Here is a 72,089-nt window from a genome sequence, read left to right as displayed (position 1 = left end):
ATGGATTGTATTTAATTAAATAAGAATAGAGAGAGAGAGAATGAGCATTATTGGTTCATTATGGCATCGAAAATCGCGATGCCATAACGAACCAATCATAGATCATAATAATCTATGTGACACGCAAGGCGATGAAATTTTTATAGTCGTTAGCGCATGCCATGCACGCGCTAACCGACATTACTTTCAGAAAATGTCGCTTTACGGCGTCGATTTTCCGCATATAAGCAGAAATCGACGCCGTAAACAATAAAAAAATTAAAACGGTATGCTCACCGCCCTTTTTTTTTATTATAGGACAAGTCAAAATTGCAGCCACCGACACACGTGAAAAAAAAAGAAGAAGAGAGAGAGAAGAATAAGTCAAACATTGTGGCTGACGAAAAAAAAAAAATCTTTATTCTTTTTTTTAGACAGGATGACGTGGCGTCCTTTTAACCACTTAAATGGGAGAATATTCTCCAATCATTGCGGGCGGCGGACGCTCACAACGACGTGTCAGAGCGCGATCCGAGATGGCAGAAAACGAGAAAAAAATATGGCGACCAATAGAAAAATGCCACTTCCAAACTTCTTGGAGGAGAGAGAAATAAATCTAACGACTTAGATTAATCCTCACTAAAACCTTGATATCTTGAGATCTAGACATCCGATTGGGCTAAAATTTTGTGGGTAGGTTCGTCTTTTCTCCCTCTACAATCCAGACAGTTGGATCTTTAAATGGAGGTCTGGAAATGGGCAAAAATCACTTTTGGAGGCTCTCCCAAGCAATTGGCCAGGAAGGACACAAGAGGGATTCTTGAAGTTGACAGATCTTGCTTCTGAACTCAAATTTGTATGTCTCTGATTTGTATTTCGATCATCTTCTTGAACGATTCTAAAACGCCAAGGCATGGGCGAAATGTACATACCCTAGAAGTTTGTTTTGAATGAAATTTGCACTTCATTTTGATTCCGATTCAAGATCTGATTTTTGATCCTTAATTCTAAATCAATTTAGAACATTTCTGCATCATTAGATTTTTTATTTAGGGTCAGATTTCATCTTTTCCCCAAATTCTTCACTTTCTTTCTCTAGGTTAATTTGTTTAGTTTCTCTCTCTAGATTTCGATTTTTATTGTTTAGGAATTTAATTTAATATATAAAAAACCTAAAAATAAAATTTGAATCAAAAGTTCATCTATCTTGAAGTCCAAATTAAAAATCCCTTTCTTGATTATTTAATTCCCAATTTTAATTCATAAAAAATTTAAATAATTTTTAGGAAAACTTCATTTATTGAAACTTTGGATATATATATATATATATGTATATATATGTATATATATGTATATATATGTATATATATGTATATATATGTATATATATATTTATATTAAACTTTGGATCTGTGAATGGAATCCGCTAGGAAGAGTTAAAATGGCTGTTCCTACTCCATCAGAGGTACCAGATAAATGACGGCTCGAATATGGGTTTTGGGCATAAAAGATTCCATTGACCTGTAAAAAGTGGGCCTAACCCTTGTGGATATGGTAATACATCTAAGAAATTATTCCATCTGACATATTGGCCTCGCGATGCAGGAATTTGAGAATACATAGATTATACCACATTTTTTACTACATTGATCAGACATCTTTAAAGTGAAAAATATTTTTTACATGTTATGACTCATGCTGGTTCATTAGATAGGATATTAGAAAAAAACAATCTTCATTAATAATCACTTTGTCCCTTTCGAGCCAATTTCAGCTGACATTGTCGCTCATATATCTTTGATATATATGGAAAAATGTGAGAGCTCATCTATTTGAGTGGGGATATTAAATAAGATATAGAAAAAATAACATTCATAATATAGGTAAAAAAATAAAAATCTAGAAGATATTGGACAAAAGAAAATACATAAAATGAAAAACAATAGATATGCGAGTTTATAATCCATGTAAAAGAAACTGTTGATGTGTATTTAGGGGGGCCAATTGGACAGTGAAAAATGTGACAGCTGATAAATATTATGTAGCCGTCTAACCACTCACTTCTATATCATATTTAAGTTCATTGAAATAAATGCTTATTCATTATTATTATCATGTGATGTTTATAATGAAGTCCTTGAATATATGAAATGAATAATAAAGTTATAATTATATCATAATTTAATGATCAGAATTATTTCAAAATTTATTCTAAATAGTCCTATTATAAGGATACTTAAGAGAGCCATCGAAGTATCCGGAAAGAATTACACAATCTAATCCTACTTATGTGAGAAGTATGGCTAATCATGTGGCCATGTTTAGAGATATAAGAACTGATGGTGGATTCCCTTTTGGGGAATAGTTGACATAATTAATGTGTATAAATATCTGATGGTATAATACCTAACTATCAATCAGATTGATTCATATCATGGTTGTGTAAGTGGTTTTAAGTTCAGAGACACCAAATTGATAATCCAGAATATGGGTTATTGTATGTTATTTTAGGGCTATGATTTATACAACAATAGTGGTAAAATTTTCCCCCCTCAGTACAGGGTAAGGGTTGAATCTACAAGGAGAAAAAAGTAAGAGTAAATTTTTATTTTAATATATTTTAGAATATTACTTCGAGTTGATTTGATAATTTTTTTGTATTTTAAACTATTTTCTAGCGAGAAGAATCACTAAAATGAAGGAAAACAAGTTGAAAATATTTTATATAAATTAAATAAATATTTATTTTATTATTGTATTTTCTACTAAGTTATTATGCTTTTATGAGTTTTTTGGGGATTTTTAAAGTAGAAATTAAATTGAAATAAAATTCTATTCCATTGGTTGCCACTCCCATGTTGAAATTTGCAAGCAGCTAGATCGGCGGGCATAAAATTTGGGGGCGACGGCATGCCATTGGATGGCAGAATGGTGTCATCATGGGTACTGGAAAAAAAATGCTGCAAGTTTTCCACTGGACGATTTTGTAACATAGTTTAATGCTTTGAAAGGATTTTTTTCTTGGCTCTTCATTCGAATATTTACTGATGGAAAAAGATGAAAAAATTCAAATCAAACATACAAGAGATCACTCAAACCTTTTTATCACTTCCCCCGTGGCCAAATGGTGATTTTTCCTCCCAGAATATATCAAATAAATGTAATTGACTAGGCTTACAACAAGTTGGAAGTAGAAATCCAAGATAGGATACAAAGAGAAGGATGAATAGTTTGAATACATTTGACCTAACTTGCTCTGTCATTATATTAAATTCCAGTGGTTTGGAGGTCTGGTATTAATTGTGTTCCAAAGAGGATCCACACCACTTCCTTTTCATGCTTGAAAACAGAACTTTAGAATTAGTTCTACAATTCTTGCTTTCAGTTGACCTGGTTCTTGAAAAAGGGCTTAAATGGGCCTGAGAATGGACTTCTTGAGCATTTGACCTTCTCTTATGATCTGGGACATGCCTTGGGTTTCTTGTTCTGGTCCAATAAGGGGCTTGATATTCTCTTTTCCTCCTGTTTGCATCCAAAATTCATTATTTTATTTACCTAACTTCTCTATTTCAAATAAAACACCAAGAATATGTGAGAAATCCACTTGATTCTAAAGAGACACGTGGAATTAGTCTAATAAATAAATAAATAAAATATGCCAAATTAGAGATTAAGAAAGTTACTTATTTTATCCTTGAATGGTTACTAATGCAATTGCAAACATAAAATTTAGTGGTAAAAATGAAGTATAAATCATATTTTTATTGATGTAATTTGATGTTATCACAAACACACCTTGTGGATGGACGGTTGTGTTTTGACAACGACTCACCAGTATCTAATCAGAGGATTGAAACTAGTATTTGATAAACCAGAAATTGTGGATAGGTCTCTGGTTTATGCAACAATACTTATAATTTTCCTTATGAGCACATGGCAAGCAAGGGTCAAATCCATGAGGAGCAAGTATTGAAGAAGTGAACTTTATCTTTTTTTTTTAAATTTAAATATTGTCTTAGGAATTAAATCTAGATTAATAAAATAATAATATTTTTAAAATGATTACAAAATATTTTTTCTAATTAGCCTAATCCATTCAGATTTGATGAAATAATGTTAAGAGTTCTAATAGAATTTATAATATAAAAACACTAGTTGATTCAAAGTAAATAACTTTGACAATGCTTTGGCAGTGATGAGTGACAATTGACAATTGACGTCAGTGGATGTGAGTGGAGTGGAGTGGATAAAAGAGTAATTACCACTGATTGTGACACAGATGATGGCGTATACGTGTCGACGAGCAATAGAGAAGAGGCAAGTGATTACGATTTTACAATCATTGATGCAATAGAGATGGAGGTGAATATTGATGGATATTATGTGGCCGTCAAGCCAATCATACTACCATGTTTATTTAAGTTCATTGAATAAACTATTTGCATTCATTATTATTCCGTGTGATGTTTATAATGAAGTCCATGAATACATGCAATGACTTAGTGAATTATGATGATATCATAATACAGTGATCACTAGTTTTTGAACATGTATTCTAAATATTCATATTCGATGGATAGTCGAGACATACATCAAATTATCCGGATAGAATAACACTAGCTGATCCTACTTATATGATAAGTATAGTTGATCCTATACCTATTAGTGTGGTGACACTAAGGACAGATAGTGGGTGCTCTTTGGAGAAAGAGTTCACTGAATTGATCGGTACAAATCCCTGAATGGTATTATACCTAAACGTCAATCAGGTTGATTCAAGTCACGGTTGTATAAGTGATCCACTGACCTGAGACACCAAGGACATCTCATGAGTGGACGACTACATTTTGAATATGACTTAGGAGCCTCTAATCATGGGATTCAAATAAGTTATAGACCGGATGTAGTAAGAAGCTTATGGAGATGATTGAGTGGTCAAGATGGGGTCATCCACCCTTGGTATAAGCGGAGATTGACTCGAGGAAGATGATGCAGAAAAATCCCTGGCCAGGGTAGTAAGGATATTGGAGAAGGCGTTCTTGAATGATCCCCGTTACGCATCAGTACTAATTGAATGAGAAATTAGGATTGGATGATAAACCATACCCTAAGTCATTTGAGAGTCTCGTGCGGATGATGGATTATACATATACAGTAACCGATGATGGCAAAGGTTCCATGAGATAGTTCGAGACTACTTGGTATCTTCTAGAGCACAAGGTATAGCTTGGAACCCCATGGGCTGGAAACTTAACCTATCGATTGGGTTAAATTGATCCTTATTTAATTAATCTATATGTTGATATAGTTAATTAATAAGGGTGGTCAATAAATGTTATTGGGCCATTTAAGTTATTAACTAGAACGATAAATGGGCCTAGAGGGTCACATGCACTAGGTCATAAGGGCATTGGTGGATTTATTTTACTTTGGAGGGTTTTTGAGAAAAACCTTAAGTGAAATATAAAGAGGGAAAGGGGTCTCATTTTAGGCACCCATGCAAGCTTGATTTGAGAGCCCCTCTTTTTCTCCACCCTCTTCTCCACTAATCCAAGGAAGAGTGTCTTCATGGTGAGGAGATCTTCAAGATTTTCAAGAAGAGTTGAAGAAGAAGACGTGGAGATCCAAGCGCCGAGTGATCATGTGGATAGAACATTGATGTAAAGATTTTCTAGAGGCCGGACTCGTGAACGGCTTCAGAATGATCTCGGAGCGACAAAGTCAAGGGTGGAACGAGTTCCCCAAAAGGTACTTTAAATGTTTTGTTTTAAAGATCAATTGTGAATCAATCGACATGCTTCCGCATCCATGGAACGTGTTTTCCACGGATGAACCAAGGCACATAAATCAACAAATATTCATTAATGAGCGACGGATTTGGAGGTGGCCCGCATGAGAGTGAAACCTTGGATATTGTTGATGATAACCTAGGAAAAAGGATGATAATATGCGTTAGAAAAAGACAGAGATCAAACTAACCTAATCATCATGTGGACAACATGTTGAGTGGTGATTTTGTTTACATTTCTTGATCTTTACATCAATCCTTCATTCCTTTTCTCTTGGAGTATAAGAGCTGACCCAAATCAGATTTTTAATGTGAAAATCACTATGCTAACTGCAATGATTAAAAAAATCCAAGGGTGATTTTTTTTACAAGATGGTGTATGGATAGAGGACGCAGAAATGGAACTATCATAAAAATTTATGCCTGAAACTCATTTTGGATCCTTAGATATCATTGTTTAAATTTGAACAAATTTGAGCCATCCAATTTCTCCCTCCTTTGCTTTTGCCTCTTCCAAATTGTGTGCCAGCTTCTCAACATGTCACGTAATTCTAAGATTTGAAAAATTAAAAAATAATATATAAATATGAAAAAATCAAATATATATTTTTTGACAGAAAAATTGTTTTGTTGATGAATTTAACGTCAATAAATTCCATCGAATACCAGAATGTCCATAAAAATAATAATACTAATCTAAAACTGAAATAAAACAGTAGAAAATTTAAGTAAATATAAATTTATATTTTTTGACTTATGAAAAATATTTTCTTTATGAAGTTATATCAGAAAATTATGTTAGAATACCATAGTAGATAGGAAAATATGAAATTCATTCTAAAATGAAATAATAATTTTAAGCTTTAATAAGATGGATTAATGATAATTTCAACAAAAAGAAACACATAAAATATGAGAAACTCCAATAAAAAATAGCATGTTATTTGTGATTATCATTCTTTCCTCAGATATAGGCAGAATCCTTGATGGCGATTGAATGGTCAGCATGAGATCTTATCTGGCTTAAGAGAGAATATTTACTCAACAAATAAGCTGCATTGAACTCCCTAGATAGGGCAGTGGATACATTAGAGAAGCGGTTGTCTAAATGATTTATGTGATACATCAAGCGGTTGTCTAAATAATTAGAACGATAGATTAGGGTCAATCATTTAGGAGTCTCACACAAATGGAGGATTATATGTATACACTAATGGATGATGATGGAAGGTCCATGAGAGAGTTGATATACTCCTTTCTATATTCTAGACCATGAGTAGCTTGGTGCCCCACGGAGTGGCATTTAAAACTGTCATTTGGGTTAAATGTATATAATTAAATGAGTTAAATTGGGACAAAAAGTTATTAATTACACTCACACATGGGACTAAACGGTCATACACATCTATGGATGTTGGCAGATACTATCAAAGTTACAATAATGTTCATAAAATGTTCAAAAGAGTATAAACAAGGACACCCATTTTTGGTAATTATGCAACCTAGGTCAAGGGCCCCCTCTATCTCACTCTCAAAACTATCTACCTATAGTGTTACTAGAAGGTGAGAAGTGATAACATGCATTTATAGTACCTTAATCTTACCATATTTACATGTTATTTGCATTAATTCAACTATATATTCATGTTATCAAGCTTAAAATGATTAAATTAATTTTTAGAATGATTTATGAAATTTTGGCACTTTTCTATATTTTTGGAGATGTTTCTGACAATAGATTATCAAAGATATGATTTTTCTGAGTCAGAATATGATTTTTATGGATTTTTTGACATTAAATTTGGAAATATATGATTTTCTAAGTCAAAATATATAGTTATATGTATTTTTGGACCTTTATTTTATTAAATATGGATTTTAGGACTTATTTTAAATATCCAAATTCATGTCGCCACGTGTTGCTGTTCGATTCGTAAAATGGAAATGAATCATAACTAGCGATAATGATTGGCCACAACCAATCATTAACTTAGTAAATGATTGGCTGATGCCAATCATTTAGCTAAGCAGTCATGGCATCACGATTAACAATGCCATGATTGCATTTAATGATTAACAAATCATTTTTTTTACTTTTTCAGGTGAAGGATGACGTGGACAAATAAAAAAAAGGAAACCTTTTTTGCAATAAATGCTTGTATGGACCGAGGCACAAAAAGACATAAATAACTTTTCTTCTCTTTTAGATTTGTTAACAAAGGTAGCCAAGCGACATAACCGCACGACACGGCGTCACGTGTATATGTAGCACGCGCATTTGTCGCTCTCTGATTGGAGAAAAATATAAAAAAATTTCATGTGGCGCATGCAGGTGCACCGCCACATCAGCCTCAGGCTAGTAGCTTATTAAATATAATAATAGTGTCTTATGATTGTTATTTTCTCTTTTTCCCCTACAGGTACACGTGGCAGCTCTGATAGTGCAAACGTAGAATATGAGAAGATGATGAATCTAAAGGATCTGACAGTTCAATGAAAAACAGAAATTGAGGGTGGATCAGAGCCGATGACGCGGAGAGATAAAAATCAAGGGCTAGGATTTCTCCAACTTCAAACGACGATATGTGATGATCTACATCTCCGATTGAGCTGAAATTTTCAGCACTGCTTCATCTCCCCCTCATCTTTCAATCCATACTCTCTGATCTATCAATATAGCCTGGATCACTGTGAAATTCATCTTGAACTTGCTTCCTACTTGTATGGGCTGATTGAGATCCATTGAGTGTTTTCTTGGTGTCCTGGGTGTGTGGGAAGAACCATTAGAGAACAGGGGGAGCTTACTGGCACTCGCAATTTGGCATGATCCTGCCGCAACATAATGACCTAAGATATGCATCTTCGCCTTATGCTGTTCTTTTCCCAACATCGTCGTTAGCTTAATTAGGGTTTATTAATATTTTTTCACTATCCTTTCACTCCCTTACGTACCCATTATCTCGTCTCTTGTTCTACCATGACACTGTTCATGCACTCAATTACTATCGTATCCATCACGTCCTCTATCTTATTCTCGTAACGTGTCTTGTAATTCTACTTTTACTTTCTCTTTTCTTTGCTAATTTTAAGCTTGAATTATAACTATTATAACCTTTTACCCGATTTCACTATCTTGCTTATTATATTTTCGTCTTTATCTTTTCTCCTATCATTAATCAATGTAATAAAAAAATTAAATCCTTAATCATCATTCCCTGTGGAGATGATCCTTTTTCATCACTAGCTAAATATTCCTAAGTAAATATGGTTAAATATATTTTTTTATTGAATAATCTTAATTACGGACAATGAATTAAAACCCTAAAATTGAGATTATCAAGAAGATCATCCAATTTTCAACAAGAGTTGAAGATATTTAAGAGAATATCCATCATTCAAGAGATAATACAGTTCAATCAAAATGTAGGACATGTGAACTGGTTGAAGGTAATCTAACAAGGAAGATAAGAGTGGAATCTGTTCCAACAAAATGCTATGAGAATCCTTGGTTTATAGTTTACATCTGATTTAATTTTTATATTTTACTGAGAATTAATCTTTCCACAGAAACAATCAAGACCATGTAATTCAAAATTAGTTTCATAGGTGATAACATGCAACATATAGTATTATTTTCATAGTTAATGCATTTTTTGTGTTAAAATGATTATAATTTCATGTTATGATAGTAAAAATGATATCAATTTTTCATTTGTATATTTTCCTGAATTTCTTTGACTTATTCCAATTTTTTGGATTTTTTTTAAATTATTGAGTGTAGAACATGAAAAAAAAGCCCTAAAACTGCTCTCGATCGCCTGTGAAGGCGTAAATCTCCAATGTCATGAAATATTAGGATATTGTAACTTTTTTTGGAAGAATTGAGGGATTTTCTACAATTTTTCAGGTAACATTGGAGATAATAATGAAGGTGATAGAGAAGCGGAGGGCATATATCAAAATAATTATAAGACTGACATCAAACTGAAGTCTAAAAAATCGGAGGGATTTTTATTCAGACTTAATGGAGAGATAAAATGCCAAAGACTCCCACAACTTAGATTGCTCCAAATTCAAACCCTGATATTTGAGGATCCAACAGTCAGATAGGGCACACATTTTGAGGTCTATTTGTTAATTAGATCCTCTTTCCATTTGTATAGATGGCTTGACCAGTAGAGTCCTCAAAATACTGAAAATTAGGGAAAATGTAGGGGCAAAAGTTGAATTGTCTCACCCCTAGGTATGATACTGCATACTTTCTCTCTCCTTAGTATTCGTGGATGCTCATGGGAGCTTGCCTTGGATAAAAATTTATTCTGATCTTGTATTTGATTTTTTTTTATTAATTAACCTTTATTTGGTTTCTTCTAAATCGCCTCAGCTAGGCTGAAATGTACTAGCCCTTATTTTGATTAGAGAAGAAAGTTAGCAAACAATAAAATTCTATTATCATACATAAAAAATACAGTAAAAATTATAAAGATAATCCATTCCTTACCTTCCTCTAAATCCATACATTATTCACCAATCTTTATTGTTTCAAAATTGTATATTAAGTACTCACCTTATCTCATTTCACTTCTTACTCTGGATTAGGTTGAATGAAGTGAGGACCTATATTATATTCATATTGTCTCATCTCTCCTACCTCAATTTTATAAATTCTTTTCCCTTATGATATCCCATGGTCCACCCTTTACTATGAAAATAAATCAATAGATATCATTCCCATTAAATATTGGAGATATGATCTTCCCTGAAGATCATATCTCCAAGATTATTGTATAAGTTGATTACAAATTATGATAGTAATTAACCTAGTGAATTACACAAAAAGTAGCTTATCAGCAGTAAACATGGAATGAAAATTTTGAGATAGGCACATAGGCATACCAAAGGTGATCATAGAATCAGGAGCGTACAGCAGCTAGTGGGAAGATGCACAACAATAAGATAACATAATTCCCTAGATATATGTATGGCTATGGTACCATGTGAATACTATAGAAATCATGAACGAGGAAGAATATAGATAGTGGTAGAGATAGTAGGATCCCTGCCACCCTAGAGTAGAAATCAACAAAGGGAAAATACCAAGAGAGAAAGATCAGAGAACACAAATTAATAATTGATAGACATAAAATGAGCAAATATAAACCCTCATATAGGGCTAAGGTTGACAAGACATAGTTTGCATTGAATATTCATTGAGATCATGTGTTATTTAAAACTGAATAAATTCAACAATAATATGAATGATATTTATGAGGGGGTTTTGATGGATTTATGTGGCAGACAATTCAATCACACTCATATGTATTGTTTATGTTTATTGACATAAATTATTATTACTGTCTGATGTTACTAATTAATTTATTGCATACAAGAAATGTGCATGTAAATTAAGATGATATCATAACAGAATGCTCAATATTCATCAAATTTACATTTTAAAGATTCCTATTGAAGGGATACTCAACAAGGATTTGGAATTATTCGTGTATAATAAAACTATCTAACCGCACTCAAATGATACGTGTGATTTATCTTCCGGATATTAGTGTGGATACATAAATGATACAAAATGGATGTCCGTTAGGGAAAGGTTCAGTGAATTGATCTATATGAATCCCGAAATTGTATTCTACCTAAATATAAATCAGGATCATTCATGTCACAGTCGTGTAAAGATTCAGATTTGACATACCAAATAAATTTTGTGGATGGGTTTTAGTGTGTTGACTATGACATACAAGTTTCTAGTTGTGGTATTCTAAATAATCCTGGCTTGGATGCGGTAATAGATCCACACAGACAGTTGTGTATTTAATATGGGATCACTCTTAGCAAAACTCAAAATGGTATAGCCAAATGATTGTTTAGCCAATGATGGATTTTGTGCCACGGAATGAATTGAAGAACTGAGGTTATTTCCAAGTGCTCACATGGGTATGTACAAATGCTAACGCATGATGCACGGGCACATGCACTTGACGTGATATCCATACACGCGCAAGCACGCGTGCTCATGACCCTCGGTATAAGAGACACTTGAATCAAGGAAGATGATGCAGTTAAATCTCAGGCCAAGATAGTTTAAAAAATCGTAAAAGGTGTTGTACGATGATTTCTTCCATGCATTAGTGATAAACTCAAAATTTGGGTAAAAGATATGTCGTTGAGAATTTAAGTTTTATCAATAACATTTATAACCGATACTCGTAAATAATTTAATTAGTTAGTGATGAGTACGGGCTGTCTCCATAGGGAACAGATATTAGGGAAAGTACGATCTCAATTGGGAGAAGCAAATATGAGAGAAATTATGTTTATGGTAGTGAATGTGTGATTAGAGTAGATAATAACATGATAAATAGCTAATTAGGGTTTTAATGATTTGGGATTAAGATGGAGGAGAAAGGAGAGCGAGACTTGATCGTAACAATGGTGTGGTAAGTGGCATAAACATGAGTGGACCCGGTGATAAAGATAGGGAGAATGAGGTAGACCGATGGTAGGAATAAGAGACGTAGTGATATGTGTTGGTTGAAATAGGAAGGAGAGACATGTGTGATAAGATCATCACTATATAGAGAGCACGTGAAATAAAGGTTAAGGTGAGGATGGGTACGGGATGATGACAAAGAGGATTGAAGATGGTAATTGATGAGGATGATACATGGTGAAGATGGATAAACTGTGTGTTGGAAAAGATTGAATGTAAGGCGAAAGGCTAACCTTAGATCCCCATATTTTGCCAGGATCATGGTGTCTTCTTTCTGCAGATCAACCTCCCCACTTCTTTGTTGAACCTCCCCAAGCACTAGAGACACAAAGGAACACTTGATGGGCCTTCAAAACTTCACTTTTTGTCAATCAGCCTCACTAGGAGGAAGTGAGCTTAAAGATGCTTTTTATATATATCAGTGACTCAATTTATAGATCCAACCATATGGTTGGATAGAGGACAAAAATGATGCTGCCCTTAAAATTTCAGCTCGATCTGAGTTTAGGATCGTTGAATTTCAAGCATTGAAGTTTGATGATTTCTAGACGTCGATTTAATTCAATTATTTCTCTCTCCTCATCCTCATCAGTGCCATCCAATAATTCGATTAGGGTTTTATCTCTTTTGGGCATTAAATGCTATGATTGGCTGAAATTCCTCCTCGTCATCCACGATCGAGGGCTCTCGTCGCGCCACATGTTGCCTTGGGAAAAAGACAAAAAAGGAATAATGATAGTTGATTATTTAAATATATTACTTAATAGCTTTTGTCACAGCTGACATGGTACCACATCAGCCCATGCCATGTCAGAAATTTCTCATTGTAAACCAATAGAAATGTGACATGTATGCGCCACGTGTACACGTGTGCCCCACGTGTACACGTGGCGCTCTGTGGTGCTGCCACATCGCCATCTGTCATTGTTGACTATTCTAAGGAGAGAAAGGAGAGAGAAATAATAATATTTAAAAATTATCTTTCTCGGGCCATGAAAGACATTTATTGCTAAAAACCTCCTTTTTCTGATTGGTCCACGCCACCTATGCCAGGAAAATTCAGAAAAACCCAAAATATGTTCTAAACTTCATATAAAATAAAAGAAAAGCCCAAAAAGTACAATTAAATATATATTTTGACTTAGAAAAACCATATATTTCCAAATTTAATGTTGAAAAATTCCAAAAAACTATATTGTGACTTAAAAATTGTTTTCTTTCAGAGTCTGATGTCATAAAAATCTCACAAAATACATGAAATATATCATTTTAAAAATGAATTTAATTATTTTGAGCTTAATAACATGCATATATGATTACTTTAATGCAAATAAACATATAAATATGGTCATATTAAGCTACAAAAAGGCGTTTTATTAATTAACAAAAACTAGCATCAACAATTAGGGTTTGAGGGCTATTCATACACCATGTCATTCAGGGAGGCACATAAATGAGTCTATATACATACGAGGTGATGACCTTATACATAGATTATGTCATTCCATTAAAGAGTTAACATATTCGTTTGTATCTTCTAGGTCATAAGGTGTATCTTGGGAACCCATGTTAAAAAATGACACACAATTAAATGCATTTTTTAGATATTGGCAAGTAATTAAGGTTTGATAGTAGATGGTTATCAGGCTTTTACAGCTGGTAGTAAAAGTAGGGTAGTAAAATTCCCTAGAGGGTGACATGCAAAAGTAGAGTTTTTATGTTTGTTAAAAACTGGAGTTTCAGTTTCAAGATTTGTCTCCTAGGATCCAAAAAGGAGAATAATATCCAGATATTTTGAAATGTAGAGTTGGAGTTGAAGTGCTACATTTTCATTTTGTTTTTTGTGTGTGTTAAGTTCAAGGTTTTGAGCCTGTTCTGAAAATCTTGATATTGATGAGTCCCTTTTAGGATATGGTAGAATTAGCTTACAAAAGAAAATGAGATATTTTGAACTACACAAATGCCCTCAACTGGCATGGCTTTGAGTCTTGCTTTGTTGCATTTTGTCTTCCATTAGTGATAATCTCAAATTTAGAGGTTTTAATTTTTCATTGGTAATTGAGATTATTCAATAAAAAATATATTTAATCGTACTTACTTAAGAATATTTAGTTAGAGATCAGTACAGATTGTCTCCAGAGGGAACAATGATCAAGGATTTTAATTTTCTCACTAAAGTGATTATCAGTATGAGAAGAGATAAATACGAGAATAGAATAGGCTAGATAGTGATATCAAGTAAATATAAGTAGAATTACCTGAAGTGTTACGAAAACAAGGTAGGGGGTGCGACAGGTACGATAGTGATCAAATGCGCTAACAATATGATGGTAAAGATAAAGACGAGATAATGGGGATGTAAGTAAGTGAAGTGATAAATGAAAGGATGATAACAATGATGTCGAGGGAAACAACATAAGGCGAGGACACTTGCCTTAGATCCTTATGTTTTGCAAGGATCACGACAATTTACGAGTCCCGGTAAGCTCCGACTCTTCTCTAATGCTTCTTCCTACACACCCAAGACACCAAGAACACACTTGATGGATCTCAAAACTCGCTATCTTTCAATCAGCCTACACAAGTAGGAAGCAAGTTCAAGATGCATTTCACAATGATCCAGGCCTCCATTTATAGATCAGCTGGTATGGATGGAAAGAGGAGGGGAAGCCCAAGCAATGTTGAAAATTTCAGCTCAATGGGAGTTGTAGATCAAAAGTGATGGCTGTTTGAAGTTGAACCAATCCTAACCCTTGATTTCCTTCTCTCTCCTCGTCAGCGCCCTCATTTTCCATTTCCATTAAGAAGCCTAAGCGCTTGAGATTCTGCTCTTTTTGTATTCCATGTGTGTGATTTTCAGAGTCCACGTGTACCTAAAAAAACACAAAAAGAGAAAAGAGAAGAATAGGCAAAAAGAAAGAAAGAAAAAGATTCCTCTCGAAGCTGGCGTGGCAGCGCATCAGCGCGTGCCACATCAACGTGGGTCCTCTTTTCGTCCTTTCAGTGATAGACACGTGAGAGCCACATCGCTTTGCGCGGGCCACATGTACACGTGGCCTCTCGTGGCATGGCCACGTTGTGCTCTGTTCTGCCAAGAAAAAGGAAAAAAAGTAAAAAACGTTTCTGGTCTTTTTCTCCCTCGGCCCACATGCAACAAATGCTTGTTGCAAAAAATGCCTTCATTTTTTATTGTTCCACGTCACTTTGCGCCAGAAAATGTTGAAATTTGATGCGTTTGCAATAAATGTACTCATCGCTTTGCAAATCGTGAAACGATGATTGCATGGCTAATGATTGGCTGATGCCAATCATTGGTATAGCTAATGATTGTCTGTTGCCAATCATCGGCAAACGATATGATTCATTGCTGTTCGACCAATCAAACGGCGTCACGTGGCGGTGCAAATAAAAGGGGTAAAAATATATTTAAAAGTTTATATTAATTAAAATAAAGGGAAAAATGCATATAAATATATAAATCGGCTTAGAAAAATTATATCTTTCCATATTTAATGTCAAAAAATTCCAGAAAAATTTCTGGAAAAAAAATTATATATTTCCAGAATTTATTGTCAGAAAGTTCGCAAAAAATACACATAAATTTGGAAAATTCAAAAAATATTCTGAAAATAGATTGAATCATTTTAAGCTTGATAACATACAAATATGAGTGATTTAATGCAAATAGAGATGTAAATATGATCATATGAAAGTACTAAATATGCATGTTATAAATCAGCCTATGGCCTTTGGGGTATTTAAATCAAAACAAACTACGGTGCCTGATAATATGCAATTTATATATGTTTATGTATGATAATTAATGCATTTCTTATGGTAAATTGATGTGTTATATTGCATATTATCATTTTATTATCTAAAATTTCCATAAAATATAATATATTTTTTGAATTAATTCTAATATAATTTTATCTTAAAAGTTATTCTAATGGAAAATAGATTTTTAAAAGATAAAATTTGGTGAAAGTTTCATGATAAAAGGATGAATAAATAAAAAGATCTTTAATTTTTAATTTTTGGTATTTATATGGAATTTGTTGAATATTTTCTTAGGTTAAAATCACAAAAAGGAGGCCCATAAACCACTTGGCTTACATGGCAGGCGCACCTGCATGGTGTGCCATGTCAGCGCCCAAAGGGGACAAAGTGGCGCTGACCAGGCACGTGTGGGCACACACCTATGCAATTGCTAGAGGAGCAATGGGCGCAAATGAGGAGTTTTAATGGATTACATATGTCTTATTATTTATCATCAAAATAATTTTAAAATTCTCTAATATGGGATTAACTTGGCTATTGTTTAAGAGGTAAGCTTACCTCTTCTTTTTTATTTTTCTGCAGGTCAAAGGTGCATCGATCAAATGGTCCATGAGCGATCCAACTATAAAGCAACCTGATCCAACGGCCAAAAAAGAACCCAATTTTAAAGAAGAGATCCAATGGTCCAGGGGTGCATTGATCGGATGGTCCACAACTAATACGATTATTATGGACTTAGATCTGACAGCCAGGAAGGAACCCAACTTTTTGGTAGAGATCCAGTGGTCCAAGGGAGCATCGATCGGACGGTCCACGGGCAATCCGATTATTATGGACTCAGATTTGATGGCCAGGAAGCAACCTGACTTTAAATAAGAGATCCAATGGTGAAAAATGATCCTGATTGTGATGATCGGATGATCCGAAAGCTGAAGATTGTTCTGATCATATAAAATCGAGAAAATGCCATAAAAATTGTAAAAATCATAATAAATGCCTTAAAAATTGAAAAAATCGTAAAAGTGGCATTTTTCAAAGGGCCATAACCGTTGACAAGGAGGGCTTTTCGACTCGAAACTTTTTTGATGGTTTCCTGTGATAACTACCTATTTTCTGACCTACTGCCTATATAAATGTCTCGAAGTAATTTTAAATTTTTTGTTTTGTTCTCTACTCCAAGAAGTATTTGGATGCTCATCCTTCTCTCTATCTTTTAGCTCATTAGACTCTTAGTGTGGGTGATATGTTGTATGGTGATAGGATCTTCACAGATCACTGGCTGCCCTGTTCAAGAAGAAAAAGGAGATTCCATGTGCCAAGGACTGCATGGATACATCTAGAAGTAAAAAAATTTAAATGATCACGACACTGTAACTCAACATATTTTTTTTAGAAATACAAAGATTATTCTAGAATAAAAAAGAGAAGAATATAATAATATAATATCACCAGGCAACCACCACTCTCCTCGTTTAATTTTTTTCCTTTTTTTACTTTATTTTATTAAACCCTACAATTCTGGTTATTGTAGAAATGCCCTTATGATGGCAGATCCATCGTTTTGGGTATGCGAGACCCAATAACTGTAAACCCAGTTTAAATACTGGGATATCCTTTTGAATCGTTTAGGGGTTTTTTGTATGTTTGAGTTGAATTTGTCTCTCTCTCCCTCTCTCCCTCTGGCGGCTAGGGTTTGAACAAGTGGAGAAGCTCCACGACTGCAAGATCAGCTGGAAGCTGACATGGTATCAGAGCCTCGCAAGGATCTACATTCCACATGCGAGACCCTACATTGACTGCCAAACTCTTCTTCCACCCTGTCCAAAATGTGACAGAGTAGGATTCATCTGCAAGGAGGGAGAAGGATCAACCTATGGCTGACTTGGAAGATCGAGCTAGCTCTGGGACAACACAAGGCGTCAAAAGAATGCCAGTGCTGGTCCAAAAATATGATCGGTCAACCCAAATCATTTTTCTTGGAGTCCCAGAGCAGCTACAATATGATGGACTCAACACATTACACTGGGACCAATACATTGAGCTCATTTTAGAAGGTATGGATCTCTCAGATCATTTGTTTGTTTCTAGGAAACCTATAGATCCGAGATACAAAGTCTGGAAACAGGAGCATGCATTGGTTCGTGCATGGCTCCTACGAAGTATGGCTGGAGAAGAGTACAAAAATTTTCTGCTCCTTAAGACAGCAAAAGACATGGGATCATAGACAAAAAGGAAGCTCCAAGGGTAGAGACTGGAGGATTTATCGCTTGGTGACCAGGGCAGCCAATCTAACTTAGGGTGAGAGAATTGTAATGTCTTATGTTAATGATCTGCAATCTATATGGAGATAGATCAACCACTATCCAAATTCCGAGGAGTGGGCTTATGTATTGAAGGATAGATTATATAAATTACTTATGGGTCTGAATAGTGAATATGAAGCTGCGAGAAGCCAAATTCTAAACTGAGGAAAGGTGCCGATTCTCAAAGAAGCTATTCGACTTATTCGGGAAGAAGAAGAGAGACTTGGTGTGGCTTCAAAACCGCTGGCGGGAGAGCGGCACAAGTCTTATGTCCAAGACGTTGCCACAGCAGACTCAACCGACCCATAATAGTCAGAAGAATCAAAAACTCCAACCAAAGAATGGATTATTCTGCAAGTACTACAAGAGCTGAAATCACAACACTGACCAATGCTGGAAGCTACATGGAAGACCAGCACGCACAGGTCAAACAAACAATGCTACCTCCCAGGAAGAAACCAAGGACGATTTTGAAGAAACAAGCTTAGAGGATCGAAAAATCTCTCCAGCTATCTCAGGAAGGGAACTAAGCATCCTAAAAGAAGAAATTGAAAGGCTGAAGAGCATGCTTGGCTCTACGTCTATGGCGAGATCAGGTGATCATCTAATTTTAACAGTATTTTACTCGTTTCCTCTCCATCTAGACTGAATAGTCCACTCAGGGGCAGCAGATTAAATGACCCCAAGCAGGCATATTTTCACCACATACTCATTGTGTTGCACTCCAAGGAAGGTTATCACTGGCAGTTGCAACTGGAATTGGAACAGTCCACATCAATTACAGGCTTCTTAGAGAAGTATTGCATGTGCCAGGACTGCGAGCAAAACTCATCTCTCCTCAACGGCTAGTGAAAGATATTAAATGTGCTATGATCTTAAATTCTGATGAGTGTTTCTTATTTGAGAAGGTACTCAACCGAAGGATTGGATCTGTTAAGATGAAGAATGGGCTTATTCAAGTGGAAGATAATCCTGGAGATGCGCTGATGGTGGGGAGCTCCAAGTCTACACCAAAAGGGAGCATAGTCACAGAACCTGAGAACCTTAAAGAAGTCAAACTTTTTCATTCTAGAACTGGACATCCATCTTTTGATATTTTGGAAAAGATGTTTCCTAGTTGTGTAAAAAACAGTGGTTTATCAAACTTATTTTGTGATGCATGTCAGTTTGGAAAACATAAGTGAGCTTCTTTTTCTGGCAGTAGTGAAAGGAAGCATCGTACGTTTGATATGATTCATAGTGATATTTGGGGACCGTGCAGAACTCCATCTATTACCCGAGAGAGCTGGTTTCTTATTCTCATTGAGGATTGTACTAGACTGACATGGGTACACTTATTTAAATACAAGTCTGAAGTATCCAAGATTATTCAAGATTTTTGCACATTGATAAAGAGTCAGTATTCTATCACTATTAAAAATTTTGATCTGACAATGCCAAATATTATTTTAACAGTTCGTTGACCACCTATTTTAGTGATCAGGGTATAATTCATGAGTCTTCTTGTGTAAATACTCCCCAACAGAATGGGATTGCAGAACGGAAAATTGGGCATGTGATTGCCACTACCAGGACATTACTCTTCCAAGGCCAGGTTCCACGTCAATTCTGGGGAGATGCCATCCTTAAAGCTGTATATTTGATTAACCGGCTTCCGTCAGAAAATTAGAATATAAAAGCCCCCTTGAATCGATGTCGAAGTATTTTCCAGAGGTCAAGATAAGTTCATCCATTCCAATAAGAGTCTTTGGATGTACATCTTTTGTTCATGTTCATAGCCTTGGTATAAAGCTCACTCCAAGATCAATTAAGTGTGTATTTATGGGATATTCACCTACCCAGAAAGGTTACAAATGCTACATCACAACCTTGAGAAAGTTCTTCATCTCTGCAGATGTGACCTTCAATGAAGATAATATGTACTACAGCCCATCAAGCAACAACAATGAAGCAGAGTTTGGGCATATTCCAGATTCTCTTACAACAAAGGGTAATGACAAACAAGATGACTACAACATGGGATCTACATCAGGTTAGGAGAGCCAATGGCAGAATAAAACTCAAGCATTAGGGCAAGGATATGGTCAAATTATTTCTGAAGACGATAATGTAGAGAGTTCTCCAACACATATTTCACTGCCTGGAGGAGGAGCAGAAAGTCCCAGTGTTGATGAGGAGATGTCAGTCGAAGAAGAGTTACAGAATGAAGATCTGGGCTGGTCAATTGCCCTAAGAAAAGGGAAGCGGACATGCACTCAACATGGCAGGTATCCCCTATCACATGTTGTTAGCTATGAAAGAGTCACTCCAAGCTATCGTGCATTCCTTACCAATGTTGACAAAGAAGATATACCAATTAATGTTGAAGAGGCAATGAAGTTACCAAGATGGAGAGAAGCAATGGAAGTAGAAATGAAAGCATTACGAAAGAATAACACATGGGAGGTGGTGCCTGTGCCAAACAACCGGAAGATAGTAGGCTGTAGATGGCTATATACAAGCAAATATAATAAAAATATTTGCTATACTCAATCATATGGAATTGACTACAAAGAGACATTGGCTACTATAGCGAAGTTAAACACTGAGAATTCTCATAGTAGTGGCTGCAAAGTTGGGATGGCAGATGCACCAATATGACATTAGAAATGCGCTTCTACATGGTGATCTCGAAAAAGTATATATGGACTTACCCCATGATATAATGGTGAACAAGGGGAAAGGAAGGTGTGTTGATTGAAGAAAGCTCTATATGGGTTAAAACAATCACCCAACGGCTGGTTTGGAAGGTTCTCTACGTCTATGAAAGAAATGGGTTATAGGCAAAGTAACTGGGATCATACTCTATTTTTCAAGCATTCCACCTCGGGAGGAATTGTGGTCCTCTTGGTGTATGTTGATGATATCATAATTTCAGGTGATAATTATGAAGAGATCCATCACCTAAACAACCAACTGAGCAAGCTCTTTGATATTAAATCTCTTGGTCAACTACGGTATTTTATGGGAATTGAAATTGCTTACTCTGATGAAGGGATTTTTATTTCACAGAGGAAATATACAGTAGATTTTTTGCATGAGACAGTGATGGTTGAGTGAAAACCTTCAAGTACTCCAATTGATCCAAACAGTAAGCTTGGTACTTGTGAGGATGCTGCTCCGATCAACAAAGATCAGTACCAACGTTTAGTTGGTAAGCTGATATATCTGAATCATACAAGACCATACACAGCATTTGCGGTGGGGGTTCTGAGCCAATTCATGCATAGCCCAAGGGAACCTCATCTGAATGCGCCACATAGAATCCTGTCATATTTAAAAGGTACAGCTGGACAAGGCCTACTGTTTAAAAGAGGGGGAGATATGTCTCTAGCAATGTACACCGATGCAGACTATGGAGGATCAATCCTAGATAGAAGATTGACATCATGATATTGTTCCTTTATGGGAGGAAGCCTTACTACATGGAGAAGTAAAAGGCAAGATGTTGTGTCAAGATCGAGCTCTGAGGGCATTAGTCAAAGGAATATGCGAAGCACTTTGAATAAGAGGAGTCCTTGAAGACAAGAGAGCTTACCAAGAGTGACCAATTGTACTTCACTACGACAACAAGCCAGCTATCGATATTGCACATAATCCTGTTCAACATGATCGTACAAAGCATGGCGAGATTGACAGACATTTCATCCGGGAGAAAATTGACGAAGGCATAATCAAGATAAAGTATGTCCAGTCAGCAGATCAGGCAGCATACATTCTTACCGAAGGCTTACATGGAAGCATATTTCAAAGGCTGACTAGCAAGCTCGGCATGAAGAATATATATCTCCCAGCTTGAGGCGGGTGTCAGCAGACAGCCACCACTCTCCTCGTTTAATTTTTTTCCTTTTTTTAATTTATTTTATTAAACCCTACAATTCTCGTTATTGTAGAAATGCCCTTATGATGGCAGATCTATCGTTTTGGGTATGCGAGACCCAATAACTGTAAACCCAGTTTAAATACTGGGATATCCTTTTGAATCATTAAGGGGGTTTTTTGTATGTTTGAGTTGAATTTGTCTCTCTCTCCCTCTCTCCCTCTAGCGGCTAGGGTTTGAACAAGTGGAGAAGCTCCACGACTGCGAGATCAGCTATAAGCTGACATATAATAATATAAAATATTGGAGAAAAAATTGATCATTTTCCTATATATGGAGCTCCTTAAGTGTACCTTCTCATAGAAATTGAACCTCTTATATTTTAATTGATTGTTATTGAGGTGATCATAACAAAAGTTTGGTAAATAAATTATTGAGGAATTAAAGATGAAGACTACCTGTTGTTAGAATGTCCTAAATAATAGGTTGGTCGGCGTAGGGACAAAAATATTATAAGTCGTTAGTTAGATTATTATTGACCAACCCAAAATGAGTCATGGAAAATACACATCTTAAGGACATTTTGGTATCATATTTCTGATATCATGTACATTTTTATGTGAATCTGATGTCATGCATTAAATGGGCCATTTTGTTAAAATAATACTTTTTAAATGTAATTTTTCACATAATTTACATGCCCATTAAAGCTCATTGAAAATATGGTTAAAACATTATTAATTTTAATGAAATTTAATTATTTTCTCTCATTTTTTATTTTATATTTTTCAGGAATGAAGTCGAATTCGAAGAAAGAAATGAAAAGAGAGAGATACAAGAAGAACAAAACATAAAAGATTGGTTTATAAGTGAGACACCTATGGTTGAGCCATGCACAATAGTGCTTAATCCAAACACAGATTGGTGAGCGTAGGGTGTTCAAGCTCAGCCACAACTGGCAAGAATTGATGCCCAAGCAATAGTGCTCAACAGTACACACACATAGGTTTTGACATTTTGGACCGGGGACCGGTTGGACCGGACCAAACTGGGACCGAACAAGACGACCGGAACTGGACCAAACTTCAGCAGACTGGACCCTGTCCCACGTACTACCCATCCCCCTCCCCGTCGCCCTTCCAATCACCCGCCCCAATGGCTCATCGCCGCTGCTCCACGCGCACAACGCCTCCGCGACCCCCGTGCTCCTCCGCCACCCCTCGTAACGGATCGGACCACGACTGAACAAGACCGGACCGGAACCAGACCGAACTTCAGGTAAGGTTTAGGTCCATGCCAGAAAACCGGACCGGACGGGGACCGTCAAATCCTACACACACATAAGGCCTAGCCTAAAGAAAGCCCACAAAGGGATCCCATAGTACCCGACAGGTCTGGTACAGAGATAGCGCGTGCACGTGAGTGGGAGAAATGACATTTAATTCATGTATTAGTATCAGATATAATTTATATACCATTTTTGTTTCTTGATTTCCTCAATATAGGACATCTATCTCAACTGTTTTATTTCAGTCATGCGGGTCAGGCTGGTATGCAACGAAATGGATCGCGGCCTATTGAACCACAATCTTAAGAAAAATAAAAAGAAACTATGACCGGGCTTCTAGTTCACCTAATCCAAAGGTTGCATCATTATGGGCTTCTTTAAGTATTTTGATAAAATTTGGGTTGTCCAACTTTATTAAGGAAAATATAAAAATGATATTTTATTATTATTATTATTAATTCCTTCTTTATTTATTTTCTTTTCCATGCTTCCAATTAGCCACAACTGATGACAAGCATGGAGGGACCTTTGACAAAGGAATCAGGTGAGTGGATGCTGATGGGGCAGACTAACGATGATTGCTTATGTGGCAGGGGTACACTAAAGATTAAATGAGTCCATGGCTGCAATTTAAATCAGAGATCTGAATACTTTTAAACGGTGATTGATAAGTCCAAATTTAGGGGTATTACGTCATTGTTTTAGTTCAGACTTAACCAACAATATTTTTGAAATTTTCCACTTAAATACTCTAAACTTAGTATAGGGAAAGTAAAGGGTCGATCCATAGAGGTAGAAATTTAACTTCAGAATTTTCTTAAGCTTGAAATGAAGAAAATGAGTTCAAAAATGAGAGATATAATAACTGATATTTTTATGGATTTTTAAGTGGAAATTTTCTGAAAATATTTTACACTAATTTTCCTTATTTTAATTCACACCACAAATCAAAAATAAATATATTTGGAATTTTTTTGAATTTAATTTAAAAAACCACTAGCATATTAAAAATGAAAGTTAGAGTTTTTTGAAAGAATTTTTTAGATGTTAAAATCATTAGAAATTGATTATATTAATTTTAGGGATTTTTCCTGGTTTGCTTCAGCATTTTGAAATGCAGATAATAATTTTTCCTACTTTTTCTGTTTTTATGATTTTTTAATAATTGTTAATGCAAAAATGAAGAAATTACCTGCTCCGATGATCGCCGATGGCAGTGGCGGCGGTGGCGACGGCGAGGGGGTGGTGGCAGTTTGGGTTTTCAGGTCAGTGGGCCGCGTCTCGTTTGGGTCCTTGTGTCAGTGACCCAAATTGGGTCCACTTAATGGGCTTGTAGGTCAGCCCAATTGGGCTTGGCCCAATGGTGTCAAGACTTAGCCAGACTAAGTGCTACACATTGCGTTCTTTTGCCCGGGGGGGGGGGGGGGCGCGCATTGCCCGCAAATTAACTAGCAGTTGGAAGCACGCTCCTGCTCCCCATGCGTTGCACGGTAGCGCACGGCAGCGCACAACAGTGCACGCCGGCAGCGACATGAGCAAAAAATCTTGATTTTTTGCCCTAAATAATGAAATTCAAACAAGATTTTTTGGGAATTTGAAATGAAAATGATGGAAGATCTAGGGAGCGATGGGAATGGATTTAGTGAGATAAAGAAAGGAGTTTAGAGAGAGAAAATGGCTGAAATGAATAGATAGAGAGTGAAAATGAATAAATGGTGTAGAGAGTGTGAGATGGAATTCGAAGGTGTAAATGAAGGAGATTTATTATGAAATTTTGAGGGTATGAACTAGGGATATGGATGAAGGTCTATAGAAAGAAAGGGTTGATTCTAGAGAGAGAAATTAAGTAAAATGAGTGTTTTGATTGAGAAAGTGATGATTTTAATGGGAAAATGGATGGATAGTGATAGGGAACTGGAAATCTAAGTTCCTAAAACCTCAATGCAAGCTTAATGAGCCCCCAATGCTTCCTCTCAAGTCCAGATCCTTATATGTTTCCAGGATCAGGCATTTTTCAATGCAAACAAGAGTTGAGATTGAGCGAAAACTTCAATAAATTATATCAAGCAGGTTGAGCAACCTGGATTCTGAAATATGCCTTGTCCTGCTGGCCAGCCAGTGGCTGGAGCATGTCCAGAATGATGGGAAATGAGGGAAAAAGGAGTATTTATAAACATGAAGAATTAATAAAATACCCCTTTGGGTATTTCTTTTCTTGCCATTTTTGCCTCTTTTTCACCTTGGGTTGAGAGATTCCCCTTGTAATCTTCAAATTCTTTCTTCGGAAGGCTTTTGAGAACCCAATAGGCAGGTCAGGTAGTGGCCCATGTTCCTCAGATTTCTTTTTTGAAGGTCCAAAACTCCACTTGATCTATTCAAGCCCATCTTAATAATCACCAAGCTCACAAAAATCCTCCAATTCACTAAGAATTATATCTTCTAATTCCTGTATATTTATGCACATTTGGAACTAAAAAACACTCATCATTAGTCAAACTGCTTGACTTCAGAGAAGTCAAGGAAGTTAGTGAAAGATAACCATCGTGTGAAAAAATTGGAATTTCTACCTAATGCATAAATATTCGGTTAATTCAAATAAAAACATGATACATTCTAAATTAATAATACCGGAAACATCTCAAATATATGGAAATATGCATGTATTTATCATGTTATCAACACCCCCCTACTTGATTCATTGCTAGTGCCTTAGCAATGTGCATTAGATTCTCCTTTGAGAAGTCCATCCATCCATTGAAACACAAAGACTCAAGTATGAAGTGTTATGAGTATCAATCACATCTCTAAGTATAAATAGCCCATAAAATACTAAAGTACTAATGATCAAGTCCTTTGTGGTGATGGAAAGAGCTCGTGATCATGAGGAGGGAAGCTTACTTTTCTCTAGGTATGGTACTATCACCATGAAAAGCTCTCACCCTCTCAAGAAAGGTGGCCCTCATCAGTCAAGAGAAGTAGCCCTCATCTCACCCTCACAAGAGCTCTCTTCCACCTGAAATTTGAAATAAGTCATTATTCTCATTCGAGTTCTAGCACAGAATATCAAGAGTCATACCTAAAAAATAAAGGTGTGGTGAGGTTAAATTCAAATGTAGCTACCTATAGGCGGGGAAAACAAGAGAAAGGTGAGTGGCATCTAAGGAGTTTTGAGTTAAGGGAACATGATGGATGACAGATGGGTAGATGTTTCATAAACTAGCCCACTCCCAATGATAGGAAAATGAACAGAATACATAAGAGGAATGTAAACAAAAAAATGAGGATGTGGAGTTTCATAAAGAGTGTGGATGAGATAGACATGTATCCAGAAGCAAGGGTAATAACAGTGACAAAAAATCATGGGAAAAGAGAAATGAGAATGATGAAAGAAACAAAAAAACCCATAAAAGTTCTTTTTTGAATTTTTTTATTTTTTCTACTTTTTGATTTTTGATTTTTGATTTTTTGAATTTTATTATTTATTATTTTTATTTATTTGCTTATTTTTTGAGTTGGGGTGAACGACCAAGAACATTACATATAATATCATGTTCTACAAGAGAAGCAATGAAATGTTGGTCTAGCTAGATGCTCTTGATATGTACCATTTGAAACAATTATATAGGACATAGACCATTAAAATGCCCTTCCCTTACTAATTTGACTCTCCACACAAGAAAAGAAGTGAAACAACACAAGAAAACATGATGAATGTTTTTCAATTGAAAGGAAAGCAAGTCATCCCATGCTAGTGAGAATAAGATGAAATAGGATGAGAAGATGTAGAAGAAACAAAGAGGAAGATAACAATGAAAATAAATCATCAATAGACGATATCACAAAAGGGAAGAGGAGAAAAAATTGGGATTTGGGCATCTTCTAAGTAACATAGAAGATAGCTGAAAAGGATAAATCTAAGTTCACAAATACATAGGTGGGGAAAGATGGGTGGTGGTTGATGAAGTAAGGTAGTTAAGACTTGAAGAAATGACTATCTCTGCTTCCAGATGAAATTCTCCATGATGCATATCCTTGACCAAAGAGTGCGATCCAATTAATTCACTCATCACTCCTTTCCACAATGATAATACTTCAACCCTTTGATTTCCATGTCTGCTCCTCACCCTACTAGATATCCTAACCATTTAGGAACTGATCAAGAGTTTCTAGGTTCATGTGTTATATTTTCAAGAGATGCTTTTGATCCTCTATAAAGCCTATCTTCCCTACTCATACCTTTGGGATCATAGTTTGGACAAATTCTCAAGGTGGGGTTGATTCTATGGGATGCATGCTTTCAAGAGTTATAACATTCATGCATAAAGGCCTATTAGATTTTCAGTTTCACATCTAAATTAACCCCCAAACTGCTACATGAATTGCCCCAATGCAAATAATAGTAAAAAGTAGGGGCAAAGAAAATGCAAACTGAATTGGAGAAGGTGCTGCTCATCCCAATGGAGTTGGCTGCCATTGGACTAGTTGACTGTTCCTCAATTGTCATCCTGCTTAATGGAAAAATAAAAAAGGAAAACAACAAAAAAAGAAGATAAACAAATGACCCACCATGGCCTTAATTGTTCAAAACAAAATGAGCAAAGTTAGAGATGCATGGGTGGAAATTAAGCTAACGAGAGGAGAGTTATTAAAAGTTCAACACTAAGAGATGGAGCATATGCATTGCCCATGTCTAAAAATGACCAAATAAATACCATTCCCTCAATCTCACATTTAATGAATGGAGCACTTGGATCCCATTTCTTCCTAGGAATCTGATTTAATAAAATAGAACTAATACTTTCAGATTACTGAATCCTCTTTTGCTTTCTAGATGGAGCGCAAAGATTTTTCAAAATGAGTATAAAGGAATATTCTGAATTGCATCAACCAAAGGAATAGTGATAGTGACTTTAAAAAAATTAAGCAATAGAGTATTACTAGGGGGGCTTTGGAAGATTTTAAAGCTTGGGAAAATGGAATGGGAGGTTCATAATCTTTTGGATTAGGTTCTAGTGTTGTCATTTTCTCTCCTCTGGATCTTCTCTCACATCATTAACACATATATATTCTTCCTCAACGTTAGGTTCCTCATACGGTTTTCTCTCATGCAGATCAGCTGATTCCTTCCCATTCCTTAATCTAGAAATTCCACTTAGATGCACATGTTCATGATAGGATTGATGAGATTCAAAACTTTCACTAGATGGAGCATGTTCTGAGTCATCAAAATCATAATCAATGCAAGAAATATTTCTAACATTAATATTGGGTTGGGTTGGAAGTTGACATGAACTTTGGCTAGTGGTGCCAAAGTCATCAATTTTACCTTTATTCTTGTCACCTCTGAAGTTCCCTTGAGAATTTTGCCCTCCATGTCCAACATTCTCCCTCTCTAAATTATCCATTCTAGCCTCCATTCTTCTCTGATTCTCCAATAATTCTTCTTGCTTCAACACCATCTGCTTCAACATATCCGTCATGGAGTTAGAAGATGAATCTTGAGAATTTAAAACAAAATTGGGACGAGGTTTATAATAAAAATTCTGATAATTAGATTGTTCTGCTGACGATATGGACATGGCTGGAAGTTCTTCTTCCCCTCTCTGCTCCATCCTTGAGTTCCATAAGTGCCCCTCTGATTCCAAGCTCCTTGCATGAGATTATTTCTCTCATATTCGTTCACCTCTTCAAGAGTAGGACAAATGTCATTTGTGGAAGAAAGATGAGTAGGATTTTTAGGGATATTAGAAGGGGAAATAAAGGTTGGAGAGGATCTCATCTTCTTCATGTTCTGGGAAAGCTCCTCAACAGCCTTACCCACTTTGCATAAGTCCCTCTCTACCTTATCTTTCCACAAATTAGGTTCTACTGGACTAACATTAATCAGCCCTCCACGTTTTGGTCATGAAATACTCCCATTGTGAATAAACCCCTGATGATATGCACAACTATTCTGAAAATTTTTCAATAATACTAGTAGCATCATAAATTGTTTTATCTATAAAATTACTACCACTAGCACTATCCACTCTATCTCTCTCATGGTCATTCAATCCATCATAAATAATTGAACTATTTGCCAATCAGGAAGACCATGATGAGGGCATTTTCTAGTAAGATATTTCAATCTTTCCCAAGCTTCACTAAAAGAATCAGATCTCCGGGTATAATCTCTAATTGCTTTTGTATAAGTATTACTCCTTCCAACTTAATATAATTTTTGCAAAAAAATCTCTCCATCTCACTCCAGTTCTGAAAAATTTTACCCACAATTCTGAACCAATCTTTTGCCTTATACTTAGAAGTATGAGGGAACATTCTCCTTTTTAAAGCATCTAAAGTAACTCCTGCAATGTTATAAGAATCACATTTCTCCATGATAACACGCTAAATTCAGTATTGTATTCAAATAATTAGCATAATTTTATGCATTTAAAGAGTTTAAAATAGTGTTTTTATCATATATTTAAATGTTAATTAATATTTCCAAGTAATTTCTGAGTTTCCCCTAATTTCCTCTTAATTTATCAATTTTATGGAATCTATTTAAGCTTGGAATAATTTTATTTAAATGAAAATGACAGGTTTAAAAAATAATTTTAATGTTAATTAATGTGGGAATGAATTATTTAAAATTATATATTTTTCTAGAACTTTATCAAAGTTTTTGGGAACTTATTTGAGAAAGAAATGAATTTTTTAATATAAAAAGATATATTTATAAGAAAAATAAGAGTTTTAAAGCAATTTCTAAAGTCAGAGGGATTTTTCTGAAGTTTTAGTTGCAAATATGCCCTTAAAACAGCTATTGGTTGCCAATTGCAGGCATAAAGTTCTAATTAAAATATTTACTGGGTTTTAATCAAATTACTATGGATTTGTTTCTATGTTCTTTAGGAAATATGGAAGAGAGAGAAAGAGGAGGGGCTTATGCATAAATAGTTTTTAGGCGGCGTCCGTTTGCGCGCAAAAATTACCTAGGGATGTTTCCGCAAAATATTGGGAAATTAAGTTACCCGTGCCACGTGGCGAAAGCTCCGCTGTCGGAAAGGAATCTGATGGCCGATATGCGTTCAGCCAAAATTCTTCTTTTTTTGGCGGTAAGTGCACACATGGGTGCTGACGTGGAAACGTTTGATTGGATGGCCGTGACACAAACATAGAAGTAAGCACGTAGCGATATATATCTTGTGTTTTTTTAATTTTTTCTCTTATTTCCGCCAGGGTGTACGTGGCGCCCTGAGAAAGAACCGGTCAATTTAAGTCTAACAATTTGCCAACCAATGAGACATCGACACATGGTTTCGTTTTTCAAAATTTAAAATTAAATAAATAAAATTTTTTCTAACGGTTTAGATTGATCAATTTTCATTTATTAACGACTTTCGCTCCTGAACTTGGATTGAGGTCAAATTTTTATGGATGTGATCATCTTGACCTCCTCTTTCTATGTGCATGATTGGATTATTAAGATTACACCTTTATAGATGAAATTAATTACTTATTGGGGGTAAAATGGTATTTTTTACCATTTAACCTAAGTATAAAAAGCTGAAATTCAGGACGAGGAGGTCATTCTGGAGGGGTCTCTTTAACAGATGAAAGACAGAGTGGAGAACCAGCCTGGATCATCTGAATTTGATATTTTATGTCATCATATTTGAATTTTTGTGTAATTTGGATTATGTGTTAGTGAAACTTGTGATTTTTCCTATTGATCTTGGTCTGCTTTTGAAAATCACTTGGTTCGAGTGGCATGTACAAGCCCTTACTAGGATTGAGAGGAGAGATTATAAAATTCATCTAGCTATTCCACTTGCACATTAAGAAAAAAGTTATAAAGGTTAAATTTCTAGGATATATTAGATTGTGTTTATGATATAGTAGTTAGTGAATTTGGATACCCGATTTCCCTAAACAAATAAAACCAAATTTCCTTCTTAGTCCCTCTACTTGGCCCCTTTGATCCTTTTTATTGGATCAAAGAAGTCAATTTGAGATCCCTAATTCTTCTAGACTTCTGATCTCTTCTACCTTCCTTTCTAATTTCTTAACCTAATTAGGAAATTTGATCTTCATTAAAGATTAAATTAACTCTAATTAGGGTCAACTTAATCAAGTTAAGGGTTCCTTACTAGCTTCCCTTGGACGATACATATACTTATCATTATACATCTTAAGCTAAGGGTTTATAAATTTTATTGTATAAGTTAAAATCAAAAACAATAAGGGATAATTCACCCCTATTTTTGGCTTATCGCTCCACAAATTCATATAAGTAATCATAAGTATCTTTATTCAATTTTCCATAAAATGATGAAAAATTTTGATGAAGATGAGGGTCTATTTTAAAATTCACATTCACATCTATTGAATTTTAAAATCGCATAATTCACCCTTATTTTTGGCTTATCACTCCACAAATTCATATAAGTACTCACAAATATCTTTATTCAATTTTCCATAAAATGATAGAAATCTTTGATGAAGATGAAAGTCTATTTTAAAATTCACATTCACATCTATTGTCCCACGGACCCTTTGATGAATAGTACTTTCAGCTGGCTCATAAAACTTCCTCAACCTCATCATCATTAGGAATATTAGCCATATCCGTAATCTCTTCCACAAATGTCTCCCCAAATTCTGCACAAGATTCTTGCAAGTTCTTTGTCTTTCCCAATACGTTTAGAGCTATTAAACGTGGATTTTGAGATCTTCTACCTTGCATAAAAAAACTAATATGATGAAAATAAAAATAATTGCATCTGGAACACTGACTTTATACGTATTCTAAACATTCATATTCTGTGGATAGTTAAGATGGACATCAAATTCTCCAGAGAGAATAACACTAATTGATCCTACTTGTACAAGAAGTATAACTGATCCTGAGTCTATTAATGTGGAGACACTAAGGTCAAATAGTGGGTGCTCTTTGGAGAAAGAGTTCACTGAATTGATCCGTACGAATTCCTGAGTGGAATGATTCCTAAAAGTCAATCAGGTTGATTCATATCATGATTGTATAAGTGATCCACTGACCTGAGACACAAAGGATATCTAGTGAATGGGTGACTACATTTTTTACTACGACTTATGAGCCTCTAAACGTGGGATTCAAACAAGTCATAGCTCGGATGTAGTAAGAAACTCATGGAGTGATTGAGTGGTCGAGACGGGATCATTATAGAGGAGATTGACTCAATGAAGATGATGCAACAAATCCGTGGCCAGGGCAGTGAGGATATTAGAGAAGGCATTCTCTAATGATCCCCGTTACACATCGTTACTAATCAAATGCTGAACTAGGGTTTTATGATCAACCATACCTTAAGTCGTTCGAGAGTCTTGTGGATGATGGATTATACACATACAATAACCGATGATGGATTATACATACAAGGTAAGCGATGATGGGAGAGTTCAAACACTAATCAGTATCTTCTAGAGCACGAGGGTGTAGCTTGGCACCCCACGGGTTAAATCGATCCTTATTTAGTTAATCTATACATTGATATATTTAATTGATAAGGTTGACCAATAATTGTTATTGGGTCACTATAAGTTATTAACTAGAATAATACATGGGCATAGAGGTTCACACAGATAAGATCATAAGAGCATTGGTAAATATATTTTTCTTTATGGTTTTTTGAGAAAGACTTAAGTAAAATATGAATATGGTAGGGGAACTTATTTCAAATAGCCAGGCCACCAGATTTGAGAGCCCCCCTTTCTCCACTCTGTTATCTTCTCCACTCAACCAAGGAGAGTGTCTTCATGGTGAGAAGATATTCAAGATTTTCATCGAGAGTGAAAGAAGAAGAGGTGGAGATCCAAGTGTCAAGTGATAGCGTGGATACTTCTAGAGGCTGAACATGTGAACGACTTCAAAACAATATCAATGAGAGCAGGTCAAGGGTGGAATAGGTTCCCCAAAAGATACATTTGATGTATTGTTTTATAGATCAAGTAAGAATTGATTTCACACTTCTTCATCATGGAACCATGGTTGAACCAAGACATAGAACCCAACACAATGGCCCCTAATTCAAGCATCTTTTGATCCATATGCAAGGTGGTCTCAGGAGACTCATCTCGACTTGTCTAACCAAATTTGAGATTGTGACAACACCTATCAGACTCACCTGGCGCAAGAAGGTGCCAGATGAGATCCAAACTGCCAGGAAATGTGCATCATGGAAAAAGAAGAAGAGAGAAGTTGCACACAGACAATAAGGGCTGGTGATCAATGCCCCCATTCTCAACTTGCTAGAATCATCAAGTATCTATTGTGTTTCTAAAATTTTGCAATGCATAGATTTATATCCCATGCAGGTTGAAGCAGAATTTCTTCATATTTTAATAGCTCTAGGTCTTTGAGCCATTCTATCGAACACTTATTGGAAATAGACAAATAATCCAATTTTACCCTAAAAATAGTATTTAGAAGAAACTTATTTAGTATATGTACTTATATAAACCTTGTTACTATCAGTATAAGTGACCTATTAATCATATAATATAATAAATATTCACATCCAAATTACATTTAATTATTCCTCATAATGTGAAGATCACTAGTCTTAAGCATGTGTTCTAAATAATCCTATTTGAAGGATGCTTGAGAAGGGCATCTAATTATCCTGATAGAATAACACTATCTAGCCTCTCTCATATGATGAGTATTGCCGATCCTGTAGCTATTAATGTGGAGACACTAAGGATAGATAGTGGGTGCTCTTTAGTGGAAAGATTTCACTGAATTGATCCGTACGAATCCCTGAATGATATTATACCAAATATCAATCATGTTGATTCACGTCACGGTTGTGTAAGTGGTCCTTAGACCTGAGACACCAAAGACGTCTTATGGAACGATCATTGTGTTTTGACTATGAGACATGACAACTCAAGGAAGATGATGCAATGAAGTCCTTGCCCAAGGTAATGAAATATGAGAGAAGAGTTCTACGATGATTTTTGAACGCATCAGTACTAACTTAGATGATTGATTAGGGTTTGATAGTTGACCATATCCTAAGTTATCCTTGGAGCCTTCAAGTGGATGAGGGAATCTACATGGTAACCGATGAGGAACGTATTCCATGAGAGAGTCGTTACTCACTCCTTTGTATCTTCTAGAGCAGGAGGTGTAGCTTGGCACCCCACGTATGGGAAACTCAACCTATCGATTAGGTTTAATTGATCTGACATTAATTAATATATATGATGATATAGTTTATTAATTTGGAAGGCCAATAAAATTTAATGGGTCACTGGAGTTGTTAACTTGACTGGTACTTGGCTTAGAGGGTCACACACAAATGGTCTTTAGACATCAGAAGATATACTTAAGTTTGGAGGATTTTTATAAAAAATATCCACTTAGTATAAATAGGGGAAGGTCTTGAACAAAATTCACCTGGGCCAGAATTTTGAGAAGCCTTCCCCTTCTTCTCCCTTCTCCCCACACCTCCTCTCCATTCCAAATGTGACCTGGACCACATAAGGATGACGATGGAGGGTTAACGGAGTTTACATGGTGAAGTAGGATATTCAATGCGCTGAGGGTTGCATGGATATGTCTAGAAGCTACACACTTGAGCAGCTCGACTCTTCTCACTCCGGGATCCAACAAATCACAGATGTGATCATGCAAAGGTGCTTCGTTTCATGTTTTGTTGATGTCGTTACAACTCCATTTATGAGTCTTCTATTGCATGGAATCACCATATTCATCCATATCAAGGCCTCTACAACCCAACAATATATATACACTTAGTTGTCTACCTCATTAATATGCATATAATAAAATAATATCACTCCCTTATCCATCTGAATGCTTATTTCCATTTCTATTTTCTTCTTTATCTTATATCTCACTAAAATAAAATTCATTATTCACTACCTACCTAAATATTAGAATCTATCATTATTATATCTGTCTTTTATCTTACATATAACATAAATGTTAGTTAAATTAAATAAAAACACAATAAAAAATTTTCGAATAAGAATAGTATCAATATTAATATCTCTATCTTATTAGTCTTACCAGATACTTGAAATCTAAAAATAATTATTCAGCACCTATTTTATTATTTTCCTTTCTAATAAAACAATGAATCCATTTTATTAGTCTACTTACTTACTAAATCAAATATCCATAAAATATTACCCTTAATAATAATATAAATAATATCTGATACAACAACTTTGTTTGTCTAGTTCTCCCTGACAACATCACTATTACTTATTATTATGTATTATCATAAATTCTCTCTTCCTTTAATTACTTCTTCACAAGAATTTGTTCTAAATATGACCAACTGCATCAATAGATCATTATGATTGATACTGGTTAGCAATAAAAAGGTCATTCGATGAAAAATATAGCTTTATCACTTTGAATATATCTAGACTTGCCAAAAGTTTTTCTTAGCACCAACAATAAAGATCGTCACCACTTGGCTACACCGGTAATTTACACAATAGCCCTCTCTTTCTCTCTCTCTCTCTCTCCTCACTCTGTCTCCCCTTCACATTGTATGTATTTCTCAGCACCAACAATTAATAAAAATGATTTACATAAATGTAAGGAGTATTGACTGTGTAGTCTATATTGTGTAGTCTCTTTATGACATAAATTGAGTTGTCCAAGTTAGTCTGATCTTATCAATGGATTTGATCGATCAAATAGATGAATCACCGTTGAACAATACCATTTGATCAATTGATGGATGGCCATTGATCAAAGCTTTTAATTCAGTTTGATCTCAATCTGATTGATCTAACGAATAAAACTGGACAATCTATTCATCTATGGGAATTTGATGGATGAGATTAACTGATCTTATCTCTATCCAGCTTATCTGAAGAAATAAAATATTATATAAAATTATAAGACACACTTGAAAATTATTTTATGCTAAAGATTAGAGTGTTACACCTAAGACATTTAAATATTTTTAAATGATTCATTAAAATTAAATGAAACGAATGTATTGATAACAAGATAAATGCATAGTTATTTTCATACATTTTAGATGATTTTGGTTTTATTAATCTTGAATTTATCATGTTATTATTTTGATTAACTGAATATTTATGCATCAGCTATAAATTCCAGTTTATGCACATTATGGCCATTTTTAACTAACCTCCTTGGCTTCTTTGAAGTCAAGAAGTTTCATTACCAATGAGTAATTTATAGTTACACTTGTGCTGAAATTTAAATGAATCGAAAGATGCAACTCTTAATGAGTTATAGAATTTTTGGAAGTTCATTGATTCTACAAATGGGCTTGAAGTGGTCAAATGGTGTTGTGGACGTTCAAAAGATCAACCAGAGGAAGATGGGCTATGACCTCACCTGACTATTTTGGCTCCCAAATACTTTACAAAAAGAAAGAAGCTGAAAATTACAAGGAAAATCTCTCAACCAATGGGATAAAAGGAGATAAAATGGCTATGAAAGAGATTAGAAATGACCAAGGGGGTATTTTAGTAATTCTCCCTATGTATAAATAGTCTCTTCTTCCCTCATTTTCCCTCATTCTCAAAGTGCTCTATCCAGCATCTAGCCAGAAGGAGAAGGCATATTTCTGAATCCATGTTGCTCAACCTGCTCGATGTAAGTTTCTTGATGTTTTCATTCAATCTCATCTCTTGTTTGCATTGAAAAATGCCTGATCCTGGTGAAATATAAGGATCCAGACTTGAGAGTAAGCGTTGAGGGCTCAATAGGTTTAGATTATGGGCATATGAACTTAGATTTCCATTTTCCCATCATTATCTATCCATTCCCCCTTTGATTCAATAACTTTCTCACTCTAAACACTCATCTCACCTGATTTCTCTCTCTAGAGTCGACTATTTCTCTCTCTACACCTTCATCCTTACCTCTAATTCATTCCCCCAAAATTTTATAAAAAAACCCAACCAGTTTTCCCTTCAAATTCCACTCCAAACTTCCCCTACATCATTTCTGCACTTTCTATCTCTAAAATCTATCTTTATCTCTCTCTAGACCCTTCATCATCACTCCCCTTCATCCCTCTAGAAAATCACATTAAAAAAGTCATTTGTTACAATTTAAATTCAGATTTCTCATACGCCGCCGCTGCTATGAGGTGGTGTACTCTGCACGGCAACACGTGGGCGGCAGGAGCGCCTTTTGGCAGCCAGTCGTGCACATGCACAACAGTGCACTTGCTGGACAGAAGGGCGCTCCCCTTCAAGACTTGGAACAAATTTTGCCTCAGTTCGGGTGCCACCCGAACCGGTTCGAACCGGCATAGGTAATTTAAATTTTTTTGTTTTAAAAATATAATCAATTTCTAGTGATTTTAACATTTTAAAAATTCTAAAAATCTCTGATTATCATATTTCTAGTGGTTTTTGGTGTGAATTTAATTCCAGAAAAATATAAAAAAAATTAATTTCTATTTCTAGTGTTAATTGAAATTACGAAAATTGGTATAAATTTTTTTGGTGTTTTTCTTTGTAAGTCTGCTTGAATTTAAATCATATAAAATTATATAAATGAACCAAAAATTGGAAAAATTTCTGAAATTAAATTTGTGTCTCTCTGTGGATTGACCCCTTACTTGCCCTTTATTAACTATATAGTATTTAAGTGGAAATTTTCCAAAACTTTGCTGGTTAAGTCTGGATTGAAACAATGACATTAAACCCCTAAATTTTGACTTATCATGTATTATAATCAAATTATAGGTTGGATTTTACTAGAACAGGTACATAAACTGTCACTCTCAAGCATCCAAAATAAAAAATCTAAATGGAGCCCATTTTTCAAAACCATCCATAATTGTCGTATTTATATCTCTCTCTAGAATATGAGTTCAGCCATCCATCCAAATATGAAAGTTCAAGGTGGAACCAAATAATATCATGTCTCCAATAGCTTATTATAATAAAGGAGGTTTGTATAAACCAAGTTGATGCAGCATATAGACTCAATCAACATGATTGATAAATCTTCCAAACCCTATACCTTAACATATATAAAACCCCCTTAAGTGGCATCTTGAAAGATTATATTTTTGTTCTTCAAATATTCTGAAGCAAATACCTAAATTTTTTTGTTGTTGGCTGTGCAAATTGTCTGAAAAAATGACTTGAAATATTAGGTTCCTGGTTCTGTAAGTTCCTAAATTTTATTTACAAACTTTCTTATTTTGGAAAATAAAAAGTAAGGTGAGTATAATACAATCATAACTGCTTCAATTTTTCACATTATTTCTTCTTTTTTATGTGTTGAAAATTGTTTTCTTATTATTACTGCGTTTATAGTAAAATAATTTAGATATATCACTCCTGAATTTTAGTAGAATACTGAATATGATAATTTTTACTGTTGAATTCACTAAAAAATTCAGTAATGTCTTGAGATTTATTATAAATTGGCCTAAAAAACTTTTTCCACATTTAACACTAGAGATCATTTATGAAATTTTACCTGGAGAGTTACAATAAGTTGTCTTAAAAAAACTTTACCTGCATCTAACATTAGAAATTATTTATGTGGTGTTGTCTACATATTTAATAAAAGTTGGCTTAAAAAAATATTATCTGCATTGAAAGCTAGAAATCATCTCTAAAAAGTTGTCTACAGATTCAAAATAAATTTGCTCAAAATTTTTATATGGATCTAATACTAGAAACCAATTCTAGAATGTTATATTGAAAGTCATAACATGTTGGCGTAGAAAGTTTTGGTCATTTCTGGAATGTACTCTATGGAGTTATTATAAGTCCCTTATAAAACTCTATATGCATTTAAACGTAAAAATCTTTCTTCAATATTGTCTTGAGATTTATTTAAAAGACTCTCTCTTGATTTAACACTAGAAATAATTTATTGAATAAAAAGTAGGCTTAAAATATGTTATATGCATTTGAATCCAGAAATTGTTTCTACAATATAGTCCATAGATTTTTTCTAGTTGGCATAACAAAAATTTACCTCAATTTAACACTAGAAATAATTTATGCAGTATTTTTCTACAGAGTTATAAGAGGTGGGCTTTAAAAAAATTTATCTGCATTTGAACCTATAAAACGTCTCTGTGATATTGTCTACAAATTTAATAGAAGTTGGCTTTAAAAAATTATCTTAATTTACCACTAAAAATCATTTATGCAATATTGTCTACAGAGTCATCAGAATTTTGCTTCAATAAATAATTGGCATTTGAAAAAAAATTTATCTATAAATAATTCTGTAATATTGTACAAATGTATGCTAGAAGTTGATAAAAACTTTATATGCATTTAACACTCGAAATCGTTTATGGAATATTGTCCACATATTTATCAGAAGTTGGATTTAAAAATAATTTTGTGGAATTGAATCTTCAGAACGTTTTTGAAATATTTTCACAAATTTATTAGAATTTACCTAAAAATAATTTATCTTAAATATTAACTCCAGGGACCCCTGAAGTATGGCGCAGAATTATTACAAAATTATGCTATAAATCACTTCTGAAAAATTATCTACAAAGATATTTTAATTTAGGTTATAAAATTTTACTGCATTTTAGGAAAATATCAAGACTATGTATAAAAATATCATTGAATGAAAATTTTATTCTTTCTTGGCATATTTTTTAGTCAACATTGTATTATATAGTTTTTTTAATTTTGCATCAAATTTTATGTTAATCTGAATTCAAACCATGCACAGTTAAAATTTGAGAAATAATTTCTACAATGAATCATATAATTGTAAATATTTATTAGATATTTACAATTTTCTTAAAACAATAAGATTACACTATTGTTCAAGCGTTGCAAATATCAAACATAAAATATAGGTTAAAGAAGCTAGTGAGTAGTGCATTTACTTTTCAGGTTGAAGCACTGAGGTCAAGAATAACTATGTCAGGAAGTCTTGAAGGAGGATTGGAGATGTAGAAACTTCAAGGAACTTAATATCTTAAGATAGGAAGGACCAGTCAAAGGTGCTGGTGAAGAGACTCAAAGGGAAGAGTTTAATACATTTCAATTCTAGAGATATTCAGATAGTGTTTTGAGAGATAGTGATAAGCGCACAGATTGAATCTGTAACTTGGACAATATATTGGTTTTGGCTAAAGGTTGTCCAGAATCTTAGCGAATCTTTTGGCTGGATAACGGAACCATGTAGGTTGGTTCCCAAACCAGGGTAAAGAAAGTTGTCTCAAAGTGAGAAGAGTAGTTAGTGTTAGTCCAGTAATACACAAAATGATTTCAGAAAAAAGATAAGAGGTGATATTTAAAAACACAGATTCAACACCCCCCACCTTCTTAGTGTTTTTCAGTCTCCCTGGTTAGAACAAAAATGTTGGATAAAAAGGATTTTAAGATGTCATCTTATCATTTAACTTCTTAGATTGAACCTTTTCCTACAACTAGAGCTCTTTAAATGGAACTTTGATATATTGTTATTGAAGTGACCATAATACAATTTTGGGAAATAAATTCATGACGAATTAGAGATGGAGAAAAAATATTCTTAGAATTACTTCGTAATTGGTTGGACGGTGAATGGACAAAACTAAAAAGTACCATTATTAAGATATTATCCCCTCTGCAATAATTAAATTAACGTTCATCTATCATTTGGGTATCTCTTATGATAGACGCCTGCACACATGAATGTAGTTACTTTTCCATTTTCCTTTTGTGCTGAAAAGAATTTATAAAATTTTTCCTACTGTTGAATAAAAAAGTATTAAAAAATGGAGAGAGGGTGGAAACCAGTTGAAATTATCAACTATTCACCAATCACGATAAATTGATTCAATAGATCAATTTGATTGATACCAATTAGAAACAGAGAAATAGTTTAATAACAAATAATTCTCTATCTTTTCCTCAGCATTTCTCAGAACCAGCAATAAGGATAGTCGTCACTTGGTTTTTCTGGTAGGTTATGTTATAACCTTCTCCCCCCCTCTACCATTTTACATATTATTCTCTCTCTCTCTCTCTCTCTCTCTGTGTCTCCTCTCTCTCTCTCAGTCTCTTCATGTCCTAATTTGGGTTGTCCAACTAAATCTGCTCTCATTCGAGTGATTCGATTGATCAAATGGACCGATCATCAGTAAACAAGAGCATTTTATGAAGAGATGAATACCTCTCAATTACAGGTTTGATTCAATTTGATCTCAATCCAACTGAGCTGATCAATAAATTAGATAAATCCAATCACCATCTACTCCCATTTGATTGATCAATCCAGTTAATATAGCCAAAAAATGTTTATACATATAATGGATAAAATTATGCTAATAAGAGTATTAAAAATATCTTTTTAGGCCACCATCAGATGAAAGTTACAATTTATAGGCTTACTATGCTATGATTAATCTGTCTCATAGACTTATTATCCATTCTTGCCTTAGTTGCCAAAGTGAAAGACCATAGGGATGAAAATTTTCCTCTATGATGCTACAAAATATCTCAATTTATTGGTATGCCAACATGATACTGGGACAATATATTAGATGACATTTCTAATCAGTAAAATGAAAATATATCTCTATGTTAGTTGTGCTCTTTTTGATTAGCTGATTTTTTCATGAAAGTAAAAAGGTTTTCACTAAGTGGGAAATTTGTTCTCTTCTATTTTTTCCTAATAACGTGATTATGTGAGCACTCTAAAATTGTACCATCCACATGATTCGTCCATGCCCATTTTTATTTCAAAGCCACTTGAATATAAGGTGACATATGTATTAGTTCACGCTGTGACACTTGCCGTATCAACTTAGATGATACAAACTCGGCATGTGGTATTATTTGGCTCCACCTTGAATTTTCATATCTGGATGGATGGCTGGGTTTTGACAAATATGCTCACTTTAGATGTTTTATTTTTTACCCACCTGGGTGAAACAATGGCAGCATGAACTAATGGAGTAACCAATTTGGGTCACCCAATCATCAGTAGGTTGGCCAGGGTGCATGAATCTTGAAAGGAAGAACGAGATGTGGGTGATAATCGTTGGGTGCCAAATGCATCGACCCCAAGCTTGCCTAGGAAATCTCTCTTGGAAGTTGAAATGATTGATTAGTTATCAATCACGATAGATTGATTCACTATATCAATTTGACTCATACCAATTAGAAATATAACAATTTCAATAACAAATATTTCTGTATCTTTTCCATGACATTTCTCAGCACAAGGGTTAAGGATATTCATCACTTGGTTGCTCTGGTAATTTATGTTATAGCCCTCTCTCTCCCCATCTAACATCTCACGTATTACTCTCTCTCTCTCTCTCAGTCTCTTCGTATTGTAATTTGGGTTGTCCAAATAAGTCTGATCTTATCCGAATGAGTCTATTGATCAAACAGACTGATCATCAGTGAACAATACCATTTGGTAAATAGATGAATGCCCCTGAATCACAGATTTTGATTCAATTTTATCTTAATCCAATTGAGCTACAAAACAGATCAATCCAGTGATCGTCTACTCCCACTTGTTTGATCAACTTAACTGATCTGATCTCTATACAGCTAGTCTAACCAAAAAATGTTAATTACATAAAACATAAAAATAATGTTATTCTAATGAAATGATTATAAATAGATATTTAGGTAATTAGATGAAAGTTATAATTTGTAGGCTTACTTAGTATGTTTTGTTTAATCTATCTCATAGACTAATTATACATTCTCACAAAAGTGAAAGACCCTAGGGATGAAACGTTTCCTCCATGTCGCTACTGAATTTCTCAATTTATGGGGATACCAACATGGTAATGGAACAATGTATTAGATGCCATTTCAAATCAGGAAAATAAATATATATTTCTATGTTATTTTTGTTCTCTTTTAAATATGGTAATTTATCATGCAAGGTAAAATGGAGTTTACTAAATCTTTTGTGCATCTTAGGCCACATCACATGTGGGAAATGTGTGATGACAAAATTTTCTTCTATTTTCTCATAATAACATGCATATGTGATCTCTCTAAACTTTTACCCATCCACATATGATTCGTCCATGCCCATTTTTATCAAAAATCCTCTTGAATATAAGGTGATATCATGTATTACTTTGACCATTATTTCAAATAGGGCTGTGGCTGAAAATAGGGTTGCAAATTTCAAGAAAGTGTGGGATTTAACCAGAAGTTAGCTGACATATTACATTATTACATCTAAGAACTTGAATATTTTAAAATGAAATAAAATGAATGTATTATGATCAAAATATAGATGGGCTCATAGTGGGACGGGTACATAAACCCTCACTACCAAAGCTTAACGTACTATCCATGTAGTCTTCCAAAATGAAACAACTAAAATGCGCATATTTGTCAAAACCCAGCCATCTCTCTCTCTCTCTTTCTCTCTCTAGAAGTTGGGTTTAGTTGTCGGCATAGATCTGCAAATTCAAGGTGGAGCCGAATAATACCACATGCTGAGTTTGTATCATCTAAGTTGATGTGGCAAGTGTACTCAACCATGACGGGTGACAAACTCCAGCAAACCCTAAACATTAACATACATAAAACCCTCCAGGGTGGCGTCCAAGGCACGGCCGGGTCAGTCTACGAGCACAACCCAGCTTCCGTCATACCCGACACCGTGTTTTTGCCAATAAAAAAAAGACAAGCACATAAATAATTGGATAAAAAAGAAATTAATCTTTTGGGCCTGGTAAAACAGATAAGCCCATCTCATCAATCAGTAGATTATTTTCCTTTTTCTTCTCTTTTTTTTTTCATCAAGTTTGAAGATGATGATCGGCCGAATCAATCGAGAAGCTTCCGATTTCGATCGAAACGACGACGGGCCTCTCTCGAAGCTTCCTTCTTCGTCGATTTCTTCGCTGGAATCGACTGCGATCGACAAAGCAGTGCGATGGCGGGGGAGTTGTTCGGCGTGCCTCTTCGCCGGCTCTTCTTCGGCGGCAGCGGCGGCGCGTTGACGGATTGGCGGACGGGCTCGTTGACGGGGGAGATGGACTGGATCGAGACTCCGTCCGCCCACTTCTTCAAGATCAACGTCCCAGGTTCGATCTCCTTCTCAACTTCAGCGAAATTCCATCCGTCATCTGTCGTCCTTCCCCAATTCGGGAACTCAATCCTTCCTGTGTGCCTCTCTATCCGTCATCCGTCGTCCTTCCTCGATTTGGGAACGCAATCCTTCCTGCATTGCTTTATATCCGTCATCCGTCGTCCTTCCTCGATTTGGGAACGCAATCCTTCCTGCATTGCTTTATATCCGTCATCCGTCGTCCTTCCCCAATGCGGAACGTAATCCTGCCTGCATTGTTTTTATATCCGTCATCCGTCGTCCATACCCAATGCGGGAATTCAATCCTTCGGTCTTCATTTGTCATCCGTCATCCGTCATCCGTCCCCAATTCAGGAACGCAATCGTTGTTGCATTTTTATCCGTCATCCTTCCCCAATTTAGAACCACAATCCTTCACGCATTCCTTTCTTTCCGTCATCCATTATCCTTCGTGCCTTCCTTTATATACGTCATCCGTCACCCGTCATCCTTCCCCAATTCAGAAATACAATCCTCCTGTCTTCTTTGCTATCCGTCATCCTTCATCCTTCCCGGATTCGGGAACGCAATCCTTCCTGCGGTCCGTTCCATTCGTCATCCGTCCATAATATTAGCATGAACTACTTTCCCTCCGTCATCCGGGCTTGGGTTTTGGCACGTGCAGATGACGTTGAACAATAATTCAGCAGAAATCACAAGTGATGAATGGCATCAACTGTCGCGTCATCGACCCTAGTTCTGATTATAGTTACGGATCGTCCCGGACGTGGACGAAGGACAGGATGGGACGAATTTCTTCCCGTCCGACGTCCAGATTCAGTGCATGGACAAAGGACGGGATGAGTTTGTCGTCCGACGGTATGAAAACCGTCCCGTCCAGTCCTGGGGAAAAAACTGTCCCGGACAAAAAAACCCATTTTCTATTTTTAATTTATTAATATATATTTTTCTAAGTTTTTTAAGGAATTACGGAGGAGAGAGAATCCAAAGGGACATATGTACAATTATTTCTGAGTGGCGTCAGTTTGCACGCTGGTAAAAATACAGGGCCTTTGATGCAAATTGTCATAGCGAGGCCGCGTGGCTATATCTCAACTGTCAGATGTGAATCTGGCAGTTTTTCGTCTAGATTTGTCCGTCCATCGTCCGAGACCTCTGGACGGACGGTATTTTCGTTCCAAAGGACGAAAACCGTCCCATTCAGTGGTCCCAGGGACGAATTTTCGTCCCAAAATTCGTCCAAACCCTTGGACGGGACGATTTTTTCGTCCAGGATGAAAAAATCGTCCCGTCGGCGTCCCTGCACTATACTTCTGATCCGTGCTGTTCGGTCATTAGATGACTGAACGAACTGCCGTCATCCATCCCAAACCTCTGCTGATCACACGACGAGTGGTCAATGTTTTGTTGATGATGGTGTCTGCTTTAACTGTCATTTAACAGAAATCACATTGACGAATGGGGTCAACCTTCAGGTCAACGTTGACCCCATTGTCAGATGTTGACCTCGATGCCAAACCCCATTGTCGGGTAGTAGGGTGTGGCACATTTGGATGGCATTTGACAACCACTAGTTAAACAAAACGAAACTGCAGACTCTGTGACGGATGACCGAACCAACCGATATCGTGTGTCTCGAACCTCGGCTGATGGGATGATGGGGCAGGACTGGGGAAGGACGAGGTGAAGGTTCAATTGGAGGAAGGAGGGTGGATCCTTGTCCAAGGAGAGCCAAAGGAGAAGACGCTTGTCCCGAGGGACGCCACGTGGCGGATGACGGAGAGGGGAAAGGGGGAGTTAGCCTGGCGATTCTGTCTTCCAGATGACGTCAAGCAGGACCAGATCAAGGCTCAGGTCAATAATGGGCTTCTCACTTTGGTCGCCTCAAAGGAGCTCCCCCCGCCCCGGCCCAAGACCCGATCCATTGCTGTCACCAGCAAGCTCTGAATCCAACAGTTGTGGTTGTAGATCACCAGCCATAGTGACTTTTCCGTCGGAGTTGTTCTTGCAAATTTTCGATTCCCGACAGTGGTATCTGAATAAGTTGGATTGTTGATAATGATTAAGAGTATGCTACACTTCTGGACCAGATCTGCTCATTCTGATTTGCATGTTTCATCCAATTGCAAGGATTGGGAAGGTGATCTTGATGCATAAATTTTGAAATTTTGGCTTGCAATCAATTTCAAAATGCATGATTGATCTACATTAGTGTATCTCAAGGATCAGGACTACACTTAAAGAAGGCATTCAGCCGGACTACGTCCTTCACCCGCATCTCCTTATGGACCATAGTGAATCATGGTTTAGATGCTTCTCGGAAGAGGACGTCGTGGTAGTGTGAGAGCACAACTGATCTTACAACCTTGATCTTTCTCGTGCCCGAAGACATAGAACAAGGTTAGACCCGTCCATTTCACCTTCTCTATGAGGATTTTGTGTTCGAGGACAAAAAGAGTTCAAGAATTATGGAATGATAGTTGAACATATTTTCTTCATTTTTAAATTATTTGAAAGAACTATTTTTGGAAATTTAAATCTTTTCTTTATGTGTCTCAAAACATTTGGAGACAACTGTGGTCTTTAGAAAACATCTGACATTATTTAATGATAACCTTTTTCAAATGTGTGTACAGAAATATGAAAATTAGACATGAAATCATCAAAATATTGTCCATTGTTGAACCTTTCCATAAGTTTATTTTTTTTAATACAGTAAATGTTATCTCTCTCTCTCTCTCTTGTTTGAATTTACTTGTACTAAGGCTAGTTTCGTTCAAAATTTCATATCTAACTGATTCATGCAATTTTTTTATTCATATTTTGAAGAATTGAGACATCCAAAGCTAGTCAAAGTTCAACTAACTATGCCAACATATACATATGAGAAGTCAAAGTCTAGTTTTTCATTCTTAAAAGAGTGTATCTAGGTGGCTATAAGAAAGTAGAATTTTTCATGCCCTGCATGAGGGTTTTCTTGCCTTTGAGCATACATTGAACATTCATCAAATACTCCAACGATGTTTGACTCATTGATATCTTCAATGACAAATGGATCTGTTAAAATATCATGCATTGTTAGGAAAAGGATTTTGATGATTTAATATAATAGATATTTAATGAAATTAATTAAGTAGTTGAATATAGTAGTAATATATAGACATTTATTAGATAAATATGTGATGGAGTATATTAGGGATTATAAGTTTATAATTAAGGTAGAAGCCCAATAAGACAAGAAAAATTGGGCCCAATAACAGTTGAAGGCTATAAATATCCAATGTAGCCTCTTTCTAAGGTATTCTTTTTGGTGCTCATTCTCTCTCTTCTCTTGAAAAATCGTGATCTCTCTCTCTCTCAACTGAAAGTTCTTGAAAGTTCTGGCTGGTGGTGAGGAAATTCAAGACTGGTGGACGTCATCATCTGCATGTTTGTGATTACTGATTCTTCAAGAAAATCCTGGTTAGATTGTTCCATATCTTGTTGAAGGTTCTTGATACCAATTTCTTGATTTCTTGAAATCAAGATACCAATTTCTTGATTTCTGTTGAAATTAATTGATGTCATCATCTGCATGTTTGTGATTACTGATTCTTCAAGAAAATCCTGGTTAGATTGTTCCATATCTTGTTGAAGGTTCTTGATACCAATTTCTTGATTTCTTGAAATCAAGATACCAATTTCTTGATTTCTGTTGAAATTAATTTGAGGGTTCTTGAAATTCATTGACTTTCGTAAGTTAGAATCTAAAATCGAAATTTGAACATTCATAATTTGAAAAACTGATTTTGATCTTGGATTTCTGAAATCTAAATAACAAGTTGTTTTTGGTTTCTTGATTATGTGAAATCAAGTATAAAATATAATTAAAATCTTGATTGATAAAGATTAAAGATTAAATCGCTTTTTACTACATAGTTAATTGATATAAAATTCAATTCGATTTTGATGTTTGCAATTATTTGAAATCATATAACCAACTTTCTTGGACTTCTTGATTATTGAATATATTGACAGCTTTAAATCTATTTGAATTCTTTGATTAATTCAAATTAGTTTTGAATTCGATTTCAAAATACTGGAATATTTTAGGCGCCCTAATTCTAATTGATTTTAAGTAACGTTCGTGAAATTCAGTTTTCTTCAGATATAAGAAATTCAATTCGAAAATTATTCATTCATCTTGTAAACTTGAATTTGAATTTTAGATTGGATGAAATTTAAATAACTATCTAAATCGATTTCTTGAATGCATTAACTCGCAAATTCAAATACATTGGATATCTCCCATATATATATATATTCGATCATAATTGATATACCTATTGGAATTGAATTGATATATCTTTGCTATAACTGATCAGATTTGATACAAGTGTTTGATTTAAATTGATATCATCTAACTACATTGGATCATAATTGATATAAGTGTTTGATTTAAATTGATATCATCTAACTACATTGGATCAGAATTGATATAACTATTTGATTTGAATTGATATTTTCTAAATCACATTCGATCAGGATTTACACAGTGAAATTGTTTGATTTTATTTGAGATTTCTAAATCACATTCGAGCAGACTCACTATAATTACTTTATTTGAATTGATATTTGTTAAATCACATTTAACTTGAGTTAAGACAATTGATCTTTAATATTGATTGATCTGATTGTCTACTTTGAATATTTCTGATATTAGTAAACATCAATTGATCTCATTGGACTATCTTATTACAATTGAGAAGAATTATTACCAGTTGATATAAGTTTAGATTTTGATTGCATTTGATCATATCCATTGGTAGTTGACATCAATTGACATTTGATACACGATTTGTGACTTGAAAGTTGAAAAACAGAATTTAGGAGAAAACTAGGGTTAGGAGAAAAGTTGACTTAAGGTCAACAAAGATATTGTCATTATATTGCTTTTCAGGGAAGTGCACTAACAGGAGAAAGATCACATCCACTTGAACACGGGATGGTGGCCTGAGACGTGAGGACTTCGTCAGCACAGAGTGGACTGAGGAGAGGCTCAGAACGTTGCTGGAAGCTGAGAAGGCACTCGATTGAGGTCGAGGAAGACGTTGGCACCGAGCAAGTGTTTTTAGTGTTTGATTACTTGAGATCAGTGCGAGCGATTGTACATCGCGAACAGTTTTTCTCACTTTGCATTTGCCAAAGTGATTAGTGGAGTCAGGGCGACTCCTCGGGCGAGGTGCGGCTGCAGTAAGGGCACATTAGTGCCCCGAAGCAGGGTAAAAATTTATTGTCCCTTGAGTGAAGTAAGAGAGAGTTAAAGAAGGAATCTATATAAATAAAAGAAGTAGAACTAATTCACCCCCTCTTAGTTCAACATGCATCAATATAAAATCTTGGAATTAGTGAATTGAAGATTCATAAAATATATGAATGATATTGTACTGTTGAGTTTTGAATTCATAAAACTCATCGAAACCTGAAGGGTCGTAAGCTTCTTGACCCAATATGGTTCACTGATTTACAGATCTAAATACGAAAAGGTAGATAGTTTCGCATATGCTAAGATATTAAACATGAGGGAAAATAAAACCCTTATATGCAGCATAACCTCTCCAAACTTGAGGATATGCTGCATTCCAAATAAATTAATTGGTTTTCTTGAAAAAAAATGTGGCTGTTTTGAACTGTGTAACTATAAAGATTAGACAGCAACATAATAGCTTATCTTAATTATGGTGGTATTTAGATAGACAGGCTCTACCCAACTATCTGTGACAGATGGATCAGCATGCATGGATGTATATTAATATTGGGGATAGGAATTAACATGCAAACTTAGAGATATATCCCTCACCTAGTAAAAAATGTACATTCATGGATTAGTATTGTTTTACTGACTTACTCTACCAATTTATTGCACTTCATACTTCATAATGAAAAAAATTATTCTCATTAATATATAAATAAGTATCCTATAAGAGGGGAAAAAAGATATACTGATGAATTAGCATGTTTCTTCTTTGATTTCAACAAAATCACTTTCCTCAACCCGTATAGATAGTTATCTTATACCACTTGCAACTTCTACTTCAGATGGATTCTGAAGTACCCTCAAGAAAAGAATCACATTATGATAGGTCTCTTGTTTCATGCCTAATATACATCTATTTATGACCAAAAAAAATTTCACATAAACTAGAGATCTATCCAAAAGTGATAAAATGATATATTCACCATTCTTTTGTGCACCTCAGACTGGGCATAAAATTATGAAAAAAAAAATTCAAAATTTTAAAGCATTGAACCATCCCCAATTTCTGATGAATTCTGCTGAGCCCCCAAGATTATATTCACGGCAGGGGCTGTCTATTTGGAATAAAAAATTGTTACCTGCGTCCTCAATCATAGAGACTCTGACCCAATAAGAATCTATCTAAAATATGATAGATTAGAAGGTGAAAAAATGTGCACAAAAGAATTCAAACGCCAGCAGGAGATTATTTTCCTAAGGGCTCCAATGCGGTCCTGAAGAGAAGAATGTGGACCTTATCCACAGAGAAATAGAGGAAACCACCCCGCGAGTGAGTGACGTAAGAGCCGAAGCTCGTGCCGACTATGCAGTGCCACGCTGGACCGAACGTGGAGTCAAAGTCCTGAAAGAAAATAAGAAAAATATAATCATTATAATTCTGCATGAGATCTTCATCCTTTAGGGAGATGATTCATCATTTATGAGCATCCATTTCAATTCGGAATAGAAGAAGGTATATAATCAGCTTTCATGACCAGAGGGACTCATGGATCGTCTAGAATTGGATACTAGTTGAATAAATTAGATCAAACTATTACATATCCAGGAGTATCATTCTTGCTTCTTGATGTTCATAATATCCGATTTCTCTTTCTTTAACGTCTTGTGACATAAATCTTGGAAACACACTGAAACTATGTACTCAGTGGTATTATCCGAGGAAAAAAAACATGCAATTCTACCAAATGAATAATCCTACAATTTTAGGTCATCGAATTTCCTAATAGTTAATTTCTTATGAAAAGTAAAATGAAAGATATTAGCAGAATAAGAAAAAGGTGATTCCTTCCACAAGTGAGAGGAAACATTATCACCAATTCACATGTAATGGGATTTCATAATAATTCCTGATGAGCAGTTTTCAATCCAAAGATGAGAACAATTTATATTTTCCTTTGCGAGGCTGCCATTCAGAAGTATGATCAACCCTTTTGTTATTTCCTTTGAAACATTAAAACTAAATCTCAATTTCATCAAATAAACACTGAGATAAGGTAAAATAATATCGTATTTCCATCATACACAACATGAACCCGTCTTGAATAACCCTTCCCATTTCCCAGTAATATAAACTCCAAAATAAATTTATCACAGGAAATTGATGGAGAGAACTAAGAAATAACGCAGGAAAAAAGGTTATTCAATCAAAAGAAGAGCAAATTTCTTATTTTTCTTTCTGAGATCATCGTCGAGAAGTATGATCAACCTCTTTTTGTTTGAAGGGCGAGCATCTCTGCTATTTGATCATATACTATAAGGAAATTCCACCAAATTAAATACCAAACACTACACGAACCAGCCTTGACTCTTTTCATTTCCCAGCATTATTTTTCTCCATAAATTCATCAAAAAAAGGAGATTTTACGCACAGGAAGAAAAAACGACGCAAAAATCAACAAACAGGGAATTCAATGGAGAAACATTCTTCAGGTCAAGAGCAAGGCGCTTCTATCAAAAGAAGAGCAAAATTCTCAATTTTCTTTATGAAATTGTCATTGAGAAGTACGATCAACCTCTTTCTGTTTGATGGGTCAGCCGCTCTGCAATTTATTTATTTGCTATTTGATCACAAAAAAGTAGCAATTTCACCAAAAAGTTCATCAAAAAACGGAAATTCCCGCCCAGAAGGAAAAAGCAATAATCAACGACCCATTTTTTTTAAAAAAAACAAGCAAACAACCAACAACCAAGGAATTGAATGGAGAAACCTTCGTCAGGGTCAGAGTGAGGCGCTTCAATAAAAAGAAGAGAAAAATTCTCAATTGTCTGAATGACATTGTCACTGAAAAGTCCGATCGACCTAATTTTGTTTTACTTGCGAGCCACTCTTCGTTATTTGATCACAAAATAAACAGCAATTTCACCCAAAAAATATCAAAAAACTGAAATTTCCCTCTCAGGAAGAAAAAAGAAAGCAAACAATCAACAACTATTCTTTATCAAAAAAAGAAAAAACAAAGAAAATCAACAACAAAGGGATTGAATGGAGAAACCTTCTTCAGGGTAACAGTGAGGCGCTTCAATCAAAAGAAGAGAAAAATTCTCAGTTGTCCTAATGACATTGTCACTGAGAAGTCCGATCAACCTAATTTTGTTTGACTTGCGGACCACTCCGTCATTCGATCACAAAATTAACAGCAATTTCACCCAAAAACCATAAAAAAACAGAAATTTCCCTCACAGGAGAAAAAAGAAAGCAAACAATCAACAACCATTCTTTTTGAAAACAAAAACAAATCAACAACAAAGGGGTTGAATGGAGAAACCTTCTTCAGGGTAGCAGTGAGGCGCTTCAATCAAAAGAATAGCAGAATTCTCAATTCTCTTTTTTTTTTTTGAAGAAAAAAATTCTCAACTGTCTTTATGACATTGTCACAGAGAAGTCCGATCAACCTAATTTTGTTTGACTTGTGAGCCACTCTGCAATTTCATCACATACTAAATAGCAATTTCACCAAAAAAATCATCAAAAAACAGAAATTTCCATCACAGGAAGAAAAAAGAAAGCAAACAATCAACAACCATTCTTTTTCAAAAAAAAAAGAAAAAATCAACAACAAAGGGATTGAATGGAGAAACCTTCTTGAGGGTAAGAGCGAGGCGCTTGCTGTCGAGCTTGGGCATGCTCCCGAGCACCTGCCTCGCGCATTTGAAAGCGCGCCTCTGCAACTCGGCGGGCATATCCGCCGCCCTAACGCGAACGCTGCCGGAATCGACAATCCTCTTCCTCTTCTCATCCGACGGCCCCTGTTCCTTCACCACCACCACCACTTCTCCTCCGCCGTCCGATCTCGCGCTCTCCTCTCCTCCGCTGCCGTTCCTCCTCCTCTGCTGCTGCACTAAGCTTGTCAAGTACCTGCTCCTCCTCTGCAGCTCGTCTCCCGCTCGATCCACTCTACTGTTCATCTCCATCTCTCTCTCTCTCTCTCTCTCTAGTTTCTCTCTCTACTCTCTCTCTCTAGTTTCTCTCTCTACTCTCTCTCTTCATCATTCTTTCTGAGTTTTTTTTTCCCTATTTATAAAGGAAAGGTGTCAGACGAGTAGATGCTCGTAGGGTCCTGTATTTTAAATTATTGGAGTTGGGCCCTCCTTTTTTAAGGACGCGTTGTCGCAATCACCGCCGTCGATCTGATGGACCCCGTGCGGGACCATGGACCCGGACTTGGGCCCGCGATATCGACCGTCGATCCCGCCAAGAAACAGCCATAACTGTGGGGAGAGGAGAGAGAATGGATGAGATCGAGCGGGGAGAGAATTATATGAGAGAGAAAGAGAAGTAGAGAGAGAAAGAGAGAGGGCATTGAAGCTTGGACTCTTATAAAGGAAAGGACAATTGGATGAGAGAGAAAGAGAGGTAGAGAGAGGAAGAGAGAGTGTTGAAGCTTAAACTCCAGTTAGAAGAATTGGAAGAGGGAGAAAGAGAAGTAGAGAGAGAGGAAGAGAGAGTGTTGAAGCTTAAAATCCACTTAGAAGAATTGGAAAAGGGAGAAAGAGAAGCAGAGAGAGAGGAAGAGAGAGTGTTGAAGCTTAAACTCCAGTTAGAAAACTTGGATAAAAGAGAAAAAGAGAGGTAGAGAGAAACTGGAATTTGTGATATGGAGAGATAAGGACAGAGCTTCTCTCTCCTCCGAAACCAGCGATTTGTTCATAACTTTCTCATCTGATCTCGGAATGAGCTGAAACTGGTCTCATTGGATTCGGAAGGGCGCAATCTATTGGAATCGACTCAAAAATCGCCTCAAACGGATCACTATAGCTCGTTTTAGAGGAATTTCAAGGTCAGAGGTGAGTTTTCATTCCCGATTTTTATTTTCCGAAATTTAGATGCTACAGACATCGAAATACGATCAAATTTGGGCTTGAATTGATCGTCTTGAGGAGGAGAACAGGAAGGTATCATTAGTTTTTTAATTTTGTTATTTTTTATTATGTAATTAGTGGTTTCTTTCCATCGTTTTCGCCGAATTATTCAAAAGAAACCACCGCGGCCCGCAATCCCATGCGGGCCGCTGAGTCATCATCGCCCCCGAGCTGGCCGCCTGACGTGTCCAACACGCCGGGCAGCCAGCGGGACCACGCAGGCACCTCATTTGACGTGTTTAACACGTCAGATATTGGTCGCTTGGATTCCCCCTCGCGTGGATTCATCCAGGCCGTCGGAAACGACAGCCAGGATGGATCCAACGCTGGAAAAAAATGAAAAACAAAAAAAACAAAAAATTCAACAAAACCACAAAAAATTTAGAATTGTCGCCGTACTCTGCCACCATTAATGAGGGCATCATTTGTCCAGAAATCCAGACCGTCCAAGGTGACACGTGTCGCGATAAGACGGTCCGATCGATGGACCATCGATGGACCCTACGCTTCTTCAAATAAAATTACCGTTGGCGGTCAGCTTACCGCTGCCGCCCGCAATTTCTGACCGGTCCACACCGCCAACGCCATTATTCTCTGACACATCTCTACCGCCCGCCATCTTTGACTGTTCCAAAGCCTCTCAACCACTCGATTCGTCGCCGGATCTTGCGATGAACGGTCAAGGATCGCCCACGTCAGCGAAGCCGTCTGGCCCAGTATAGGTGGACGCCACGTCTGCTAAGTCAGTCCGAGTCGACTACGTCGACTCGGATGACTCGGTACGTGGCAACCCGACGAGTATTGGCCGAGTCGACCTGGTCTACTCGGTCCAACCCACCCAAATCGACCGGGTCGCGGACTGCCGAGTCGACCTGGTCGACTCGGCCGTCCAACAACGAGTCGATCCGATCAACTCTCATCCAGCCGACCCGGTCGAACCGGCCAAGACTGACCGAGTCGACCGGGTCAACTCGGTCAACACAGACCGAGTCAACTCGGTCATGCATGACTGCATCCACCTTGTTGACTCGGTCCACGAGGTTAAAGTCAACCTGGCTGACCAAATCAACCTGGTTGACCAAGTCAACATGTCCCATGATGAGTCGGTTGACCCCATGGTCAACCAAAACCATGATGACCCCTTGGTCAATGTGGTCAAAGTTGACTCCGTGGTCAACTCGGATCCAGTGGCTGACTCGGTCAATCCTCGATTTGATTTCATTGATGAACCAGGTGACTTGACGCACTCACTCATGCTTGACCCCAGAGTTGACTCCACGGTCAACGCTGACCACCTGGTCAACATTGACCGCCCGATCAATACTGATCATCTAGTCAACTTATCAGGAACTGATCAGATGGTCAATATTGACCGTGATGACTCGGTCAACTTGGTTCAAGTTGACCGAGACGGCACGGTCAACCAGAGCTGAGTCCGGACACGAGATTTGGTCAACCATAGTACCGCATCGTCCACACCTTCACATCGTCCGGACATGAGAGACCAGGTCCCCCCTACCTCGGTGAACGAGGCTCCCCCCAAGGCGGCCACTACTAACGGCATAGAATCACTCCCGACTACGACTTGGGCAGCGAGGGTGGCGGCCGTCACACTTACACCACCCACTACCTCACTCCCAAAGCCTACTCTTCCCCCTCTTTATGACAACTCGATCCCCCCTAGGGGTTATATTGACACAGAGGGTGTTCTCTTGGTTACCTTCTCCAAGGAGGAGGTAACACGTATGGCATCGCCGTTTGCCTACACGCTGATAGGGCGGTTCACGACGAAGCGGCCGCTCATCGATGACATCACGAGAGTATACACAGCACCCGGCAACTTCCTTGGATCGGTGGTCATTGGAGCACGGAATCACCGGAGTGTATTCATTCGCTTCGAGCTTGAGGATGACTTCCGACGGGCCTGGAGTCGTACGACATGGACGATCAAAGACTCAACGATGCATACCTTTCGCTGGGTGGCCGAGCAGTCAGGGAACTCACGTGATATTTCTCCCCATTCCGTCTCGGTGTGGATAGGCTTTCCTGGCCTGCGACCACATTTGTTTACACCCGCGGCTTTAGAATCTCTAGCTAGTATGGTCGGCACTTTCATACGAGCGGACAAAGATGTCCAACTTTTTAGCCATCCTGGATATGCACGAGTATGTGTAGAGATAGACCTACTCGCCCCTCTCCACCGCATGATACTCATCTGGAATGGAGATGAGCTGATCCGTCAGACTATGGTGTACGAAAATCTCCCGAGGTTTTGCACACACTGCATTGTCCTAGGACATACCCTCCATACATGTCGCCAAAAGGCGACGCAGACTACCCCCACGGAGGAGGAATATCTCTCGCCCTTGGCTTACAATGATTACATTGCAGCCACTATCTCCGACACCCAAGGGCGACGCGCGAAACCGCCCCTCAGTTCCCGACCTGTGGTTACATCGGTGCAGCCCACCATTGCACCACCTCCGCCCCCACGACCTAGCGGGCCTACCAATCCCCGGGTGGCTAAGCCTTCCCCCGCTACTTCCCAGTGGCTGAGGAAGGGTGCTGAGAAGCGCCCCAAATCCCCACCACGCACTAGAGTTCCCTCCTCCCGCAAGGGTAAGGAGGTAAGCGAGGACATGCGTACCTCGAACTCTTTCGCCCTACTAATGGTCCAAGATGCCCCCGAGGCTAGCGTCACCTCTTCCCCCACCCGATCTACCACCCCTCCTCGATCACCTGCCCCGCTCCCCACGCCTTCTTCTGCCACGCCTATCGCCTCGCTATCCTCCCCATCACCACGTCCTTCCTACACTCCCACACCCAACCCCTCTTCTTCTTCTCACCTTGCTCCCGCATCCATCCCCACCCCCCCTACATCATCCCCCGCACCCATCCCCACCACCCCTCCCGCACCCGCTCCCGCCCCCTCCCCTCCCACACTCGCCCCCCCCATCCCCACCACCCCCCCCGCACCCGCTCCCGCCCCCTCCCTCACCCCTCTACACCCTCCACGTCCTTCCCCCGCCCCCACACCCCCCCTCCACCCATCGCATATTCCTTCTGAACAAGTGGAACGCTTGACAAACTGTCAAGCCCCTTCCACTAGCTCGGAGGGCAGTGCTAGCAGTACTAGCGGTCGGGATTCCACCAGCGCGGAGGATGATATCTCCCTCTCTGAGGACTCGGATGTGGATACCCCTCCTGGCTCGAGACGTCGTTCACATGCATCCCCCCCCACCTTCACGCCACACGTACTACACCCGATCTCGGGTGTGTCACGCGAGCCGATAGACTTATGATTCCAAGTCTTGTTTGGAACTGTAGAGGGATAGGTGACCCTCTCACCCAAACCCATCTACTTTCCCTTATTACTAGGCATAGATTAGGCATCGTGGGGCTACTCGAGCCGATGCTTACATCGGATCAGCCCCCAACCATCGCGAGGAAACTTGGGATGGATCATGCTTACTGTCATCCATCAAATAAAATCTGACTTCTTTGGAAGCGAGATTATTCGATCGCACTCTTGGCCAAAGGAACACAATACGTCACCTTTGACGTGTTGTGCTCCCCAAAGCCTTATCTACTTACCATTGTGTATGCTCCGCATAGACAAACTGAGCAGGAGGCCCTCTGGGAAGAACTCGCCCACCATATTCACACTCACTCGCAATTAGTTGACCTCCCTTGGTTTATAGCCGGAGATTTCAACTACATACGGGACATTAGCGAGCGCAAAGGGGGCCGCCCACCTCGGCTACGCTCTATGCAAGCCTTCAATGATTTTATTCACACCACTTGTTTAGTGGAACCACCTACCACTGGGGAGAAGTGGACTTGGTACAATGAAAGCCAAGCGGATGCGCGTATATACGAACGTCTTGACCGCTGTTTCACGAATAGCTCCGCATTGATGCAGTGCACTCTCACGGTAGAGCTCCTTCCGAGACTTTACTCGGACCACACACCGATTCTCCTCCTCCCGAATTCGAGTCATCGGATCCGCCGCCCCCCATTCTACTTCCAAACCATGTGGTTAGAGCATAGTGATTTCCATAGATATGTACGTAGTCATTGGCACGGCTCCATTTCTACGTCACCTATGGAAAACTTTAGTTACCGTCTGCGCAACCTCAAGTTCCACCTCAAATGGTGGAACCGCCATGTCTTTGGAGACGTCCATTCCTCGGTAGAGGAGCTTAAACAAAAATTGGTCGATGTCGACCGTCACCTACAAGAGTGTTGGACAGATGATATGGGGGAGCGACAGCTACGACTTAGAGAGCAACTGGAGGATGCTATGCGACGACAGGAGATTTTTTATCTCCAAAAATCGCGTATCCAATGGCTGCGAGAGGGTGATAGGAACACACGTTTCTTTCACGCCTCGATCCGTCACAGAGCCCACCCGAACTATATGACCCTCCTCGAAAAGCATGGACATGACCCTATCCAGCTAGCAGGTGCAAGCGTGGAGTACTATCACTCCCTCCTCTCCTCGCAGCCCACTGTTATGACCGAGGATATTCTCACCTCCATCCCCCCCTTAGTGACCGACCGGGAAAATGCACTTTTGCTAGCTACCCCAACGCGCGCGGAGATCAAAGAGGTAGTGTTCTCCTTGGGCTGTAACAAAGCCCCAGGACCCGATGGCTTCACTGCCGAATTCTATACGGCGTGCTGGGATGTGGTAGGCACCGACTTGGTCCTAGCTATCAAGGAAGCGTTCCGACGTAAAGTCTTCGCAAAGAGTTGGAAATCTACTTTTTTGGCGCTTATTCCGAAAGTGGATACCCCCACTACCTTCCGTGACTTTCGTCCAATCAGTCTTTGTAATGTATGCTATAAAGTTGCATCAAAGATCATTACAAATCGACTTGGACGCTTCCTTGATAGACTTATCTAGCAATAGTGTGGCTTTGTCAAGGGTCGACAGATCCATGACAGCATCACACTAGTACACGAGCTAGCCCAGTCGATATACACTCATATTCCGGGCTCTAACGTCATCATCAAGCTTGATATGGAGAAAGCCTTTGATCAAGTTGAGTGGAACTTCCTCCTCGAAGTGTTGCGCCGCTTTGGTTTCACGGATGCGTTCATCGCACTGGTTGATGCTTGCATCAGGGAGAATCACTTCTCCCTCTTGATGGATGGAAATTCCACCGGATTTTTCAAGGCTACGCGGGGACTCAGGCAAGGTGACCCTATCTCACCCATCCTCTTTATATTGATGGAGGAGGTCTTTAGCCGATCGCTCACACGGGCGATCACTCAAGGCCTCATCCAACCGTACTTTACAAAGAGAGGTTGCCCGATCATCTCTCACTCCTTATTTGCTGATGATGCCATCCTATTCCTTAATGGATCTAAAAAATCCATCAAGGAACTTATGAGTGTCCTTACAGCGTACGAGCAAGCCTCCGGCCAACTCGTCAACGCTTCAAAGAGCAGCTTTATTGTGGGTCCGTCCACCACTATGAGGCGCTCTGAGATCATTCAGCACTCCACACGATACTCACGAGGACAGCTTCCATTCGACTACCTTGGATGCCCTATCTTCCTTGGCCCTGCTTGTCATCATTATTTTGATGCCGTGCTAGGCAAGCTAAGGAAGAAACTAGAGGGATGGAAACTACGTTTCCTCTCCCCTGGAGGCCGCATCCAACTAATACGACATGTCCTCATGAGTATCCCGCTACACACTTTGGTGGTCCACTCACTATCACTTACGGTTCTCCGCTCTGTCGAACGCCTATGTGCACGCTTCTTATGGTCTGGTCATTTCGAGGGGGAGCGACGTCACCATTGGGTTTCTTGGTAGAAAGTGTGTCGGCCGACGCTCGAAGGGGGTCTAGGGATCAGATGCCTCTCGGATGTCCAAGACATGCTTCAAAAGAAACTGGTATGGCGTATGCGTACCACCCACTCCCCTTTGGGGAGTTTCATCTTAGCTAAATACAAAGAATAAGCCCGACGAGAGCTTGATATTCGGGGCACCAAGCGATGGCGGACATGGCAGCGCCACTGGCTTGAGATGAGTCACATGACCCGTTGGCACATTGGCCGAGGTGACATTAGCGCTTGGTACGACACCTGGCATGCTGATGCGACGCTCGCTTCTCATCCTCAGTTCGTACCACACCGTGTGCGCCTCATAGTGGCCCAGTTGCTTAGAAGCAACACACCACACCTATGGGAGCAGCACGGCCTTCCCTTGGCCACTTTATCCGAGGTCCAGACTACCCCTCTTGACCTTAGTCCTGATTGTGCCATTTGGACACTCACACCCCATGGAGCATACACGTGTCGATCCTCGTGGGAGCATTTCCGTGTGAAATCTCCCCCACAGCACTGGGGTCCGCGCATTTGGCATCCGGCGATCCATACATGTGTCTCCTTTTTCCTTTGGAGACTCCTTCAGCGAGGCCTCCCGACTGACGACCGAGTGGCTCGGATAGGCTGTTCTCTTAGTTCGCGCTGCCACTACTGCCCCACTCTCCCGCACACAGGGACGATAGATCATCTTTTCTTCCATAGCGAGGCGGCAGTGGATTGCTGGCGTCTCATCACCGACTGTCTTCGTCCTTTGACACCTTTTGAGTGTTTCGACAAGTTTATCCTCTCGCCGACTCGCTCTGCACGAAGCCCCATCCTCCCCATTACCATAGCTTATCTTCTATGGGAGATTTGGAAACGGCGAAATTCGTCTCGTTTTGCAGGTACACCTATGCGAGTTGTGGACATCAGGCGTCGAGTTCAGCTGTGGCTTCGACGCATTCAGCCTCTCCTCACACCGCGAGACAGCCGATCACCACTTGCATGCGACCTCCTCCGCTCTATTGGCATCTCGGTGACCCCCCTCGCCACCCGCATCCAGTATCGAGTAGTTTATTGGCTCCCACCGCCAGTAGGCTTTCTCAAACTGAATGTGGATGGTGCGGCGAAAGGGAACCCAGGGCCAGGAGGGGGCGGAGGCGTCCTCCGCGATCACACAGGGAGCCTCTTTCTTGCCTTCTCTTCTTTTTATGGCGTACAAACTAATACAGTAGCCGAGGCTATGGCGATACGTGATGGTCTCCTCCTCTGTGAGGAACGGAACCTTCATAATATCGTCGTGGAATCAGACTCACAGATATTAGTTGATATGTTTCGTATAGGCACATGCTCCTAGTGGCAACTACGTCGAGCGTGGAATGACATCATGCGGTGCTGCTCGCGTATCGCGTGCTTTCGTCATCAGCTGAGAGAGGGAAACCAGACAGCTGATGCTAGTGTTCGCCCGTCCCGATGCCGGTACCGGATACCGGTATCGGGACGGATGCTGGACGGATGCCGGTACCGAAAACTTCCGGTGCCGGTTTTTTCTGATATCCAGATACCGGATATCGGTATCGGATATCGGTTGCTATAGTGCCGATATCCGATACCGATATCTGTCCGATACCGTGATCCGTCTCCCGTCTCAGGGGGACAGATGACGGTATCAGATATCGGATGCGGATATCGGTTTTCGATATCAGCATCGAATTTCATAAACATTTCATATAAGTTAGTTCTTTTATGAAATTTCATATAAGTTACGTATTTCGAATTTTTAAAGTTTTGAACCTTGTTTTCTGCAAACGGCGGGAGCGGGCATCGGCGAGCACCGGCGGGCAACGGCGAGCAACGACGGGCAACGGCGGCAGAAGGCAACAGGGGTAAGTCGACTTTCAGCTCTCTCTCTATCTTTCCTCTCAGCTTCCTCTTTTTCTCTATCTTTTCTCTCCCGTTATCTTCGTCCTCTCTCAATTTTCTATCTCTCTTCGTCCTCTCCCTCTCTCACTTTCATATCTCTATTTTACTTCTCCCTTTCTCAATTTCGTAGCTCTATTTTTCTTCTCCCTCTCTCAATTTCATATCTCTATTTTTGTTCTCCCTCTCTCAATTTCATATCTCTGTCAATTTCCTATCTCTATTTTTCTTCTCCCTCTCTCAATTTCATATCCCTATTTTACTTCTCCCTCCCTCAATTTCATATCTCCATTTTTCTTCTCCCTCCCTCACTTTCATATCTCTATTTTACTTCTCCCTTTCTCAATTTCGTAGATCTATTTTTCTTCTCCCTCTCTCAATTTCATATCTCTATTTTTTTTCTCCCTCTCTCAATTTCATATCTCTGTCAATTTCCTATCTCTATTTTACTTCTCCCTCTCTCAATTTCATATCCCTATTTTACTTCTCCCTCTCTCAATTTCATATCTCCATTTTACTTCTCCATCTCTCCAATTCATATCTCCATTTTACTTCTCCATCTATTAATTTCATAACTCCATTTCTCTTCTCCCTCTCTCAATTTCATATCTATATTTTACATCTTCCTCTTTCAATATCATATCACTATTTTTTTCCCCCTCTTAATTTCATAACTCTATTACTCCTCTCCCTCTTTCAATTTCATATCTCTATTTCTCTTCTCCCTCTCTCAAATTCATATCTCTAGTTTACTTCTCCCTCTCTCAATTTCATATGACCATTTTACTTCTCCATCTCTTAATTTCATAACTCTATTTCTCTTCTCTCTCTCTCTCAGTTTCATATCTCTATTTTACTTCTCCCTGTCTCAATTTCATATCTCTCTTTCTCTTCTCCCTCTCTCAAATTCATATCTCCATTTCACTTCTCCATCTATTAATTTCATAACTACATTTTCCTTCTCCCTCAATCAATTTTATAACTCCATTTCTCTTCTCCCTCTCTCAATTTCATATCTCTATTTCTCTTCTCCCTCTTTCAATATCATCTCACTATTTTTTCCCCCATCTCTTAATTTCATAACTCTATTACTGCTCTCCCTCTCTCAATTTCATATCTCTATTTCTCTTCTCCCTCTCTCAAATTCATCTCCTTTTAATTTTCTCCATCTATTAATTTCATAACTACATTTTCCTTCTCCCTCTCTCAATTTTATAACTCCATTTCTCTTCTCCCTCTCTCAATTTTATGTCTCTATTTTACTTCTTCCTCTTTCAATATCGTATCACTATTTTTTTCCCCATCTCTTAATTTCAGAACTCTATTACTGCTCTCCCTCTCTCAATGTCAGTCGTTGTTGCCCGGTGACAGGTCGAGCCGTGTTCCGAGAATGGCCGCTCAGAGGGGGCGGCGAGGAGGTGCAGAGTTGGTTGGGTGGCTTAGCACCACTATGCGACACGTGGAACCGGCACCGTTGACAACGTGGTCGGCCTGGGATGAGTTCGACCTGTTCCTTGCAGAGACTGTGCCGAACGAGGGTGTCTACACTCCACTGTCTTGGTGGGCAACGAAGCGAGCGTTTCCTTGCTTGCAGCCGTCGCGAGGACTTGTTATCCGTATGTCGACGAGCGCCCCACGGCGCATGTTCTCAGTTGGCAACGCTGTTGTCACGTACAAGCGTTCCCGTCTCTCGCCGATAAGCATTGAAACACTCATCACCGTGAAGTGTTGGCTCCGTGCGGACAACAAACGTTGGTACAATGACGTCGAGCTAGGCGAGGATATTGAGGACGATGAAGATGGTGGGGTTAGCTGTTCTCAAGGTACACGTCACATAACTCAACCAAATGTTATTTATACATATTTATCACTACTTATCACTTCTCTTATGCAACGCAGGTGACGATCAGGTGAGCAGAAATCTTTGACAGAGACGTTGGGCTTAGGTTTTTTTGACATGGCTGCATTCATAGCCTACCCGTAAATTTTTTGACCGAATATCGAAAAACCGGATACCGGCGAACACTACTGTATGGTGTCTTTTGTATTAGTAGAGTTTTAATGCACTGGCCAGTCATGTAATTAAATATCCCGAATTTACTACGACAATATAGTTGAATGCACTTGCCATTAATTTCTTCATCCCATTCACTAACTATCAAACGCCATAAATGAAAATTAACTACAACCCGTGAGTATGTTCGCTTGAAATGAAAATCGTTTCCAGTTCTTAATTCAATTAACTATGTATGAAACACCATAAACTCAATTAACTTAATATGTTCGTTACTCTTAATAACTAAATCTGCACTCCTCAATACACTAACTACAACACGTGACTTCTACGCTCCCAAATACACTAACTACGCTCCCAAATACACTGACTACGCTCCCAAAAACACTAACTACAACACGGGACTTTGTTCACGTAAATGAAATTTGTATTTACTCTTTAATTCAGTTAACGCAAATTTATTATTATTTTTATGAAATACATCACGTAATTCTGTTAGCTTAAAATAAAAATTGTTTTCACTTCTTAATTCAATTAAGAATTATTTATTACTATTTTTTACTGTTTCTTATAACTACAACACGTTAGTTAATATTTTTGTTACCTACATCTATGCTCCCAAATACACTAACTACAACATGGAACTTTGTTCACGTAAATGAAATTTGTATTTACTCTTTAATTCAGTTAACACAAATTTATTATTATTTTTATTAACTGCAACCCGTAATTCTGTTAGCTTAAAATAAATTTTTTTTTTACTTCTTAATTCAATTAACAAATATTTATTAATATTTTTATTAAGTACATCACGTAATTTTGTTTACTTAAAATAAAAATTGTTCTTACTTCTTAATTCAATTAAAACAATTTAATAATATGTTTTACTGTTTCTGTTCAGTACAACACGTTAATAAATATTTCTGTTAACTACATCCACACTCCTTAATACACTAACTACAACACGTGACTTACTTCTCTTAAAGTGAAAACTCCATTAATTTATTAATTCCACTAACTAAATATCAAATGCCATGAATTTTCCCAAGATAACATTAAAATTCTTAGTATTTTTATTAACTGCAACCCGTAATTCTGTTAGCTTAAAATAAATTTTTTTTTTACTTCTTAATTCAATTAACAAATATTTATTAATATTTTTATTAAGTACATCACGTAATTTCGTTTACTTAAAATAAAAATTGTTCTTACTTCTTAATTCAATTAAAACAATTTAATAATATGTTTTACTGTTTCTGTTCAGTACAACACATTAATAAATATTTCTGTTAACTACATCCACACTCCTTAATACACTAACTACAACACGTGACTTACTTCTCTTAAAGTGAAAACTCCATTAATTTATTAATTCCACTAACTAAATATCAAATGCCATGAATTTTCCCAAGATAACATTAAAATTCTTAGTATTTTTATTAACTGCAACCCGTAATTCTGTTAGCTTAAAATAAATTTTTTTTTTACTTCTTAATTCAATTAACAAATATTTATTAATATTTTTATTAAGTACATCACGTAATTTTGTTTACTTAAAATAAAAATTGTTCTTACTTCTTAATTCAATTAAAACAATTTAATAATATGTTTTACTGTTTCTGTTCAGTACAACACGTTAATAAATATTTCTGTTAACTACATCCACACTCCTTAATACACTAACTACAACACGTGACTTACTTCTCTTAAAGTGAAAACTCCATTAATTTATTAATTCCACTAACTAAATATCAAATGCCATGAATTTTCCCAAGATAACATTAAAATTCTTAGTATTTTTATTAACTGCAACCCGTAATTCTGTTAGCTTAAATAAATTTTTTTACTTCTTAATTCAATTAACAAATATTTATTAATATTTTTATTAAGTACATCACGTAATTTTGTTTACTTAAAATAAAATTGTTCTTACTTCTTAATTCAATTAAAACAATTTAATAATATGTTTTACTGTTTCTGTTCAGTACAACACGTTAATAAATATTTCTGTTAACTACATCCACACTCCTTAATACACTAACTACAACACGTGACTTACTTCTCTTAAAGTGAAAACTCCATTAATTTATTAATTCCACTAACTAAATATCAAATGCCATGAATTTTCCCAAGATAACATTAAAATTCTTAGTATTTTTATTAACTGCAACCCGTAATTCTGTTAGCTTAAAATAAATTTTTTTACTTAATTCAATTAACAAATATTTATTAATATTTTTATTAAGTACATCACGAATTTTGTTTACTTAAAATAAAAATTGTTCTTACTTCTTAATTCAATTAAAACAATTTAATAATATGTTTTACTGTTTCTGTTCAGTACAACACGTTAATAAATATTTCTGTTAACTACATCCACACTCCTTAATACACTAACTACAACACGTGACTTACTTCTCTTAAAGTGAAAACTCCATTAATTTATTAATTCCACTAACTAAATATCAAATGCCATGAATTTTCCCAAGATAACATTAAAATTCTTAGTATTTTTATTAACTGCAACCAGTAATTCTGTTAGCTTAAAATAAATTTTTTTACTTCTTAATTCAATTAACAAATATTTATTAATATTTTTATTAAGTACATCACGTAATTCGTTTTACTTTAAAATAAAAATTGTTCTTACTTCTTAATTCAATTAAAACAATTTAATAATATGTTTTACTGTTTCTGTTCAGTACAACACGTTAATAAATATTTCTGTTAACTACATCCACACCTTAATACACTAACTACAACACGTGACTTACTTCTCTTAAAGTGAAAACTCCATTAATTTATTAATTCCACTAACTAAATATCAAATGCCATGAATTTTCCCAAGATAACATTAAAATTCTTAGTATTTTTATTAACTGCAACCCGTAATTCTGTTAGCTTAAAATAAATTTTTTTACTTAATTCAATTAACAAATATTTATTAATATTTTTAATAAGTACATCACGTAATTTTGTTTACTTAAAATAAAAATTGTTCTTACTTCTTAATTCAATTAAAACAATTTATTAATATGTTTTACTTTTTCTGTTCCGGACAACACCTTAATAAATATTTCTGTTAACCACATCCCCCCTCCTTAATACACTAACTACAACACGTGACTTACTTCTCTTAAAGTGAAAACTCCATTAATTTATTAATTCCACTAACTAAATATCAAATGCCATGAATTTTCCCAAGATAACATTAAAATTCTTAGTATTTTTATTAACTGCAACCCGTAATTCTGTTAGCTTAAAATAAAATTTTTTTACTTAATTCAATTAACAAATATTTATTAATATTTTTATTAAGTAAATCACGTAATTTTGTTTACTTAAAATAAAAATTGTTCTTACTTAATTCAATTAAAACAATTTATTAATATGTTTTACTGTTTCTGTTCAGTACAACACGTTAATAAATATTTCTGTTAACTACATCCACACTCCTTAATACACTAACTACAACACGTGATTACTTCTCTTTAGACGTGACTTACTTCTCTTAAGGTAAACTCCATTAATTTATTAATTCCACTAACTAAATATCAAATGCCATGAATTTTCCCAAGATAACATTAAAATTCTTAGTATTTTTATTAACTGCAACCCGTAATTCTGTTAGCTTAAAATAAATTTTTTTTTTACTTCTTAATTCAATTAACAAATATTTATTAATATTTTTATTAAGTACATCACGTAATTTTGTTTACTTAAAATAAAAATTGTTCTTACTTCTTAATTCAATTAAAACAATTTATTAATATGTTTTACTGTTTCTGTTCAGTACAACACGTTAATAAATATTTCTGTTAACTACATCCACACTCCTTAATACACTAACTACAACACGTGACTTACTTCTCTTAAAGTGAAAACTCCATTAATTTATTAATTCCACTAACTAAATATCAAATGCCATGAATTTTCCCAAGATAACATTAAAATTCTTAGTATTTTTATTAACTGCAACCCGTAATTCTGTTAGCTTAAAATAAATTTTTTTTTTACTTCTTAATTCAATTAACAAATATTTATTAATATTTTTATTAAGTACATCACGTAATTTTGTTTACTTAAAATAAAAATTGTTCTTACTTCTTAATTCAATTAAAACAATTTATTAATATGTTTTACTGTTTCTGTTCAGTACAACACGTTAATAAATATTTCTGTTAACTACATCCACACTCCTTAATACACTAACTACAACACGTGACTTACTTCTCTTAAAGTGAAAACTCCATTAATTTATTAATTCCACTAACTAAATATCAAATGCCATGAATTTTCCCAAGATAACATTAAAATTCTTAGTATTTTTATTAACTGCAACCCGTAATTCTGTTAGCTTAAAATAAATTTTTTTTTTACTTCTTAATTCAATTAACAAATATTTATTAATATTTTTATTAAGTACATCACGTAATTTTGTTTACTTAAAATAAAAATTGTTCTTACTTCTTAATTCAATTAAAAAAATTTATTAATATTTTTTACTCTTTATGTTCAGTACAACACGTTTATAAATATTTTTGTTATCTACATCTACACTGCCAAATACACTAACTACAACACGTGAGTTTGTTCACGTAAATGAAAATTGTATTTACTTTTTGATTCAATTAATACAATATTATTATTATTTCTATTAATTACAACCACACTCCTTAAGGTCATTTTGAAATGTTAATATCGTTATTAATGGGCCACGGGGTGGCTCAAATGCGTTTCAATTAAAAAGTGGGCCGCCCGTACTTATACTCTCCTGGAATTTAAAATTTTCCGGTATGTGATAGCAAAAACTGTACAAACAATTCGCCGGATATCGAAACCGATATCCGGTATCCGAGATCTGCCACGTCCCTACCCCTCCGATATCCGATATCGATACCCGTCCACCACCTAAGGGACGGATATCGGCCGATATCCGATATCCGAGATCCTATACTGTCCCTCTTTAGTCCGGATATCGGTTGTCCGATATCGGATATCGGACGGATATCAGGACGGGCGAACCCTAGCTGATGCCCTCGCCAACCATGCGGTACACGCTCGCACCCACTCCACTCTTTTCTATTCTTGGCAGGAGCTTCCGCCCATGGCCCGAGGATGTCATCGGCTCGATCGTCTTGGCTTGCCCTCCCTCCGCACACGCCGCCTCCTCGCGACGCCAGGCCCGCGGGATTGGAGGATCGCCTGGAGCGCTGGCGTACGAGGCGTGGACCGCGCCCGTCTCGACTAGAGCATCACTCCGCCCACTCCGAGCACACATGACGACGACGACGAAGAACCACCCGGACTAGAGCGCCACCAAGCGCTACAATGACCTCGTGGAACCGCTCCGAAGAAACGACGACGAACACACTTCCTCGAGCGTCCATGAGGTATCACTCATGTATCTTTTCTTTTCCCTAACTATGGGCGTGGACGAGTGGGATCCGAGTGTAATTGGGATATATATACTCGATCCACGCCCACAAACATTGAAAAACACTACACTTTATAAATAAAAACCCCCTGGGTGGCATCCAGGGCACGGCTGGATCGGACTACGGCCACAACCCTAGGGTTGGACGTACCTGGCACCGTGATTTTTGCCCAAAAAAAAAAAAGAGAGGTAGAGAGAGAGAGAAGAAGAGAGTGTGTTGAAGCTTAAACTCCAGTTAGAAGAATTGGAAGAGGTAGAAAGAGAAGTAGAGAGAGAGAGAGAAAAAGAGGAAGAGAGAGTGTTGAAGCTTAAACTCTAGTTAGAAGAATTGGAAGAGAGAGTAATGAAGCTTAAATTCCAGTTAGAAGACTTGGAAGAGGGAGAAAGAGAAATGGAGAGAGAAAAAGAGAGAAGAGAGAGAGAGAGAGGAGAGAGAGAGAGATGAAGAGAGAGTTGAAGCTAAAACTCCAGTTAGAAGACTTGGAAGAGGGAGAAAGAGAAGTAGAGAGAGGAGAGGAGAGAGAGAGCGAGAGAGGAAGAGAGAGTGTTGAAGCTTAAACTCCAGTTAGAAGAATTGGAAGAGGGAGAAAGAGAAGCAGAGAGAGAGGAAGAGAGAGTGTTGAAGCTTAAACTCTACTTAGAAGAATTGGAAGAGGGAGAAAGAGAAGCAGAGAGAGAGGAAGAGACAGAATGCGAGGAAGAGAGAGTGTTGAAGATTAAAATCCAGTTAGAAGAATTGGAAGAGGGAGAAAGAGAAGTAGAGAGAGAGGATAGTGAAGCTTGGACTCTCATGAAGAGAGTGTTGAAGCTTAAACTTGAATTAGAAGATATGGAGGAGAGAGGATATTGAAGCTTGGACTCTGATGAGAAAAGGAGGATTCGATGAGAGAGAAAGAGAGGAAGAGAGAGAGAGAGAGAGAAAGAGAGATGATATTGAAGCTTGGACTCTGATGAGAAAAGGAGAATTGGATGAGAGAGAAAGAGTGGTAGAGAGAGAGAGCGAAAGAGAGATGATATTGAAGCTTAAACTCCAGTTAGAAGAATTGGAAGAGAGAAAGAGAAGTAGAGAGAGAGAGAGAGGATATTGAAGCTTAGACTCTGATGAGAAGAGAAGAATTGGGTGAAAGGGAAAGAGAAGAGAGAGAGAGAGAGAGTATTGAAGCTCTGATGAGGAGAGGAGAATAGGGTCGGAAAGAATTAGAGGTAGAGAGAGAGGAAGAGAGAGTACTGAAGCTTGAGCTCCAAGGAGAATTGGATGAGAGAGAAAGAGAGGCTGAGAGAGAGGAAGGGAGGGTATTGAAGCTTGAAGTCCAATAAGAAGAATTGGATGAGAGAGAAACACAGGAAGACAAAGACAGGAAGAGAGAGTGTTGAAGCTTGAACTCCAATAAGAAGAATTTGATGAGGGAGAAAGAGAGGGTGAGAGAGAGGTAGAGAGAGGGAGAGATAGTATTGAAGCTTGAACTCCAATAAGAAGAATTTGATGAGAGAGAAAGAGAGGTAGAGAGAGTATTGAAGCTTGAACTCAAATAAGAAGAATTTGGTGAGAGAGAAAGAGAGGGAAAGAGAGTATTGAAGCTTGAACTCCAATAAGAAGAATTTGATGAGGGAGAAAGAGAGGTAGATAGAGTATTGAAGCTTGAACTCCAATAAGAAGAATTTGATGAGGGAGAAAGAGAGGTAGAGATAGTATTGAAGCTTGAACTCCAATATGAAGAATTTAATGAGGGAGAAAGAGAGGTAGAGAGATTATTGAAGCTTGAACTCCAATAAGAAGAATTTGATGAGGGAGAAAGGGAGGTACAGAGAGTATTGAAGCTTGAACTCCAATAAGAAGAATTTGATGAGGGAGAAAGGGAGGTACAGAGAGTATTGAAGCTTGAACTCCAATAAGAAGAATTTGATGAGGGAGAAAGAGAGGGAGAGAGAGTATTGAAGCTTGAACTCCAATAAGAAGAATTTAATGAGGGAGAAAGAGAGGTAGAGAGATTATTGAAGCTTGAACTCCAATAAGAAGAATTTGATGAGGGAGAAAGGGAGGTATAGAGAGTATTGAAGCTTGAACTCCAATAAGAAGAATTTGATGAGGGAGAAAGGGAGGTACAGAGAGTATTGAAGCTTGAACTCCAATAAGAAGAATTTGATGAGGGAGAAAGAGAGGGAGAGAGAGTATTGAAGCTTGAAC

General features: G+C 37.1%; 3 protein-coding genes, 1 long non-coding RNA gene and 1 other non-coding gene across 5 annotated transcripts; 4 read left to right on the top strand and 1 right to left on the bottom strand.

Moving 5' to 3' along the window:
* The first annotated feature begins 29,594 nt into the window (after nt 1-29,594).
* LOC144705025 (small nucleolar RNA R71) lies at nt 29,595-29,700 on the top strand. Its single transcript, XR_013581939.1, has one exon. It is a non-coding gene; the product is annotated as a small nucleolar RNA R71 (small nucleolar RNA).
* Nucleotides 29,701-44,275: 14,575 nt separating this feature from the next.
* Nucleotides 44,276-46,646, top strand: LOC144704581 (16.0 kDa heat shock protein, peroxisomal-like). Its single transcript, XM_078577045.1, has 2 exons — nt 44,276-44,552; nt 46,224-46,646. Exons 1-2 carry the CDS (start codon nt 44,402-44,404, stop codon nt 46,502-46,504), a joined length of 432 nt encoding a protein of 143 aa, XP_078433171.1. The 5' UTR covers nt 44,276-44,401; the 3' UTR covers nt 46,505-46,646.
* Nucleotides 46,647-50,972: 4,326 nt separating this feature from the next.
* LOC144704377 (uncharacterized) lies at nt 50,973-53,856 on the bottom strand. Its single transcript, XM_078576789.1, has 2 exons — nt 53,433-53,856; nt 50,973-51,195 (listed from the first exon to the last, which is right to left on the bottom strand). The coding sequence occupies exons 1-2, from the start codon at nt 53,763-53,765 to the stop codon at nt 51,040-51,042; spliced, it is 489 nt and encodes a 162-aa protein (XP_078432915.1). The 5' UTR covers nt 53,766-53,856; the 3' UTR covers nt 50,973-51,039.
* Nucleotides 53,857-56,209: 2,353 nt separating this feature from the next.
* LOC144704376 (uncharacterized) lies at nt 56,210-64,018 on the top strand. Its single transcript, XM_078576788.1, has 2 exons — nt 56,210-62,419; nt 63,825-64,018. Exon 1 carries the CDS (start codon nt 56,210-56,212, stop codon nt 58,013-58,015), a length of 1,806 nt encoding a protein of 601 aa, XP_078432914.1. The 3' UTR covers nt 58,016-62,419; nt 63,825-64,018.
* Nucleotides 64,019-64,104: 86 nt separating this feature from the next.
* Nucleotides 64,105-64,519, top strand: LOC144704681 (uncharacterized). The gene is made up of 2 exons (XR_013581887.1): nt 64,105-64,276; nt 64,353-64,519. It is a non-coding gene; the product is annotated as an uncharacterized LOC144704681 (long non-coding RNA).
* The last annotated feature ends 7,570 nt before the right edge of the window (nt 64,520-72,089 follow it).

This window comes from Wolffia australiana, chromosome 6 (assembly GCF_029677425.1).
Source record: "Wolffia australiana isolate 7733 chromosome 6, ASM2967742v1".
NCBI classification, from domain to species: Eukaryota; Viridiplantae; Streptophyta; class Magnoliopsida; order Alismatales; family Araceae; genus Wolffia; species Wolffia australiana.
Note: the sequence above shows the minus strand (reverse complement) of the source record. Positions and strands in the feature narration are given on the sequence as shown.

Coding starts and splice junctions, on each gene's coding strand:
- LOC144704581 (XM_078577045.1), top strand. CDS start 44,402: ATGGCGGGGGAGTTGTTCGGCGTGCCTCTTCGCCGGCTCTTCTTCGGC. Junction 44,553..46,223: donor CTTCAAGATCAACGTCCCAG/GTTCGATCTCCT, acceptor ATGATGGGGCAG/GACTGGGGAAGGACGAGGTG.
- LOC144704377 (XM_078576789.1), bottom strand. CDS start 53,765: ATGGAGATGAACAGTAGAGTGGATCGAGCGGGAGACGAGCTGCAGAGG. Junction 51,196..53,432: donor TCGCTCTTACCCTCAAGAAG/GTTTCTCCATTC, acceptor ATTTTCTTTCAG/GACTTTGACTCCACGTTCGG.
- LOC144704376 (XM_078576788.1), top strand. CDS start 56,210: ATGAGAGACCAGGTCCCCCCTACCTCGGTGAACGAGGCTCCCCCCAAG.